The sequence below is a fragment of the Durio zibethinus genome, chromosome 15, assembly GCF_047325235.1.
Source record: "Durio zibethinus cultivar Kanyao isolate XHJ-2024 chromosome 15, ASM4732523v1, whole genome shotgun sequence".
Lineage (NCBI taxonomy): Eukaryota > Viridiplantae > Streptophyta > Magnoliopsida > Malvales > Malvaceae > Durio > Durio zibethinus.
Window position 1 is genome coordinate 8602823 of NC_143176.1, and position 72089 is coordinate 8674911.

At 29.0% G+C, this 72089-nt stretch overlaps 3 protein-coding genes and 1 long non-coding RNA gene across 6 annotated transcripts; all 4 read left to right on the forward strand.

Moving 5' to 3' along the window:
* Positions 1-2507: 2507 nt before the first annotated feature.
* On the forward strand, positions 2508-11180 carry TWN2 (valyl-tRNA synthetase / valine-tRNA ligase (VALRS)). The gene is made up of 21 exons (XM_022897675.2): positions 2508-2550; positions 2645-2713; positions 3056-3118; positions 3231-3400; positions 3500-3572; positions 3663-3728; positions 3807-3890; positions 4040-4117; positions 4254-4337; positions 4497-4576; positions 6250-6307; positions 6382-6684; positions 6783-6953; positions 8008-8207; positions 8543-8945; positions 9040-9291; positions 9422-9922; positions 10068-10174; positions 10325-10424; positions 10536-10684; positions 10854-11180. Exons 1-21 carry the CDS (start codon positions 2548-2550, stop codon positions 11023-11025), a joined length of 3186 nt encoding a protein of 1061 aa, XP_022753410.2. The 5' UTR covers positions 2508-2547; the 3' UTR covers positions 11026-11180.
* A 1011-nt stretch (positions 11181-12191) lies between these two features.
* On the forward strand, positions 12192-14758 carry LOC111302364 (uncharacterized). 2 transcript variants are annotated; one of them, XR_002691613.2, is made up of 6 exons: positions 12192-12531; positions 12631-12695; positions 12903-12997; positions 13188-13238; positions 13781-13959; positions 14173-14758. It is a non-coding gene; the product is annotated as an uncharacterized LOC111302364 (long non-coding RNA). The 2 variants fall into 2 exon arrangements; XR_002691612.2 differs by lacking the exon at positions 13781-13959 and having other exon boundaries at positions 14173-14315.
* A 29675-nt stretch (positions 14759-44433) lies between these two features.
* LOC111302365 (mitochondrial outer membrane import complex protein METAXIN-like) lies at positions 44434-48509 on the forward strand. Its single transcript, XM_022898290.2, has 6 exons — positions 44434-44712; positions 45426-45760; positions 45962-46038; positions 46174-46234; positions 47425-47587; positions 48141-48509. Exons 1-6 carry the CDS (start codon positions 44547-44549, stop codon positions 48323-48325), a joined length of 987 nt encoding a protein of 328 aa, XP_022754025.1. The 5' UTR covers positions 44434-44546; the 3' UTR covers positions 48326-48509.
* A 1057-nt stretch (positions 48510-49566) lies between these two features.
* Positions 49567-51552, forward strand: LOC111302367 (uncharacterized). Of its 2 annotated transcripts, XM_022898291.2 has the most exons (4): positions 49567-49839; positions 49930-50037; positions 50848-50922; positions 51150-51552. In XM_022898291.2, the coding sequence occupies exons 1-4, from the start codon at positions 49706-49708 to the stop codon at positions 51379-51381; spliced, it is 549 nt and encodes a 182-aa protein (XP_022754026.1). In that variant the 5' UTR covers positions 49567-49705; the 3' UTR covers positions 51382-51552. The 2 variants fall into 2 exon arrangements, with proteins under 2 accessions (XP_022754026.1, XP_022754027.1); XM_022898292.2 differs by lacking the exon at positions 50848-50922.
* The last annotated feature ends 20537 nt before the right edge of the window (positions 51553-72089 follow it).

Here is a 72089-nt window from a genome sequence, read left to right on the forward strand (position 1 = left end):
ACATGTTAATTAAACCTAACCAAATTAGCTTAAGTAGTTTGATTTTTATCTTGAGCTAAAAAAATAAAACTCGATCGAACTCAAGTCGAGTTTCAAGTCTTGAATTTTGATTTGAGCTTAGCTTAATACTGTATCAATTTGAATTTGATCGATTATACCCCTATTCAAAAGCCTTTTAATGCATTGATCTCATTATGATCAAGAAAATTTTGACCACCAAGTTACATATCTTTTTATGTTGATAAACTTTTTTTTGTCATGTTTGTCGGTTGATTTTATTTATCTTTTATTCATTTTTTTATATATGTTCATACTCCATTTATCCATTTATTTGCAATATTAGCTTTTTTTTTTTTTACTTTTAAATAGAATAATTTCATATGTTTTATCTCTTTTTAGTTTTTAGTTCTTAGAGATTTCGCTAAATTTTTCTTTATGACTAATAATGGAAGTAAATAAGGTGAGATTTTTTTAGTTAAATTTGAAGTTTGTTAGAATTTGACATAAGTTTTTACTCTTTTATTTATCTTTCATTTACAGTTTTATCCATATTTAATATGTAATAAATTGTTTTAATCCTATTCATCAAATAATGTAAATTCAATTTGAACTATTTTGACTTTTGTGAATACAACACAAGGATGAGCACTACCTATTCAAGAGTTTGCTATTGTTATTGCGAGTTCTAAATGTCTTGCACCAAAGCAAGGGGTAACATTAAGCAAAAGTTTCTACAAAAAAAATGATTTTAAGTAGAATAAATTTCTATCATTTGAAATCAGGACATTATTTAATTTTATATAAATATCACTATTAGATAAGATATGGGACAAAGTATTTTTTTATATTATATAGGTATATATTGATATACAATATTTTGTTTTTTATATAAAATTTATTAGTTATATTATATATAACTAAGTTATATTATATATAACTAAGTTATATATATTTATATAGTTGTATATTCATGTATCGCATGGATTTAAAATTAGCAAAATTTAAAAATGTCTTAATTTAAGAAATAAGGTTCCATTTGTTTTGCAAAAATTGATTTTATACATATATATATATATACATATATATAATTGCATATTTGTGCATTGTATGGGTTTAAAATTAGTAAAAATTTAGAAATATCTTAATTTGGGAAAGAAGATTCTATTTGTTTTGCAAAAATTATTTTTAAAAAATATTTTTTGAAAAATGTTTACATTTTTTTGAAAAAGTTAAAAATTTCTATTATTTAAATAAATTAATAAAAATATTTTTTGTTATTTATCTGTTTTTTAAAAAATTTGTTTCTTTTCAAATATTAATATAATTATTAAAATATTAAAAATTATTTATTTTTAAAGTATATTGAAATTATTTATTATTAAAATTATTAATATTCAAGAATAATTATATTTTAATAATATTTAATGTTAAAATATTATATTAATATAAAAATACTTAAAATAAAACTATTTATTATTCTTTATATTAGTATTTTAAAATATTTAAAATAGTATTACTATTCTTAAAATATTATTTTTATTAATATTAAAATAGTAATATTTATAATTAATATTGAAAGTATCTATTATTAAATCATAACAAAAATATTTTTTATTTATATTTATTATTAAAATAATATAAATACTATAATATATAAAATATAAAATTATATACATTTCAAACTAAAAAAATAATAAGAAATTACTAGAAATATTCATATTAAGAAAATCATATTATTATATTATTTAACATTAATTATGAAAATAATAAAATATTAGTATATATGTTATTATTTATTATTAAAATAATAATATAATACTATTTATTATTGAAATATTAAAAATATTTATGTTTAATAAAATAAAAAAATTAAAATATTTAAAATTAAAAGATCAAAAGACTTTTATGCTAATATTTTAAATTTTTAATTAAAATTAAATAAAATATTTTATTAATATGATAATATTTTATATCAAATCAAATAAAATTCGAATTTAAAATATTATATTAAAAGTTTTATTTGATTAGAATTATAAAATATTTAATATTAAAATATTAAAAATTTTAATATTAATTTTTTAATTTGCTAAATAAAATTAAATAAAAATATTATTTATTATGTAATAATATTTTAAGCTAAATCAAATTAAATTTGAACTTAAAAAATTACATATAATGTTTGACTTAAGTTAAATTATACTAAATATATAAATAATTTTAATCATAAACAATTTTTTTTCAAAAATTGTCTTGCACTTTTCAATAAAAAATATTTCAAAAATTTTTCTCATTTTCTATTGATTACTAAATTATTTTTTATTGATCAATCACTTTTTTTCTACATAAATACCTAATTGCAGAAATTATTTTTCAAAAAAACTAACTGAGCCTAAAATTACAAGCAATCTTAGTTTGGGTAAACACGTAAAGAAAACGCTAAATTTATTCTGTTGTTTTACGGTGAGTCGAAGCGCATAAAAGAAACCCTCAGAAATAAATACATACCCATAGCCGGTGGCGCCGTTCTGTCTGGCATCAACCTCAACCATGGTTACTTTTCTTACTTCGTTTTCCATTGCTTTTCATCAATCACAAATTCTCTTATTTCATTGATTTTTTTTTTGTGTGTGTTTTCAATTTGCAGTCTCAGCAACCGGATATGAAGCCTTTGACTGAAGAAGAGCTTGAACGAAAGAAGAAGAAGGAAGAAAAGGTTTTTTTTTTTTTTCATTTTCGATCTACTTCAATTACTACTAATTTTTCTCTTCGATTTAAATGCTCAAACTTCAAAACAACAATATGATGATATAGTCGAAGAAGCAAAAATGAGTGTATATTTTATCGGCACTTGAAGAGCCCTCGATTTGAAGTAGTTCACTATAACTAAGAATCCAGCACCCTACTAAGAGACCAGACGACTGTTGGCAAAAATGATTGTATATTAATAAATAGAAAATCTCTGAACAAATTTTCGCTTATCCATAAAAAAAGCAAAAATATGGATTTGTTTATGGTATTTTGTGATTTAGCCTTATTTGTGCTTTTTGTCTGATAGGCGAGGGAGAAGGAGCTGAAGAAACTCAAGGCTTTAGAAAAAGCAGAGTTAGCCAAACTTAAGGTAGCAGCAAGAAGATCTGCTTAGGAATTTGTTAAACTGTTAATGTGGTTGGTTTGTTTTGGTTTTAGAAATGTTAAAATCTGTGAGTGTTATTTCTTGTAATTCTACCAAGGCACAACAAGGTTCCAATGCTCCCAAAAAGAGTGCAAAGAAGAATGCCAAGCGGGATGCGGATGACGAGAATCCGGAAGATTTTGTGGATCCAGAGACTCCTTTGGGTGAGAAGAAAAGACTCGCTAGTCAAATGGCCAAACAGTATAGTCCAGCTGCTGTGGAGAAGTCGTGAGTGTGGAAAAAGTTCTCTTGATGAATTATTGTTGGATATGCTTTAAAGTTAACTTTTTCTTATAACTTTTGCATTATTTGTCTATGTATGTTTAGATGGTATGCTTGGTGGGAGAAATCAGGGTTTTTTCTTGCTGATGCAAGCAGCTCAAAACCACCTTTTGTTATTGTATGAGTCAAACTGGAATTCACTTTACCCTTTTAATTACCATTTTTAACCTAAATTTGTGGTTCTTTGATAACCGGACTCATTTTGCAGGTTCTTCCTCCGCCCAATGTGACTGGGGCCCTGCACATTGGCCATGCCCTAACTAGTGCCATACAGGTTGCATGATAGAATGCTACTGCTGCTATATTTGCTTGGCTATTTTTACGTTGTAAATGTAAATTTTATTTCGTGCAGGACACTATCATTCGTTGGAGAAGAATGTCTGGATATAATGCATTGTGGGTACCCGGCATGGATCATGCTGGGATAGCTACACAGGTTGAGCTTCTGTAGTATTTTCTTGGATCAGTTAAAACTTAAGAATCATTTCCTTATATTTTGCATTGTATTTAAATTACTCCCTCTTTTTCCCTTTGTTTGACATAGACAAGGGTGTCTTGAAGTTGCTCTAATGTGTGAATTTCCAGGTGGTTGTAGAGAAAAAGCTAATGCGTGAAAGACACTTAACAAGGCATGATGTTGGTCGTGAAGAGTTTGTAAATGAAGTGAGTTTTAAGTTGGAAACCATGTTTGAGCAAGTTTTAGCTTTGAAACCAAGTTTGTTTGAGTTTTAACTCTAAATTAAGTTGGAAATTATTGATTAACGTCCTTGTGGTTTTTTGTTGATGCCCCAATTATTAGGTTTGGAAGTGGAAGACTCAGTATGGTGGTGCGATTCTGGCACAACAAAGGCGGATGGGTGCCTCCCTTGATTGGTCCCGTGAGGTAAAATGTATATGGCATCCTTTACTCATATAAACTATTCTCCTTGTATTGACTAAGGGCTAGATAGTTAAATTTATCTTTGGTTGTTTTATTAATATGCTTCTCACATTTCTTGCTGCCTTTTCATTCTTATTATATTTTCTTATTTACTTTTCCTAGTGCTTTACAATGGACGAGAAGAGGTCAAATGCTGTGACAGAGGCTTTCTGTAGGCTTTATGAGGAGGATCTTATTTATAGGTATGTTTTACTTGGGAAGAATTTCTGTTATTCTATGATGTGATAAAATTTTTGTTGCTGATAGTAAAAATGAATTGTTGAGAGCATTTATAATAATAGATTAGTTGTGCACAGTTTTTACCTGTTCTAAAATTTATTCTTGTCTCGTAATTTCATTTTAAGCCTTTAAACCTTGCTTCAAATATTGCAATAGCCTGATAATTTAAATAACATTTTTCTCCCTTCTTTAAAGTGAAGTTTTGTAATACAGTTAAAAAGGAAAACAAGTTACTTCCCTATTTATTTTCACTTTATTAGGTGAGATGACTTTGGTATTGAGCTTGTTATGACAGATATGCATCTTGAATGCTTGCATGAATGCATGTTATAAAATTATTCTTGTCTTGTTCTTATTAGTTCCAATGTGAACAGTTAATTATAAAAATAAAAGATTCTTTTTTTTTTTGAAAAAAAATATTTGGTAGTTTATGCAAAATAAATTGTTGTTCTTCATGTAGGATCTGTGAATTCAGTATCAAAGATGAATTCATGACTACAAATAGAAACTAGAAAAAGGATTGCTTGCTGGCATGCTGTCTAGAATTGTGAAATAAACCTGTGCAGCAATTACTGGAAAGCTACTAAAAGATAGCATCTTCAGGAATTTAGTATTGAGCTGTTGTAAAGATAAATTAAGATTCCAGGATAGGATTGTTAATGATGGACAAGGTGATGAAACTATGTTTCTAGATTGCACTTTGGTGAGGAGTGATGGTCAAACTCTTACCTTAACTGAAAGTATAAAACCTTTTGAGGAAGAAGCTTTATGATTCTCTATTTTCTTTATAAGGAAAACAATATTCACTATTGTGTTGGGATTAGGATTCCAAATTGGTTGATAACAGGAAACCAACAAGCATAGTTGTTTTAAAACTAAATAGCATAGATGTTCTTACCTACAGCTTATAGGCCAATGCAAGAGACCAATTGCAGTAAATCTTCAATAACTGTTAAGTAGCTTTTATAACTCAAAGTGTTAAGAAAAATAGAGTGACAACAGCATGACATTGATGTTGAGATAAATCAAGTCTGTCGGGCTTACCCTTAGAGAACAAGGAAAGAGCAGAGATTTCAGAAGTATTTTCTATTGAGGGGGAAAATAAGTAATACTAGAAAGAAAGAAAATAAATTTTAGAATCTTTTCTCTTTTACTAGCTTATTTCTCTCACTTAATTTATCTAGCCTGGCAACAGAAAACTATAAAACTATTCTTTCATTTTCTTCTATTATCTTTTGTGCCTTTTCCCCATTTCTACTGAAAATAAACCACACAGGGACAAGATCCAAATATGTTTCGAAAGTATCCTATCAAATAAAAAATTTAACCCTGAATTCTAGATTTCTTTGTCCCAATTCTTTCTCATAGTTTTTCCATGTATTTCAATGGTACCGACTTTCTACACTAAATTCTTTTAAGAAATTGTTGCAAGTTGACTTTTATGCTGAGGAATAGCTATTAGAGGATGTTATATAAGGATTTTCTCAGGAATGGGAATTTTTATAGAATATCTTCATACATTAACTGGTCTTTCAACACTATTTTGCAAACAAAAAATCTTTTATTTATTGATTCTGCATAAGCTTTTTGTCTTTTTCATTGCATTTCCTCTCAGATTTCTCCATGCATTTTACAGGGATCTACGGCTAGTCAATTGGGACTGTGTCTTACGAACTGCTATCTCTGATATTGAGGTATGTCATTTCTTTGGGTTGTTTTTGTTTTTGCATCTTCTGCTGTATATCTTGAAGTTGCTTCATGTTTCTAGGTAGATTATACAGACATCAAAGAAAGAACTTTGTTAAAGGTCCCTGGTTACCAAAAACCAGTGGAGTTTGGAGTATTGACATCATTTGCTTACCCCTTGGAGGGAGAACTGGGTGAAATCGTTGTTGCCACTACAAGGGTGGAAACAATGCTTGGTGATACAGCTATAGCTATTCATCCGGAAGACAAGAGGTACAGTCATCTGCATGGGAAATTTGCGATTCATCCTTTCAATGGAAGAAAACTCCCAATAATCTGTGATGCATTGCTGGTTGATCCAAGTTTTGGAACTGGTGCAGTTAAGGTAAAAGTTCAATCATTGACTATGAGATGCTATAACTAAATGTTTGTCTCTCCTTGTTTTGGTTGATTTTTGTTGTCATTATCTGCAATGTTGCACAGATAACTCCAGCTCATGATCCAAATGATTTTGAGGTGGGCAAGCGCCATAATCTTGAATTTATTAACATTTTCACTGATGATGGGACAATAAATAGCAATGGTGGAGCAGAATTTGCTGGAATGCCAAGGTTTAAGGCTCGTGAGGCTGTGATTGATGCATTGCGGAAGAAGGTATTTGATTTCATTGATATGTATATGGGAAGACTTATCTTTTAATTTGAGATCATGAAATTTTTCATAAATTTAATTTCACTGCTGTGGTGGTATTGATAGTCAAATTTCTTGATTATGGGTGTGTTCCCCTCCTTGCACCTCACCTTTGGGTGTAGCAAGAATTAAACCTGCTGCCATTTGGTATAAAAGGCCAGTGCTCTACGCCAAACTTCAACAAAGTCTTTTTCCACTGTGCTGAATCCACTATGTAATCATATTTCACAATAGCACTCTACTTAGGACCACATATTTAGTAAATGCCTGGCACCAGCAGAAATAATTAACTAAATAAACATACTAACATACCTAGAAAGAAGGTGCTAGAACGGAGGGTAATGCTGATAGCTTACTGAATTATGGTTCCTATTGAACCTTTGGGATTTCAGTATTACTTCTGTCTTAGACATTTTGCTATTTCAAAAGCTGCCAATTGAGAAGTAAAATTATCACTTACGATTAATTAAACTGTAAATTTTGGTTTATTAACTACGGTTGTCAGTCTTTGGAGGATTATAAAACATTGATTGATGATCGTTCTATGGTATTAAAGAAGGATTGATTTACTATTATGAGATTAAAAAAAACTGAAAGAAAGAAAATAAATCTGAAAGACAAGCAATGTCATGCATTAGTTATGCTTTGAGTCAAGTACATTCTTTTGTTGTAGGATAGATGACCTATATTACTTGGACTTGGGGTTGAGTGTCGGTTATGATGTCTCCGACGTAGGTATGTGGTTTTTTTCTTTTCTTTTCTTTTTTTTCTAATTTACTCCGTATATTGGGAGGGTTGAACCTTGATACTCATGTCCGTTGTATATGTGTTGGAAAATGAAGAGTCACGGCAACACTGTTGATAACCAATATGAAGGCATGAAAAGTCTCTAAATTGTAGATTAGTGCAATTTGTTGCCTTCTTTTTTACATGTATATGTATTATTTTTGGCTTTAAATAATTTCTAATATCACCAATGCATGATCTTAAATTCATTAATTTATTTCTTCATCACTAGAACTTGTATAGAGGAGCTCAAAATAATGAGATGCGCCTTGGCCTTTGTTCAAGAAGCAATGATGTTGTGGAGCCAATGATAAAGCCCCAGTGGTATGTTAACTGCAGTAGCATGGCCAAGCAGGCTCTTGATGCAGCCATGGATGATCAAAACAGGAAGCTTGAGTTCATTCCAAAGCAGTATACTGCTGAATGGAAAAGGTACTTACTTAGTATGTTCTTTTTCTTGCTGCCAATATGTTGTAGAATAATAATCTTGCTTGAGTAGTTGTGACTATTTTTATGTTGAATGCTGTCAGATTCTCATATTGACCTAGATTGCTTCTGCAATCTGATTAAGCAAAGGCCTGAAAAAAAATTGATGAAGGAAACCATTGCTTCTACAAATTTTAGGTTAATAATTCTCATTGTTTTCCATCAAATGTCTTAATGGCTCAATTGCTTGGCTTAATTTGTATTGTGCTCGGTCATACTTATCTTATTCTGTCCAGTTTTATTGGCTGTGTAAGGTGAGTGATAGGTTTCAAATGTTGCAGATGGCTTGAGAACATACGTGATTGGTGTATTTCAAGGCAGCTTTGGTGGGGTCACCGTATTCCTGCATGGTATGTTACATTGGAAGATGATGAAATGAAGGAACTTGGTGCTTATAATGATCACTGGATAGTTGCCAGAGATGAGGAACAGGCTCTAGCAGAAGCTAAGAAGAAATTTTCTGGAAAGAAGTTTGAGATGTCTCAAGATCCTGATGTACTTGACACTTGGTTTTCTTCTGGTGTTTTTCCTTTATCTGTGTTGGGATGGCCTGATGATACAGATGATTTAAAAGCATTTTATCCAACATCAGTCCTTGAAACTGGACATGACATTCTCTTTTTCTGGGTTGCTCGAATGGTTATGTTGGGAATTAAGATGGGAGGTGATGTACCATTCAGAAAGGTGCGTGAAATATTTGTCCTAAATTATATAACAGCAATTTTGTGGTGGTGCTTCAGGTTCTTTGTTGAGCCTTGATGATTTTCTTGTTTTTCAGGTTTACTTGCATCCCATGATCCGAGATGCTCACGGGCGTAAGATGTCAAAGTCTTTGGGAAATGTAATTGATCCTCTTGAAGTGATAAATGGGATATCACTTGAAGGTCTCCAGAAGAGGCTGGATGAGGGTAACTTGGATCCTAATGAGCTGGCCACTGCCAAATTAGGGCAGATGAAAGATTTTCCCAATGGTATTGCTGAATGTGGTGCAGATGCTCTCCGGTTTGCTCTTGTTTCCTACACTGCTCAGGTTCATACTTCTACTTGCTTATTTTGTTAATGATATATTTCCACTCTGATCAAACTTTTTGTTCCTTGCATTCTTCTCAAAGAACCTTGCATCTCTCAGCTAATTTTTTTTAATTATTTTTTCGTTTCAGTCAGATAAAATAAATTTGGATATCCAAAGAGTGGTTGGCTATCGTCAATGGTGTAATAAATTGTGGAATGCTGTTCGTTTTGCTATGAGTAAACTTCCAGATGACTATGCTCCTCCATCAACCATAAATCCGGGGACAATGCCTTTCAGTTGTCAGTGGATACTCTCAGTGTTGAACAAGGCTATATCAAAGACTGTATTGTCATTAAATGCATACGAATTTTCAGATGCTGCGACCAGTGTGTATTCTTGGTGGCAGTATCAATTCTGTGACATTTTCATTGAAGCAATCAAGCCTTACTTCGCTGGTGATAATCTGGCCTTTTCCTCTGAAAGGAAATTTGCTCGAGATGCTCTTTGGGTTTGTTTGGAAACTGGCCTACGTTTACTTCATCCATTTATGCCATTTGTTACTGAAGAACTATGGCAACGCCTTCCAGGAGTAAAGAGCCACACAAGGAAAGAATCTATAATGATATGCGAATACCCATCACCAATAGAGGTAATTTCCGGTTTCATTTGGCTAATACTTTGTGGTTTGGTTATCCCGAAAACTGAAAATCATGATAACTATGAACAAAAAATTGTGCAAGTTCAACTTTTTATTTCAGTTTTTGTGCAAATGCTGTTTTTTTTTCCCTTTACAGAGCTGGACGAATGAAAGGGTGGAATATGAAATGGACATTGTAGAGTCCACTGTAAGGTCTTTGAGGTCACTTAGAGCAGAGCTGCTTGCTAAGCAAAAGAATGAAAGGTTCATATGTGAAGCATTGTCTTTTTTCTTTTAATCTTCAAAGAAGCTGGCTTTTTGATTGCTTTGACATAAGTCACAGCATCTCTTTGTCCTCTTATTTAAAGTCACATTATCAATAACAACTATATTGCATTAATGAATTTTGTTCAGATTACCTGGCTTCATATTCTGTCAAAATGATGAAGTGGCAGAAATCATCAGATCTTGTGAATTGGAGATCTTAACCCTTGCCTCTTTATCATCTCTAAAGGTATTGCAGCATATTGAACATTGGATATCATCAGTTCTAATTTAGAATTTTAGATTATCTTTTGGTTAATGTTTATGTTTAATTTTTAAGTATGGAATGAAAACTTTGCAGGTTCTACTGAGTGATGTAGATGATGCTCCAGCTGGATGTGCATTCGAGAATGTTAATGAAAACCTTAAAGTTTATCTTAAGGTTCATGGTACTCTAAATGCAGAAGCAGAGCTCGAAAAGATCAAGAATAAAATAGATGAAATACTGAAGTAAGTGCTATCTATTCAAGAATGATATATGGATGAGTACTTAAAGTCAATCTCCGAAAGATGTCAATATGGCAACAGAGTTGCTAGCATACTTTTCCAATGATTTTTTTTCTTCTATACTGGTGTAATATGTCAATGACTTACAGGAACAAGTTTTCTATTTAAACAGGCAGCAAGAGAAGTTGAAGAAGATTATGAATGCGTCCGGGTATCAAGAAAAAGTTCCATCTTATATCCAAGAAGAGAATGCCACAAAGCTGGCAAAACTTATCCAGGAATTTGAATTTTTCAAAAAAGAAAGTGATCGTATAGAATCCGAAGTGCAGCAGCAACAGCAGTAAGGATTAACCTTTTAAGTTTCTCTGGTGAACGATAATTCAATGGCATACATTGTTTTTCTTCATAACGATTGTTACTTTCTAAACTTAACCAATTCAGTGTCTGTTTTATCTTGATGATTGCCATGTTTGTTATGCAAGAGTTTCAATTATATTTACTTGTGTTTATGTCCTTATTTTTACTTTCCTACCGCTTAGTTTCAGTTTTCCTTTACCTTTTTCAACACCGTCAGTGTTAGCTTTGATTCTAGCTTTAATTTTTTTCAACCATATTCGTATCTAATTTAATTCTTATTGAAAATAGGAATCATGAAATGAATAATATCAAAATTGTAGGAAAATATTTAATATGATATTTGAACTTCATAAATTTTTAATGCGGTATTTGAATTATAAATAGATTATTTGTTACGTATTATTATTTTAAATTAATCATGTGTTATATAAAAGATTTTAAAAATTTAGATATTATTTTAAATATTTAATTATAATTTAAGGATTATTTGTGATATTAATTTTTGAAAATATTATATAAGGGAGAATCTTTGGATCATCTGAATAGATCATATTGTTAGAGTAACATCCAAAAATCATCTCTGCATTAATAAAGCTCTTAATTGAGTTTTAGTGCATGAATTAAATGATAACAATTCGATATCAACTCACAAAATAAAAAATAAGTAATTTTATAACAAAAATGTTTTAAGTAAGATCAATTAGGGATCATATTTTTAAACTAGCTTGTACTTTTTCTTTATTTTGAAAAAATCACACAAGCAATTACTCAACTTTCTTTTGACTCGCGTTTTTTCATTGTTTGTTTTTCTTCCGTAATGAGTGTATATAAAATATAGAGTGAAAAGATTACTTGTACCAAAATGAAAATGAAAAATTGAATTTAATTGCTTGGGTTTAGATAAGAGATGATCGGGCTTTGGGCATGATTCAAATAAAATTTTATCTATTTTAATAATTAATTATAATAAAAAATTTTCTTATTAATATAACATCTGGTTCTAGAATTATTTTAAGACATAAAAATATTGTAATATAAAAATAGATTTTTCTCTAATAATAGTAATAATATATTCGGACTGAATTGAAACGGCTTAAAAATCTATATCCAAGCCCGACCGAAGTTAAAACAAGCCTACAAGCTTGGGTCTTCTTTTGGCACCTTCAGTTCAAAGAAGATACTTGCCACTTCCCCTCCTCCATCTGTCGAAGGTTTCTCGGCTCGCAAAGTCGCAACCTCCTTCATCTTTTGCTCTCTTCTTGTCTGCCCAGCCCCCAACCCCCCAACTCTCTGCTTCTCTCTCTGATTCTTTTTCCTTTTCTTCCTAGTGCTCTCTCTTTCTCCTTTGCTTCCTTCATTTTCCTTCCTCACTACTCAACACGGTATTAAGAATCCATGTCAGTTCCAATAGTGACGAGCTTAGGCGATATTGTGGTGGATTTACACGCGGTCAAATGTCCCTTAACCTGCAAAAGCTTCTTGAAGCTTTGCGAGTAACTTCTTTTTCCCAAAATTCAATTCTCCACATTTTCATTGTCGATTTTGCGTGCAGGGTTAAGTATTATAATGGGTGTCTGTTTCACATGTTTCAGAAGGATTTCACCGCGCAAACGGGGGACCCAACTGGGACAGGTTCAGGTGGAGACTCAGTGTACAAGTAAGAAACAGATAAAAGACGTGCTCTTTGGTTATAGAATTTGCTCTCTTTTTCTTGAATATGCCTCAATTTCCTACCTTAATTTCTTGGTACTTTATATTGGATTACCACGGTTGTCATTTGTTTAAGTTTCTAGTTCTGTGGTGTGACTCCTTTTAGGTTACCAGTCTTTTTGCTTATTCTTTCGGATTTCTTTATGATGATCAGGCTCGGTTTGTTAGTGATGAGATTCATCTTGATTTAAAGCATTCTAAGGCACTGTTGCAATGGCTAGCGCTGGGCAGAATCTTCATTCTTCTCAAGTATGGGGTTCTTTTGCTTGATTCATTATTACCCAAAATCTCTTTTATTTCAGTTTATTATGATAAGAACTTTGTTCATGTTCTACAAAGAATATAAGGCTTCGAAAAGATGAGTTGTTAGTTTGTTAGTAGCTCTAGGCATTATGGAAACCACTAACGTTTCTGCTTATAAAACTGCTTTGCTTTTCAGTTCTATTTTACACTTCGTGATGATCTAGACTACCTTGATGGGAAGCACACGGTAAGTTTGTTGATCCTTATACTTGCTTTTAGCATATAATGATTCAAAGCAATTATAACTTTCTAGGTATCATGTCCCTATCCAGTCCAATTTTTGTAGTTCGATATTAAATTAAAAACTACTCTTGTAAATTGCATCGTAAGTTTTTCCTTTTTTTGGTCTAGATCCAAGCTTTCTAACAATTTCCATGGACCGCCTAGTATGAATTCTAAATGTGTATATAAATTTAGGTTAAATTGTAGATAAGGCATTGAGATAGATGGCTGAAAGAATTCAATGTGGTATTTCCTTATGGATTCCTTTGTTGGGTAGAATAGATGCTTGTTTATTAGAAATTTCAAATGGCATTTTTTATAAGTTAATGAGAAGAATATGACACATCTACTCATTTGCTTGTGCAGCTGCACAAGAATATTTTGTGGTCCCTAGCTAGCATATTCCTTCATATGCCCCATGTTTGTGTTTTTAAGAGTTTTGCTGAAATGTTATTGAAATTTGAGAGCTGTTTTGGATTTTTATGAGTTGCTGTTGGTACCTTTCAGAGTGGCTATTTGCTATGTTGCTTCAACTCTTAAGGTACCTATGTCAAACACATATCCTGTCTCAAATTGGATATTGGTGTGTGGTCTTGACCCTCCAAATATAAGGAAATACTTGAAAAAAAAATTAGTGCATCTGTTTGAAACACATGCGATGGACACTCCTGCTATTTCTTAGCAAGGTACGTCATTCGTTCCATGAAAGTGAATTGCCAAAGGAAATATGCTATCCATTGTTGATATGAGTATTAAGGAGGAACTGTTTGATGCAGTGCATAAATCATTAATTTATATCCTTTATTTAGTAGAGTTTCTTGTTCTTACATTGTATGTTAATTCTTTTGTTTGAATTTTGATAATATCCTACTTTTCCTAAGAGAGAGATATCATTGCAGGTCTTTGGGGAGATTGCTGAAGGATTTGAAACTTTAACCTGGACAAATTGATCTACATTATTAAGGACAATACCTGGAATTAAGCAACAAGTTGGTCAGTACATCAAATAGTGTGATACCTGTTGAAGGAACAAAGATAAAACGTGTTTTCTATCTTCGACTGTGGCAGCCAATTCCTGTACCACATCAGGCCTGGAAGTAATTAGCATGGATTTTATTGAAGGGTTACGCTTATCTCAAAAACTTAGCTGTATTATGATAATAGGGGATAAATTCACCAAGTATGGCCATTTCCTTCCCCTATCCCACCCTTATTCAGCCATGGAAGTAGCCTAAGATATAACTCAATCAGGTTCACAAACTACAGGGGAAACCAAGGATTGTCATTTCTTGCAGAGTTAAGGTCCTCACCGGCTTGTTCTGGCAGGAGTTGATGAAACTACTGGAACCACAGCTCCATTAAGCATAGCTGACCGCCTAGAATTTGATGGGTAGACTGAGAGGATTAATCAGTGTCTCGAGCAATATTTAAGATGCATAAGCAAAATATTCCGCATTGCAGGTAAAATTTTTTTGTTTTGTTATATCTACTTAATTGGTTTTCTAATACAAAACTCGTCTGATATAAAAACAAAAAATAATAAAAAAAGAAACGAAGATTGAGATGTGATTATTTCGATTGGTCTTGTTTTTTCATAAAAGTTATCTTATTTAAAAAAAATAAAAATAAAAAGCTAATAAGCGAAAAAAAATGAGAAGACAAAGAAACTAAAAAAAAAAAAAAAAAGGAGCTCATAGAAGATGTCATTCAGATATTGCAATTAAGTTTAAAATATTAATTTTTTAAAATTAAAATATCAAATAATTATTTTATTAATATAATATATAAAATAAAATTAATAATAAAATATATACTTTTATATATACTTCAAAATTGCTCAAGATGAAATATTGTAAACATAGGTCTGACTTAATCTCCTTTAAAAAAAATAAAAAAAAAAAAACATGTTTCAACTTGACCACAATCTAAAAAATTTTACCCCCTTAACTAATCGGGATGGATTAAACTTGTAGAATATAAATTGTTTTCACATCTCTATTAATGACATCATTTATTGGAAAATTAATTCCATTAAAAAGTAAAAAAGTGGAAGGAAAAAAGATAAACATTTTCACAAGAAGGACATCTCAGTCGGACTCCTTTTTTAATTAAATTAATTTAATAACAAAATAAAAAAAAATATTTAAAAAAATATTATTAAATTAAGATATTAAATAATGATGCTATTAATATAATACATATATAAATACAAAATGAAATGAAATAATAAAAATAAAGTTATATCAAAGATTTTAAAAAATGGAAAAAAGGAACAAAAATAAAATATCTATGTACGACAAACTCCGTAATATCTTTTTTTAAAATTATCAAATAAAAAGAATATATCTTAAATCAATAATATTAAACAGATCCTACTTCTTTAAAATTTTAGAATATTTTAAAAATTTTATTAAATATTAAAGAAATTCATTAAAAAAGAAGAAGCAAATGATTAGTTACATGATACAAACTTAGCGTAAGGGGGCTACAAAAAATTAAATTTATTAAAATATTTATTAAATATAAAATGGGAAATAATAGATAAGAGAAAAAAAAAAAAAAAAAGAGCAAAAGAAGCAAACAAATGACATATATGTGTCTCAAAACAAAAAATTAAATCTAAAAAAAATGAAAAAAACAAATTTGATGTGACATCAACATATTCGTCAATATTTTTAAAAAATAATAAAAAATAACAATGAAAAAGATATATTTTAATAATAATATAAAATTAGTCTTAAATTTTGAAAAATATTTCAATTTTTTATTAAATGAAATAAATAGAAAAAAGAAAAAGAAAAAAACAACTTAGTATGCGATGTACTTTTGAGATAAAGTCAGTTATAAAAAACAAAATCTAAATTTTTTTTATTAAAAATATAAAAAATAGAAAAAGAAAAAGAAGTAAAAGGTGACAAAAAAAAAACACGGTGTACTTTTAATGTAAAAAGGTGAAAATTATTAAAAGATTTATCAAATCTTTCTTAAAAAAAATGATTAAAATTTGATATCAAGTTGGTTCTAAAAAATAAAAAATACATATAAATATTTTTAAAAAGAAAAGAAAAATATTACACGTGATACCGAGAAAAAAAGTTAATGAAAAAATAGAAAAAAAAAGTCACATTGACAAAGGATCATAATAAAATGCATACAAAATTAAATGGGGAAAAAATAAAATGGGTCTCAAAAAAAAAAAAGTGAATCTCATGTTTAAAAACAAAAAAGGTGAGTCCAAGGGAATAAATTTTTAAAAGTAAATCTCATTTTAAAAAAAAAATTAAAAAATTACAAGTATCAACTTTAAAATAAATAATACGGATGAAAATGATACTCAATTTATATTTGCACATATACACAATAATTTATAAGATATTTAAATGCACAAATAAATTAAATTTTAATTATATATAAATAAAATATTTATATTAAATTTAAAAAATAAGAATACCAAAATAAAAAAGTAAAGAATAATAGAAATAAAAAACTAGTTGGGAAAAAAAACCAAGGTCTTGATCCCACGTCCAAAAATAATAAAAAAATATATGTTATCCATACCCTTCAAAAATTTTAAAAAATAAAAAAACAAGTGAGCCCATAAATTTGAAAAACATAAAAACAAAAAACTTGATAGAAAATAATGGTCCCACATAAAAAATAAGTTTTTTTAAAACAAAGTGAGTTTCATGCCTTTTAAAAACTAATAAAAAAAAAGTGATTCTAATAATCAAAGAACCAAAAAAAAAAAAGCCGTGTGATGGATTCCACACCAAAAAACCAAATAAAGAAATAAATAAGATATAGGTCCCACCTTTTAAAAATTTAAAAAGAAAAGTAGGTGGGCCTCGTCTAAAAAAAACCAAAGAGTTGCCACGTGTCAAATTAGACACTTGACAACCCTATATGTAAATATGTAACATTTATATATAGGTTGTAAAAAGTAAAAAATATAAATATAAAAAATCTTATAAAAGGGCCAAAAAAAAAAGTAGGTCCCACCATTAAAAAATAGTACATCTCGAAAAAAATTTATGATATCGTATATTTAAAAAATTAAATATAAAATATTAAAAAGAGTAAAAAAATTAAATAGAGAAAAAAGTGGGTCCCACAGAAAAGTAATAAACCAAACTTGAAAATAATAAATTAATTTAATAATATTAAATATTTAAAATTTTAAAAAACAAAATATAAAAAAATAACAACAACAAAAAAATTAAACAAAAAAAGGTCTCACCAGAAAGTTCAAAGTCATACTTGAAAAAAATAAAATTGATATAATGGAAAAAAATTAAAATGAAAGCGAAAATGAAAATGAAAACAAAAAAAAAAAAGGCAAAATTGGGGAAAATAATGGGTTTCATAAAAAAGTAATGGGCCTCACTTAAAAAATAATTTATGATAAAAGATATAATGCATTAAAAAAATAAAAAACAAAAAAAAAACCCAAAAAAACAAAAGAAAAAAAGCTTCAAGAGCCGACACGTGGTCTACTCAATACCAACCCATTTGCAGCATTTATATATTAGACTAGTGAAATGCCCTCATGTTGTCGCAAGTGAAAAATTTTTTGTTTTATCATATCTACTTAATTAGTTTTTATTGTAAAATTCATCGAATCTAAAATTAAAAAGGGCGAAAGATAACAAAAAAATAAATTGGTTGAGATGTGATTTTTTTTATTAGCTTTATTTTTTTTACGAAAGTTATTTAATTTAAAAAAATAAAAAAGAGAGTTCATATAGGATGTTATACGAACATTGTAATTAATTTTAAAATATTAATTTATTAAATTAAGATATCAAATAATTATTCTATTAATATAAAATTTAAAACAAAATTAATAATAAAATATATATTTTTATATATACTTTAAAATTGATTGGGATAAAACAGGCTAAACATATTTCCACCATGATCTCCTATTTTTTTAGAAAAGGGAAACATGCTTCAACTTAGACATCGATCTAAAAAAATTTACCTCCTTATTTATTCAATTTGACTCCTTATCTAATTGAGATTGATTAAATCTATAGAATACAAATTCTTTCAACATCTTTATCAATCGACACTATTATGGTAAAATTGATCTAATTAAAAAAATAAAAATGTGAAAGGAAAATGTTAAATAGAGTTGCAATGTGGATACCTTAATCGGTATTTTTTTATTAAATTAATTTAATAAAAAATTAAGAAGTTAAAAAAGTGAATTTATTAAATTAAAATATTAAACAATGATCTTATTAATATAATACATATATATATAAATATAAAATGAAATGAAATAAAAAAATAAACTTATATCAAAAAATTTTTAAAAATTAAAACAAGGAACAAGAATAAAATATCATGCGATAACTAACTTTCATAATATGTTTTTTTTTTTTTAAATTATCAAATTAAAATATATTAAATAAAAATATTAAACAGATTATACTTTTTTAGAAATTTTAAAATATTTTAAAAAATTTATTAAAAATTAAATAAATTTTTTTTAAAAAAAAAGCAAATGATTAGATAAGTGATATACAATTAACGTCAAGGGGTCACAAAAAATTAAATTCATTAAAATATTTATTAAATATAAAAATAATAAATAATAAATAAGAGAAAAAGGAATAAAAAAATGCAAACACGGGACATACTTGGTGTTAGGTGGATCCTATAACAAAAAAATAGATCTAAAAAACAAGAACGGAAAAAACTCAAATGGGACGTTAACATATTCTTTAATATTTATTGCAAAAAAAAAAAAACATTAACAAAAAAATTTTAATAATAATATAAAATGAGTCTTAAATTTTTTAAAAATATTTTAATTTTTTGTTAAATAAATAAATAGAAAAAAAAAAGAAACAAAAGAGAAAAAAAATAACTTGACATGTGACGTACCTTTGAAAAAAAAATTAATTATAAAAAATTACATCTAAAGATTTGTTTATTAAATGTATAAAAAAGAAAAAAAGAGAAAAAGGTTAAAAAAAGAACAAATGGCATACTTTTTATATGAAAACATAAAAAAAAGGTATTAAAAAAAATTATCGTTTCATTTTGAAAAAAAAAGAAATGGATAAAATGTAATATCAAGTTGGTTCAGAGAAAATAAAAAGATATGTATGAAACATTTGAAAAAAAAGAAAAAATACCTAAAGAAAATTCTAAAAAACAAAAGAGTTAAACGAAAAAAATTTAAAAACAAGCAAGACGCACTGAAAAAATATTATAATAAAATATGAAAAATTTAATGGAAAAAAATCATCAAAGTAGATGTCTGATATCTAAAAACAAAAGGTGGGACCCAAGGAAAAAACTTTTAAAGGCGTCTCCATCTTTAAAAAAAAAATTTATTTAAAAAATTAAAAAAAATTTACATGTAAACCTTAAAAAAATAATGCGGATGATATGCGACGCATAATGCATATCTATGTGTGTATATATGATTAATTTGTAAGATATTTGAATGTATAGATGAATTAAATATTAATTATATATAAATAAAGTATTTGTATTAAATTAAAAAAAAAATGCAGGTCCTATAATAAAAGGTAAAATTTTTCAAAAATTAAAAAATAAGTTGGCGAAAAAATAAACCAAAATGCAGCATTTTTTTTATATAAAAAGATAAAAAAAGGTATTAAAATTTATTGAATCTTAAAAAAAAAAAGAAAAAAGAGAAAATGAATAGAATTTGCTATCAAGTTGGTTACAAAAAAACAAAAGATATATATGAAACATTTTCTAAAAAAAGTACACATCGTATCAAAGAAAAAAATCTAAGTATAAAAAAGGTTAAACGACAAATTTTGAAAAAAAAGGCAAGTCGCATTAAAAAAGGATTACAGTAAAATACAAAAAATTTAAATAGGAACAAAATTATCAAAGTGGATCTCACAAAAAAATATAAATCTTATTAGAAGTAAGTAAGTGATCAGTTCGATTTGAAAAAATTAATAATCAATTTAATTGATTTTTATTTAATAAATAATTAAATTGATAAAAAAAATTTTAATAATAGCTCATAATCGAATCGACTAAAATAAATTCGGTTATGTTCAGTTAAATAATCAAATTTTTTTATTTTTTTTTATTAGGAATAATTATTTAAACACATATTTAATTCAATAAAACTTAAATTTAAATATCATTCAAATTCAATCACTAAAAAATTTAATAATTTTAATAATATTTTATAAAAAAATATTTATCTCAATTTTTTTTACTTTTATTTATTAGAAAGTAGTTAATTCGATTATCAATTTTAAAAATAAAAAATTAATCAAATTAACGAATTTAATCGATTTAAAAAATTAATTACAACTGAAATCAAATAAATCAAACCGATTCGACTGAATTTATTTAATTTTGATCGATTTAATTAGTTCAAACTAATTTTTATTTACCTCTAAATTTTATTTTTAAAAACAAAAAAAAAATGAGATCCAAGGAAAAAAATTTTAAAGGTAGGTCTCATCTTTTAAAAAAATTTATTATTAAAAACATTATAGAGATTACATATGCCAACCTTAAATAAAAATATCGATGACACGTGGTACATAGTATATATTTGTACATGGATACAATTAATTTGTAAGATGCTCAGACGAACAAATAAATTAAAACTTAATTATGCATAAGTAAAATATTTATATGAAATAAAACAAAAAGGAAGTACGAGTCCCACAATAAAAAGGTCAAAAAAATTTCAAATATTACAAAAAGTAGTTGTCGAAAAATATAAAGCAAGATGTGGATCCCATATCTAAAAATTAAAAATGTGGGCTCCTACCTTTCAAAATTTTAAAAAACAAAAAGCAAATGGCCTCGACAAATTTGAAAAAATAAAAAATAATAATAAACAATGGATCCCACATAAAAAAGATTTTTTTAAAAAAAGAATGCGTCCCATGTCTTTTAAGAGAAAATAAAAATTAAGGGGTTTTATTAATTTTAAAAAAAGTCAAGGTGTGGGTCTCACAACAAAAAATTTAATAAAAATGTGGGCCCTACCTCCAAACAAATTTAAAATAAAAAATAAATAAATGAGCCCACAATAAAAAACTAAAAGAGTACCACGTGGAACACTTATTCTACATGCAAATATGCAACATTTATACATAAGATATAAAATGTAAAAAAATATAAAATATACAAAATAAAATGATAAAAAATCTTATCAAGGGAAAATAAAGGTTCCACTATTCAAAAATAGTAAGCCCTAACTAAAATAAATTTATGATATTATATATTTAAAAAATAAAAATATTAAATATTAAAAAGAGTCAAAAAGAAAAAAAACTAAGAAAAAAATGGATCTCACAAAAAAAACAATAGGTCATATTAAAAGTAGTAAAATTAATTTAATAAATTTATATATTTGAAATTTTTCACAAACAAAAATACAAAAAAAAACAAAAAGCAAAAAACAAAATTGAACAAAAAGTGGGTCCCACAAAAAAGGGCCAGTTAAAAAAAATAAAATTAATTTAATACTAAAAAATAAAAAAAGATAACGAAAATGAAAATAAAAATAAAAAAAATGAAATTTAAAAAAAAAATGGGTCCCAAAAAAAGAGTGATAGGCCCACTTGAAAAAAATTAATTTAATAATAAAAGATAGAAAAAAAAAAAAAAAAAAAAAAAAAGGGGTTGACATGCGATTACACAGTACCACAAAACATATGTTAGATGTGCTTTCTTAAGTTAGAAGTTAGGTTCAGTGGCTTCATTTAGCTGAATGGCGTTACAAGTAAAAACACCAATTATCAGACAACTTTGGGAATGTCTACATTTCGGTCCTTGTATGGTTACAAACCACCAGACTTAGCTTGAAATGCAAGCACCGAGGCAAGGGTATCAAATGTGGAAGAGCTGCAAAAAGACAAAGAACAAGTTAATAGGTTGATGGTTGACCAATTGAAAAAACTGAAGAAAAAATGAAATTTTATGCTAACAGGAGAAGGAAAGAAAAGTTCAGCTTGGTGATGAAGTTTACTTGAAACTCCAGCCTTATAAACAAACATCTTTGGTTAGTTTATGAATCTTATCATCTATCAGCCAAGGTTAGTTTAGTTGCTTATAAATTACAATTACTTTCTACTTCTAAGATTCATCCAATGTTCCATGTTAGTTTATTAAAAGAAAGAAGATAGGAAACAAGGTAGTTTCAAGCTTAGTTCCACCAGACGCAAACGAAGAAGGTCAACCACTTGTCTACGCTACTTTTGTGATTGATAAGCAAATGGTTAAAAGAAACAACAAAGCTGCAACCCAACTCTTAATGGTGTGATCTAATTTAAGGCATGATAATGCAACCTGAGAGAATTATATAGTCTTGAAATCACTGTTCCCAAATTTTGATCCTTGGAACAGTTTGGAATTTTTGCCATTTTGTTAGCAGGACTGCAAAGCCTTGTAACGTTGATTTTCACGAATGAAAAAGCTACTTCCTCCTCTCTACTCTTCTCTTTGTTATTCTCTCAATTCTTTTCTCTTTTCTATTTTTTACTCTGAATTCTTCTAAAGCCTTAATACGTTCACCATGTCATACTCGAGTAGTGACAATAATAAGGGATGTTTAAAATTTAATTTTAATTGAATTAATTAATTGAATTGATTTAATTCAATTAATTGATCAATTATTGAATTAATTTTAATTGATTATTGAAAATAATTTTAAAAAAATTTTAATTTTTTATTAATTTAATTCAAAATTTTAATTAATAAAAATTTTAGTTGAAATATAATAAAATTCAAATATAAAACTAAAAATATATAAAATAAATTATTTTATTAAAAAAATTATTAAAAATTTTAACTTAATACTTTAATATTTAAATATTTTGTTGGATGATTTTATTTAATTTATTTTAAATATAAAAAATTATGATTTTAAAATATATCTTAATATAAATTTATTTATTTATTTATTATTCAATTAATAAAAAATTTAACCATTAATTTTCGAAATTAACATATTTAATTTAGTTAATAAAAATAAAATAAAATAATTTAATTAATTTAAATTTAAATAATTTAATTCAAAATTAATCCAATTGACAACCCTAATGATAGTCATATCACACAATGACAAACTATGTGATACCCGTAATTTTTAAGGTTTATCCTAAATAAATTCCCTGAATTTATTCCTAAGATAAAAAGTGATTCCGATGATTTATAACCAACGGTGATTCTCTTCTCAGTTCTCCCAACCACATGGACATACGGTGTATGCATCCTAATTCCAATTCCAACCTCTCAGGCGCCACCGCAGCCTAATAGTACAGCACCGGGAAAATCGTCTTCCACGCGGCGGCCTGTCAACTTTTAAACTTGCTATCTTCTCGTTTCTAAAACTCTGCAGAACAGAACAAGAAGACTTATTCTTTGTTTGGTAATGAAACTGTCCGCGCAATCGCTCATTTCCCTTCCAAGACATTCAAATTTCATTCTCCCAACTTCTCTTCATCTTTCTCCTTTCAAGATTTCTCTGTTTCCAATGAAATCCTCACCATTCTCGACTCTGTCAACCCCATGGAACGCGCCTTGGAACCTCTTCTTCCTTACCCCTTTCCAGATATTGTCATTTCCATTATCCAAGACCAACTCAACCCTCAATTGGGTATCCGTTTCTTCATCTGGGCAATACAGAGAAAGCGTCTACGCAGCTCTGCATCCAGCAAACTCGTCCTCGACATTTTCCTCCGCAAGGACAATGCCTTCGACATCTACTGGCAAACTCGAGAAAGTCAAGAAATGCGGGGTTTTAAAATTTTCGGGGTTGTTCCAAAATGGGTCTGGACGAAAAAGCCGTGGAGTGATTCGAGAAGATGAAAGATTTCAATTGCAAGCCTGATGTATTTATTTATAATGGGATATTATACGTTATGATTCGTTAAAAGGTCTTTTGTTAGCTTTATCGGTTTACAATCAGATTTTGAAGTCTACTTCTAAGCCTGATACGGTTACTTCCAGTATTTTGATTGATGATTTGAGTTAAAGTGGGAAAACTGACGATGCACTTAAAGATGTTTCATGAAATGACTTTTATATGTATAGAGCCAAATAGGTGTATACCATATTCATTCCGGGTTGGTGTCCAGCAGATAGGGCTGATGAGGCTTGTAGGATGTCAATTAAGATGAACAAGAGAGGCTGTTCCCCTGATTAATGGGTTTTGTGAGTTGGGTCGAGCTGATGAAGCTTTCGCACTTTTGCTGTTTTTACAAAAGGACGGATTTGTACTCGGATTACGTGGCTATAGTAGTTTTATTAACAATTTGTTTAAAGCGAGGAGATACAAGGGATAGAAGTGTAATTTTAATTGAATGCAAGTATGCAATGCAAAGGATCATTAATGGATAATATGATTGCAAATTTAATTTCACTGGTCAAGAGCCATGATTTGGAGGTTTATATAGTACGATGACTTGATAATTCTATCTAAATTGACAAAGTTCATATTACGCCTTTGGTTTTCCTATTTTTACTTGAATTTGATTTATTTTTATTTAGAGTAGGATTTGCATAAAATTAAAAAAAAAAAATTCCTAAAGAGAGGGTATACACTTGGGATTTAAAAAAAAAGATGGCATATATTTGAGATTTGAATTAGAATTGATTTTTTTTTTTTAAGAAGAGTTTCACTTGAAGGTAAATTCTAATAATTCCCCAAGAAAGACAAGACCTATTTCAAGTTGAAAACTTGTTTCTAAAAGGTTGTCAAAGTTTCAAAAGTAAATACAGTATATTCTTTTGTCTTGAAAAGCTCGCCACACACCATTCTTCAATTTTAAGAGATTTAAAGTCTAAGAATAATTAAGCAACTTAAAATTTCAGACTTTCTAAGTTGCTTAAAAACTTTACTCTGCAAGATTCTTTATCAAAAGGAAAGTTACAAGTAGCTTAAACTTCGGACTTTAAGAGCCATGTTAAGGAGTAAACGAGAATAAATCTCTTCTCAATTCAAAAAGACTTGCCATACCTAATTCTTATCTTTGAAGAGCCAAATTAGCCGATATTTATCCAAAAGAAAATAAAGGGAAGACAAGTCAGCAAGATTAAGCCAAGCCAACACTAATCTAGTCAATATTCTATCTACATACATTAAAAAAGAGCCAAGTCGGATTAATACAATAAAGATTCAAGTCAAGAAAATTTTTTTATTTAAAATTCCAAGCTGTACTAAACCAAATCAGTCGAGTTCAAAATCCAAAATTAAGTCAGCCGACCATTAATCCAGGGTTTTTATGTAACTTTATTCTATAAATAGCTAGGTAAGACATTAGGAAAGGGCATGATTAGGATGATAGATCAATTTTTAGTTTATTAGCTTTTTTCTTGTTTTCTTTTAAGTTTTTATTGTTCTTAAACTTTTCTTTAGTGAAATTTAAGTTGTTGAAGTTTATTTTTAGTTTTCAAAGCAATTTAAATTTTGGTTTTCAAGTTTAAAATTTTGTTCTTATTTTCTTTCAATTCAAATCAATTTAATTTTATGCAATTCATGATTAGGTGTTTATTAAAAGTTAAATTTGAATTTGTTCAATGATTTATATATTGTCCACTTTTAAATTGATGCTTCTATGCTTTAATTCATAAAGTTACTTTAGTTTCACGTTCTTGTTATTAATCTAATTCAGTTTTAAGTTTAAGTCATTGTACATAGGTTAATTGATTAGATTACATGTTCTTAGGTTTAATTGAGTTAATTTGCTTCAGTTTGCATGCTGTAGGTTTAAATTGGGTTAGTTTAGGTTTAATTAGATAAGTTAAGTAAGTCTTGCATATTAATTGGTTGAATTTATTTTTGGTTTTAAGTTTTAAGTTAAGTTAAAGTTAATTCATAGTAATTGCATGTTTTAGGAATTAGTTAAAAGTTTATTTCACTTATACTTGTTGTGATTTCTGTTCTATGCTTAAGTTAGTCCTATTGCATGTTAATTTAGAATTGCATGAAATTAAGTTTAATTTTTTAAAGTTACATTCGGTTCTTGTTAATAGTTAAAAGTTACCCATTTGTGGTGCCTCTATAATGTCTCAAAAGTTTAGTCGTCTTTGTTAGGTTGTAGTTGCATTAAGCTGTGCCTTACCTTTTTAAGTGCTGTATACATCACAGGGGATTGTGCTCCAGGTGCAGTCCTTGTGGAGTTTACGTCTTCTTTTCTTTCATTGGTATATATTCAATCTTGCTGCCCAATTATGTGAATGCTGTTGAGTTGAGAAGCAAATTCCAACTCAGCCATTTTTTTTTTCTGAATTCTGATATCATATAGGTAATCTTTTACAAATTTTAAGCAGAGTTATTTCGAACTTCTGGTCAGAGATTTTACCTTCTTTAATACCCCTTTTTTCATTCGTTTTCTTGCATAAATGCCCTTAAGCTATGCTTACATGTTGAAAATGGCTTCTTCATGATAGTATTGATTACTTTGTATCCGTATTCTTACTTGATGCTTCTTTTTGATTCTATAGTATCGGGCGCAGGTATTAAGCAGGCAATATACCAAAGGAGAAATTACAGTTTTACTCATTGCAGCCAATTTACTAAATACACCCATATTTCAAACTCTCTTCAAATTGCTTAATATAACCAATTAAATATTTTTGCACTTGCAACACCCACACACTGCAGCCAAAAAGCATCAAACATTGGCAGACGGCATCTACGACGCTCCCGACGACTACTTGGTCTTTTTTCGCAGTCTTTTTATAGTTTTCTTTTCGTTTTTCACCTCTATATCCGGCATCTTCTAACCTTAAAAGAAAAGATGAAATTTGATTTAGAGGTAGAGAACACTGAATTTAGTTTAGGAGGTGTTGGATTGTGAGCAAAGGATAAGGTAATTGGATGTGATTGGGAGGTAGGAAAATTTTATTTGCAGCAATTCGTGGGGGAATTTTCAATATATAATACTCTTTAAGTATGTGCATATCTACGATTGCTTCTTGCTTGATTTGTCCATGGTCATCGTGGTCATAAGAAGCTACAATGTGTTTGTAGGTGTCGTAACGGTTTTGAGATCGTCAGACGTAAAATGAATTGTAAAATCGAGAAAAATAAAAAGGGAGTCACCACCAATCTTTGTTGGGGTGTGATTGGCCACTCAAAAGTTTTTCTTTTTAAATAAACTATAAAAACGAGTTTAAAGTTTATCAAAAAGATAAATTTTGATCTACGAAAAATCAGGTTGGGTCTGGGAGTCGGTTACGTGTGGAGAAGGATTAGCACCCCGACAACTTCCATAAATTGGTACCATTCAACTATGCGCTATTTTCAGTGTTGGATAAAAATGATTTTGACTTAAAATTTAATACTAATTCCCTTCATTTTAAAAAATTTTTTTGCTAAAATTTTTATTTAAAAATATTGAAAAAATCTTTAAGTTAAAGAATTATCTTAAAATTCTCTAACATCTAGGCAGAATTTGAAATAACTCTTTTCGCTTAAGATTTAACACAATAATCCTTAAAATGAAATAACACTTTTATAGAAAATTATTGGTGACTCTTCAACATCTAGGCAAAATACCAATAATTATTTCTTTCGGAATGTTATTTTTATTTTATTTTTGTCATATCATAATTTTTTTTAAAGTATTATTCTTTTTTTTATTATAAAATATTTTATCACCAAGTAGTAAATAAAAATTAAAGACATAATAGTGCAAATAAATACTGATAATAACATGCTAACGTATGTATGCCAATGAATGTTATGTAAAATGAGATGCAATTTAAAAATTAGATTCTTAAGTATAATGAGGCCACCCCAACTCTCCAACATCTAGGCAGAGCTTAGGTGCAACTGTTTATATTTAAGATCCTAATTTATTGTTATACTTTTTATTTATTAATCTTATTATCAATGTGAATTACGAAATTGTGTGAGAAGACTTAACGAAGTAAAATTTCTTAAATACCCCATCATCTAGGTGGCATTCGGGAACAAATTACTTCAAATAGGTGTCCTTAGGATTTTTAGGAGGTTTTGAGTAAGGGCTTGGGTAGAGGTTTTGAAGATTTGGTTTTAAGGTTTAAGAGGGTTTTAAAGCTTGAATTTTAGGAAATAGAAGGTTTAGGGTTTTGATTTTAGAGTTTGAAGATTTTAGGGTTTGGGTTTTGAGGTTTGGGGTTTTGATTTAAGAGTTTAGATTTTAGGGATTTTGGATTTTGGGGTTTGGATTTAAGAGTTTAAAGGTTTGGGATTTAAGAGTTTAAAGGTTTGGGATTTCGGATTTGGGGGAAGGGTTTGGATTTTAGGAGTTTTGGATTTTAGGGGGTTTGGATTTAAGGGATTTTGAAAATTAAAAATTAGTGTTTAAGGTTTCGTTTTAAGAAAATACAAACATCTTAAAAATTTCTAACATCTAGGCAAATTTTCGAAGCAAGTTCGATTTTAATGATTTTTAAAAATTAATTAAAAAATTACTTATATTTATTTTTTATGAAAATTTATTAATAATAATTCCCCAACATCTAGGCGAAATTATTTTTTAGAAAAATATTTTTTTATTCTCTCTAACATCTAGGTAGGAAAAATAACAAAAATTATTTTTTTGAGCATTTTAATATATTTTTAATTATTATTTGTTTTCAATTTTATTATTATTTAAACAATTAAGCATTTATTTCACCAAATTTAGGAATTTATCATGCATCAATAAAAAAATACTTAAAATAATAAAAATAATAATATAAAAAATTAAAAAAATTAGAAAATTTTTTTTTGCCTAAACCGAATTGGTCAACGGTCCGATCAACGATCAGTTCGATTGGACCGAAAAGGGGTTGGTTCGACTTACGGTTCAGTCGAACCGATTGAGGAGCGGTTCAATCCGGTTCAATTAGACTGGTCAATAGCTGTTGAAGAACGGGTCCACGGATCGGGTTACGTGGATCCCAGGTCAGATCCGGGCCACGCGCAGATCTTCCTAGCCTAAAACGGTGTCATTTTGGCTTGTTGCTTTTTATATAAAATCAAAAAATTCTTTTTAGCTCATTTCAACCTTCCTCAAAAAAAAAAAAAGGGATCCAGAGCTCTTGAGAGCTCTCTAGCTTTGGCCAGAATCCGGCACCAGACCACCGTGTCGGTTGTCATCTGAGTCACCGTCGGCAGTCGCTGCCGGTGATTTTTGGTCATCGAAAAATGTTAAAATTCTTCTGAAAGTTCTCTTCGACGCAATCTTTTCGGATCTGATCTCTTTTTCGTTGGAAACCGCCCCGATCTACATAGATCGGGGTCCAAAGTTTTCTGTTCTCTCTCTTTTTTTTTTTAAATTGAAGCTAATGATTTCTTTGCTTGTTTACAGGGTTTTCTAGCACTGAGGTTCCTCCCTACGGAGAGGACTGTTTGACTTTTTTTTTGTTTCTATTTTTTGTGTTTCTATTTTCATGGTTAGTGTGGGTTGAAGGATTTTTTTGGTGTGTCTGGGTGTCCGAGAGGGTATTGTGGGTAGTGTGTCTGGAGGTGAAGAACTGTCTGAAAGATTTTGAGAAGGGATCTCTGAGAGAAAGGTTGAAGGGGGTTCGAGAGCTTTTTTTTTTAGAGGGGGTCCGAGGGAGCTTGAAAGGGAAGAAGTTGGGAGTTTTTGAATGGGTTTAAAAAGGGATCTGGGTGGCTATAGGCTGGTGAGCGTGGGTAGACAAGGGGCTGGTCAAAGGGCTATAGGGTGGCTGGTTAGGGGCGGTAATAGCACCAGCCACCCTACTTTCTGTTTTTCTATTTTTTTTGTTTTTTTTTTATTTTTATATAATTAATAATTATTTTATTTTAAAAAAAGAAAAAATTATTATTATTATTATTATTAAAATTATTAATATTATACTGAAATGAAAACAGTAGACCTAGACAAAATCGATGTCTACAGTTGTCATTCTTTTCACATTACTGAGAATCAGGAATAGGGTAAAAACAAAGACAACGATTTTGTCTGAAAGTAAATTGTGATTTTTTTCTTAAAACACAAAACGATTAGGATGACACTACAAGTCGAAAAAAAATGAATCGATTGAGATAACATTACGAATCAAATTTATGTCCGGAGGTCTTACAGAATCAACTGGGATAACATCGCAAGTCAAAAAATAAAGAATCGATCAGGATAACACCGCGAATCGAAATTATGCTCGGAGGTATTAGAAATCATGCCTGGAGGTCTTACAGAATTGATTGGGATAACACCACAAGTCAAAAATAAAGAATCGATCGGGACAACACCATGAATCGAAATTATATCCGAAGGTCTTAAAAATCATGCTCGGAGGTCTTACAGAATTGATCAGGATAACATCGTAAGTCAAAAATAAAGAATCGATTGGGATAATATCACGAACTGAATTTATGATCGGAAGTATTAGAAATCATGCCCAGAGGTCTTATAGAATTGATCGGGATAACACCGTAAGTCAAAAGATAAAGAATCGATCGAGATAACATCATGAATCTAAATTATGCCCAGAGGTCTTGAAAGTTGTGCCCGGAGGTCTTACAAATCTCAAACTCTTTGAATGCTTCTCATAATCAGAGGCAATGAAATTTTAAAATTTGAAAATCTTTTAATCTTGAAAGTCGTGTGCAGAGGCTTTTAGAAATTATGCCCGGAGGTCTTACAAATCTCAACATCTTTGAATGCTCCTTATAATCAAAGGCAATGAAACTTTAAAATTTGAAAATCTTTTAATCTTGAAAGTCGTGCGCAGAGGTTTTTAGAGATTATGTCCGAAGATCTTACAAATCTCAAAATCTTTGAATGAGGCAATGAAACTTTAAAATTTGAAAATCTTTAATTCTTAAAAGTTATGCGCAGAGGCTTTTAGAGATTATGCCCGGAGGTCTTACAAATCTCAAAATCTTTGAATGCTCCTCATAATCAGAGGCAATGAAACTTTAAAATTTGAAAATCTTTTAATCTTGAAAGTCGTGCGCAGAGACTTTGAGAGATTATGCCCGGAGGTCTTACAAATCTCAAAATCTTTGAATGCTCCTCATAATCAGAGGTAATGAAACTTTAAAAATTAATTTTTTTTTTTTAAAATGGCTTTTCCCCAATCAGAGTTGATGAATGCAATCAATGATACAAATGTCCATCTTGATCAAATGATGCTAATGGAAATGTTGATAAAAATACAAATCTCAATACAAATGTAAGAATATGAATGCTTGATGCAACTATATTTGACAATGACAATGTTCTTTTCATGTAAATGCTCCGACAAATACCTTTTCTTAGGATGCGAATGCCATGGTGCAAATGTGAATTTTCTTATGGTGCAAATGCAAATATCTTGTGCAAGTGCAAATGCAAGTGATGCAAATGCGAATGTCTTTCTTGTGGTACAGATGTAAGTGATATAAATGCAAATATCCCTTTCATGTTACACAGATGAGCGATGCAAATTTGAATATCTCTTTTTTTTGTAGGTCAAATGTCTTTCTCATGATACAAGTAATGCAAATGCAAGATCTTTCAAAAGGTTTTGCATCAAAAAAATTTTTTTTTTATTCTTGATAGAACCTTGAAACTCTAAAACTTATTTGGGGTAAAATAAACTGGGCTTAAATTTTATTAAAGGTCAGCTAAACTGGGCTTAAAACCTCATTTGAGGCCAGATAAATTGGGCTTCAAACTTCATTAATGGCCAAATAAACTGGGCTTAAATGTCGTTGATGGCCAAATAAACTGGGTTTAAAGCTTCATTGATGGCCCAATAAACTGGGCTTAAATCTTCATTTGAGACGAGATAAACTGAGTTTAAAGCTTTATTGATGGCCAGACAAATTGGGCTTAAAGTTTTTTTTTTTTTAAATTTGGCGATCCCTATCAAAAATGAAAAAGGTGAGGATTTTCTTTTCAAATGGATGTAATAGTTCTGTAGATAACGATGTTGATTCAAAAGGTTCCAATCCTCAAAGGGAGTGAAAGAGGCATGCAAGGTTACAAATGAAACATAAGCTTTTCTAAAAACATGAATTCCTTGAAAATCAAACATATTCAACATTTTTCTTAGTCTTCAAATGTGATATTTTGATATATGTCAAGATCAGTTGTAAGGGCTTGGGATTTTAAAGGGTTATTTGAGAATAATCAACCCATCTCGGACTTATATGGCTTTGATAAATCTTTCAAAAAGGTTTGGTTTTACTTTTGTTTAGCATCCACCATACTTAGCATCAGGAGTGACCTTTCAGGGTTGGCTCTAGACTACCTTTTTGAGGGTTTTCACCGTAAAGCCGCTTTTATTTCTATTTTTCTTTTTTTTTTTTACACACCATGCACTTGAGAATTCAAATCTAATCTAAAAGAGGAAAAAAAAAATTTTCAAAAAGGTTTAACGGTTCAAACAAGAGATTAGGTAATAAAAAGGAAACTCAAAAAATTCATGTTCATTTTTTTAAGAGAAACTCTTCAAGTTTAAGCGTTCATACCTGATCCAATATAGACTTTTTAAAGGTTGTAATGTAAGTTAAGGTTCATGGTTGCCAAAGAAAAGGATAGAAAGGCCCAAAACAAGTATTTAAGGGTATTTGAAACTAATGATCATTACTCTAAGGTATATTCTATTTTATGCTTTCCACCCGTTCATTTCTTTCTTTTTCTTCTTTTATTCTTTCTTTCTTTTCATTTTTTTTTTTTTTGCATCCTTTCACTGAGTGGATTCAAAACTTTTATAAACTTTTATATTGGGTTTTTGCCCCTATCACATGAGATTCCATTAGACATTCTCATTCTTAACCTTTAAGTGCCTTTTTTTTTTTTTTTTTTACTTCAAATGTGGAAAGTGATCCTTAATCAGGGTTTATTTTGAAAGAATTCAATCAGGCTCAAAGGGATAACAAGAGATAAATTTTTATTTTTGTGAAGGGATAATGAAAAATGACCATTTGTCATTTCAAGCATAAAACTTAAATTGAAGACTACTCTTTAGGAAAATGAACTTGAAAAAAGGTTTTTTATCTTAAAAAATTTTTTGGTTTTTTTTAAGTGCATGATGTCATAACCATTTTTTTCCTTTTTTTTTCTTTTTCTCTTTTTGTTGTTGTTGTTTTTTTTTTTTTTTTTTGCCCTCATAGCTCACATCTAGATTCATTTTGCCAGTAACACGTTTCATGGAAGATGCCTCATTTTAGCAAACCACTCATAATGAAAGTAATTATAAGAGAAAGGTCATATGAAATAGATAAAAAAAGGATTATGTGGGGTAAACATATTTAAGGTATCAAATGATCTAAGTTACTTCACAAAAAGAGAACAAAAGGGTTAATCATAACTTAAGTTGCCTAAGAGGTAATAAGGTATTTCTTTTCTGACAAATATACCTCAAGACAAAAGATCAAGTCAATTTTGGGATAAAAGCTAAAAGGTAATATGCTTGAGTGCATTTTACAAGACTTCGATTTAAAAATTTTGGAACTGCAGTATAATCTTGTCATATCAAATTATCGCATTTGAATTTCAAAAAAAAGAAAGTCATATAGACTTGATTTTTTAGGAACAATACATTTTTTCAATGGCTGTTTCATTTGTTCATTACCTTAGAGAAGAATATTACCTTTTGATATAACAACAATATCAAGTGAAAATAAGGTTCACAAATTCGAATTCAAGGCTATCAAGGAGTCATGACTGATGAAATGGGGTCAACTGAATGAGCAAATTGGCATTCAGGTATTTGAAAATTTTCTAATAGTGATCGTCAATTTATCTTAGACTCAAAACTTTCAAGATATTTCTCTAGCCTCAGTACTTAACCACATGGGGCTTTATTCATATATAACATCTTCCCTCTTTTTTTTTTTTTTTAAAAACCAACTATATATCGAAACTTACATGAAATAAAAACACTATGATGCACAATGTTTACTCATGCAATGCAAACCTTAAGACTTGACCAAAAAGAATTTATCATCTTGATCATACTTTTGAGATGATATTCAAAGTTATATAAACAAAAGTTTCCCCCTTGATGTTTCAACTTTAGCATCACTAACTTGCAACTTTGCTACTATCAATCATCAAAACTACCAACTAGCTCTTTAAACTTTGCATCATCTACGTTGATCAAAGCTTGAACTTTATCCTTAAAAGTAGTACAATCTTCTATGGAATGCCCTTTAACTCTATCATGAAATTCACATTTAGCATTAGGATCATATCACTTTAGGTACGGAAGCTTTCTGGGTCTTGTAAGAACAACAGAGATCATATGATTCTCTATTAGTAAAGTAAAAAGCTCAGCGTAAGGTATTGAAAGTGATTGATACATTTTAGCTCTCTTTCTCTTATGACTCTGTGAATGGCTTAAGTTGATCCTTGGTTCTGTTCGTGGTGAAGAAATTTGAGCACACAGATGAAGTGGTCGGGGAAAATTATCGATCAAAAATATTGGTTGGGGATAATATGGTAGCCATTGTGAATAATCATTCGTTGGATCTTTCTGCATCATAGTGAGATTTCTTTCATTTTGCCCTCTAACAATTGTTTCTTAGGCTTGTTTTGTAAAAAATATCTCATCTTTTTTCATCACCAGTATCTATAATTCTTTTCCTTCTTATCCCATCCTCAATTTTACCAATAGTAAATAATAAATTCGTAAACTCTGATGAAGTATTGCTGATCAACTTATTATAATAGGAAGAAAGAAGGGTATCCACAAACAGGGAATTCAACTCTCTATTGGTAAGAGGTGGTTGTACCTGATATGTCATATTCTTTCATCTAACAGCATATTCTTTGTAGCTCTCATTAGGGTTCTTTCTTATATTTTGAAAAGTTAATCGGTCTAGAGCCAACTCCAACATATATTAGTATTGCTTCAAGAATGCCCATGATAAATCTTTTTAAGTACGAATTTCACTGTTTTTCATACTATAATACCAATTAGCTGCTGCCCCAGTCAAACTTTCTTAAAAAACATGAATAAACAGCTTTTCATCACCAGCATACCCAACCATTTTGTGACAGTATTGAGTCAAATGTATTTTAGGACATCCAATTTCGTTATACTTTTCAAAATATGGGGCTTTGAATCTTGATGAAATAACAAGATCAGGCACTAGACTAAGTTCATTGGCATCAACATTCTCGTACACATCATGGCCTTCAATTACCTTTAATCTCTCTTTCAACAGATCAAATTTATCTTTCATTATCGTATCTCTTAATAGATCTGGCACACTATTTAATTTTTTTGATTTTTTAAAATCATCCCCATTAGGCACAGCAGTGGAGTCGTTAATAGTGCATTTGAGATCGACATTTGTCTGAATTGATGACATCTTCGTAAAAATGTCAGTAAAAGGTTGATGAGTAGTTTGAGGTACTTGTGACATATGAGTGTCTTGAACATATGTGGACTTAAATAGATACAATGGTGTCTCAACAGCTGTTTCTTTCCTTGCCTTGTGTGTTTCAACAATTTTTTTTCCTTTTGTCAACTCTGTTAACATTTGTTTTAATTCTGCCAACTGTATGTTCATGTTTGTTGCATTCCTGTAACCGTTTCACTGATCTCTCATTGAGCCTTTTTTACTTTATCCATTAGACTGGCATCTTCATTTTCCATGATTTTAGTACTGAGTCAAGTGCTATAAGTGTGTAGACTCAACTGATCTCGTTTCTTAGAATAGCTATCCTTGAACCTTTTATTAATTACCAGAAGTCAGAAATGCATGGCATGAATTCTATTATATAAAAAAATTGCTTCGAAGGTTTGACGAAAGTATATTTATAATTATCATTCCTTGTCTTTAGCTGGCATGAAAAGAAATGAATTCAAGCAAATGATGCATGATATGCAAGTCAAATTTTGTTACTTTGGTGAGAGAAAACTTGAATTCCATCCTATATTCAAAATGGGTTATCTAGATATATCCTTTCTATCTCAAAAGTTTGGTGAAGTTATCTAGATATATCCTTTCTGTCTCAAAAGTTTGGTGAAAACATACTTGCAACCATCATTATTTCTTACACTCTTTTAGGCACGCCAATAAAATAAATAGATGCATCAATTCATAAAAAATATAGGTTAAAAGAAGTTTTCATTCATTTTCAAAAGCATCAAGTTTATACATCATGAACCATTCTAGGGTTGGGGCCAAAAAGTGCCAAACCTGCTCCCACTTCCCTTTGTTTCTCCTAAAAAATAGTTGACTATGATTACTAGAGAGGATAACCCTTTGCTTAAAAAGCTTTCTATTCATCATCCTAACTAACCCTATTATTACCTGCAGCACTGCCTACCATCCTAGCATGGGTAAAAGAACGGTTCTCATGAATAACTGGCTTCATTTTGGCATCAAAACTTAAATATCTAACTTTCATCAGTCCTTGCAACCTATGTTTCAAAGCTGTGTAATTTTTCAAAGAATGGCCAATGATGCCAAAATGGTATTCACATCGAGCATTGGGGTCATACCATTCGAAGAAAGTTGGTTTGTAAGGTTCAACAGTGATAGGGGCAATGAGATAGTTTTCTAGAAGTAATGGATACACTCTGTGTAAGACATAGGTATTGGATTAACAGAAATTTTTTCTTTGGTGTTGCCAGAGTTTTTCTGTCTTATGGTTGTATTGCTTTGCTAAAAAGATGATAGCTTAGTTAGTCTTGGGGTGAATTGAAAAACTTTAGGTTGAAGATTGCGTTCAAAAGGTAGTGACGGGATAGCATACTGAACAGACGATTGTGAAATATGAGATGGTGGATACGGGTTCAGGTGTGAAATTCTTGATGGTTGCATGAAAATTGGGGGCCTAATCCTAGGTGTTTGGAAAGGAGGTTGAAAATGATCATAAGAAGGATTTGGGTGCGAGTTTGGACTCGGGATAGTTTGTGAAGGTTGTTTAAAGCCAGCTGGCTTATTCTTGAAAATCCAACTTTTGAGCTCAGTCATTTGCATGGCTAGTTCACCCATTCCTCTCTTAAGTTCGTCCAAACCTTAGTCACTGTTCAAATCACTTAATACTTTAGCATGCTCTAGCAAAGTGCTAGAACTAACGAGAGCCAATTGACCTTGACTTGACAGAAGTGACAACGGTCTTTGAGGAGCAACTAACTCAACCATACCACTACTTTTAATCATTTCTATCAATTGAGCCATTTGTCGTTTCATCTCTCGAAGCTCAGGCCATAATTCATCTTGATTTAACTTCAAAGCACTAATCTTTGCTTCCAATTGATCTTCCATTTTCATGACTCTGATTCCCACCAAGACAAACATTTTATTCCAGGACTTAGACAAAAAATTCTAGATTACTACCCTAATTGAATGAATATCACAAAAACAATGACACATGAAGTATGAATACATGAATATGATGGCTACAGAATGTCATGAAATGCATATATGCCTATGACAATGAATTTTTATATGTACAAATGGCCCAAATGAAAATTTTTATCAACTATGAATGTGTACGTAAGAAATGTTATGCTGCAAGGATAATGGGATATGAAATATAACGTTTGTTCCATACGACCCCACCACTCATGAATTTATATGCATAAAATGCTATGACATATTTACGTGAGTGATGAGATGTATTTCTATGACTAATGCAATATACTTGTATGGAATGCATGAACCTGTCAAGTGCTCATTATATTTTTACATGAAATGCAATGCTTGTGTTATGTCATCCTAATAAATTGACAATACCTTTAAACATGTAATGAGATGGTATGTGCGCACTACTTATTAAGACGCGTATGGTAGGCATGTATCATTTATCAATAAGTGTATAACATGGAATGCACGCACTGTCCATTGATGTGGATAGGATGGAATGCTCATATTATCCTATCATGATGCGTATGAGATTGGATACATGTATTATTTTATCATGATGCATGAAATGCAAAAGATGAAGTAAAATACAAAATTTTTTGTTTTAAGAAGGAAAAATGAAATAAATAAGGCTTGAAAATTAGTCTTTATTCGGCCAATAAACAAAGAATTTAATAAAATCTTTAATCTTTGAAAATGTTCTTTTACCCTTTTTTTTTCTTTTTTTTTCAATGATTGACCTGAAATAAATACCACATATTCAAATATAATACACATAATCAAAGGATATATATAAAAATAAATAAAATGACTCAAGAATTCAAAACAAACAAGTAAGAAAAATAATATAATAACCATACAACAAAATAATATAACGTATGATGTCCTAATTCTTGGTAATTTTCTAAAAAGGTGGCATGGCTCTATCCTAGGCAGGCTTCCTATGGCTCACGATATGTTGGGTTAGGATTTGTATGTCTGAAGGTTCCCAGACTATTCCTCACATCATCGCCTATTATCGACTAGTAAGGTTCCCTGATCCTCGCCCATTATGGGTTATTAACGGAAAAGGTTCAATATGAGTGGAAGTGTTTTGCTAGCAAATACGGAGGTTATCACCTTACAAGAGCGTAGCTACTTCACTTTCTCTTAAAAAAGATAGAGCCCAAGTATAGAGCTCATACATGCAAATGAATATGCAAAGTGTGTGCAAAGTAATGTATTAATAAAAATAACATTAATAAATCATAACCAAACACAAAATCAAAATGAAGTAACAACTAACATATAATTTATTTTATTTATTAACATGGATGTTTTCAAAAAATAAAATAAAAAAATAAATTAAATATCAAATAAAATCAATTAAATCCAACCATTGTCAATAGCCATAATTAAAATTTTGGCCTGACTCTCAAACAAGTCCCCAGTAGAGTCGCCAAGCTGTCTAACGGTTTTGGAATCGTCAGACGTAAAATGAGTTTTAAAATCGAGAAAAATAAAAGAGAGTTGCCACCAATCTTTGTTGGGGTGTGATTGGTCACTCAAAAGTTTTTCTTTTTAAATAAACTATAAAAACGAGTTTAAAGTTTATCAAAAAGATAAATTTTAGTCTACGAAAAATCAGATTGGGTCTGGGAGTCGGTTACGTGTGGGGAAGGATTGGCACCCCTACAACACCCATAAATTGGTAACATTCAACTATGCGCTATTTTCAGTGTTGGATAAAAATGATTTTGACTTAAAATTTAATACTAATTTCCTTCATTTTAAAAAATATTTTTGCTAAAATTTTTATTTAGAAATATTGAGAAAATCTTTAAGTTAAAGAATTATCTTAAAATTCTTCAACATCTAGGCAGAATTTGAAATAACTCTTTTCGCTTAAGATTTAACACAATAATCCTTAAAATGAAATAACACTTTTATAGAAAATTATTGGTGACTCTCCAACATCTAGACAGAGTACCAAGAATTATTTCTTTCGGAATGTTATTTTTATTTTATTTTTGTAATATCATAATTTTTTTTAAAAATATTATTCTTTTTTTATTATAAAATATTTTATCACCAAGTAGTAAATAAAAATTAAAGACAGAATAGTGCAAATAAATACTGATAATAACATGCTACCGTATGTATGCTAATGAATATTATGTAAAATGAGATGCAATTTAAAAATTGGATTCTTAAGTATAATGAGACCACCCGAACTCTCCAATATTTAGGCAGAGCTTAGGTGCGACTGTTTATATTTAAGATCCTAATTTATTGTTATAATTTTTATTTATTAGTCTTACTATCAATGTGAATTACGAAATCGTGTGAGAAGACTTAACGAAGTAAAATTTCTTAAATACCCCATCATCTAGGTGGCATTCGGGAACAAATTACTTCAAATAGAATTTTCACACGTGTATTTAGGATTTTTAGGAGGTTTTGAGTAAGGTCTTGGGTAGAGGTTTTGAAGATTTGGTTTTAAGGTTTAGAGGGTTTTAAAACTTGAATTTTAGGAAATGGAAGGTTTAGGATTTTGATTTTAGAGTTTGAAGATTTTAGGGTTTGGATTTTGAGGTTTAGGGTATTGATTTAAGAGTTTGGATTTTAGGGTTTGGATTTTAGAGTTTAAAGGTTTGGGATTTCGGATTTTGGGGGGGGGGGTTTTGGATTTTAGGGTGTTTGGATTTAAGGGATTTTGAAAATTAAAAATTAGTGTTTAAGGTTTCGTTTTAAGAAAATACAAACATCTTAAAAATCTCCAACATCTAGGCGAATTTTCGAAGCAAGTTCGATTTTAATGATTTTTAAAAATTAATTTAAAAAATTACTTATATTTATTTTTTACGAAAATTTATTAATAATAATTCCCCAACATCTAGGCGAAATTATTTTTTAGAAAAATATTTTTTTATTCCCTCCAACATCCAGGCAGAAAAAATAATAAAAATTATTTTTTTGAGCATTTTAATATATTTTTAATTATTATTTGTTTTCAATTTTATTATTATTTAAGCAATTAAACATTTATTCCACCAAATTTAAGAATTTATCATGCATCAATAAAAAAAATACTTAAAATAACAAAAATAATAATATAAAAAATTAAAAAAAATTTTTTTTTACCTAATTCGGCTGGATCGAAAAAGGGTTGGTTTGACTTAGGTTTAGTCGAACCGACTGAGGAGTGGTTCAGTCTAGTTCAAAAAGGTTTAATTAGATCGATCAGTAGCTATTGAAGAACGAGTCCACGGGTCGAGTTGCGTGAATCTCGGGTCAGATCCGGGTTCACGCGCGGATTTTTCTAGCCTAAAACGGTGTCATTTTGGCTTGTTGCTTCCTATATAAAATAAAAAAAAAAAATTTTTTAGCTCATTTCAACCTTCTTCAGAAGAAAAAGGGATCCAGAGCTCTAGAGAGCTCTCTGGCTTCAACCAAAATTTGGCACCAAACCACCTTGCCGATCGCCGTCTGAGTCACCGCCGACAGTTGCTGTCGGTGGTTTCCAGTCGTCGAAAAATATCAAAATTCTTCAGAAGTTCTCTTCGACGCGATCTTTTCGGATCCGATCTCCTTTTCGCCAGAAATGATCCCAATCTGTATAAATCCGGGTCTAAAGTTTTCTATTCTCTCTCTTTTTTAAAAAAAAATTGAAGCTGATGATTTCTTTGCTTGTTTACAAGACTTTCTGGGCTGAGATTCTTACTTACGGGGAGGATTGTTTGACTCTTTTTTTGTTTCTATTTTTTGTGTTTTTGTTTTCGTGGTTGGTGTGGGTTGAAAGATTTTTTTGGTCTGTCTGGGTGTCCGAGAGGGTATTGTGGGTAGTGTGTCTAAAGGTGAAGAACTGTCTAAAAGATTTTGAGAAGGGATCTCCGAAAGAAAGGTTGAAGGGGTTTCGAGAGCTTTTTTTTTTAGAGAAGGTCCGAGGGAGCTTGAAGGGGAAGAAGTTGAGAGTTTTTGAATGAGTTCAAAAGAGGATTTGGGTGGCTATAGGTGGTTGTAGGCTGGTGAGCGTGGGTAGACAGGGGGCTGGTCAAAGGGCTGTAGGGTGGCTAGTCGGGGGCGATAGTAATGCCAGCCACCCTAATTTTTGTTTTTTTTTTATTTTTTTATATAATTTATAATTATTTTATTTTATTTTTTTTTAAATATTATTATTATTATTAAAATTATTAATATTATACTAAAATGAAAATAGTAAACCCAAACAAAATCGATGTTTTTTCTTTTAATCGAAAAAAAAATGATCCTCTTGAGCAGCAGGGGTTTGCAAGAAATGAACTTTGGAACATTGACCCTGATCACCTCTTTTTTTTCAACAAACTCATCTAATAAAAGTTCACATTTGATTTGACATGATTTTAAGGACTTAAGGTGTTGGAATTGAATCATTTAACTAAAAATCCAACACTTTACCATTTATATATTTACATTATTGCCTTAAAATAACTTTTTTCCTTTTTATCTTTTAGAATCTCTAGATTTAAAAAAAAAATCATAAACAATTGTTAAGGAGCATCATATACATTACAATACTAAGATTTATAAGAGTACATGACCAGATAAAATTATATCATATATTTTGATTATTTTTCCTTTGTAATGCAATGGTATATGTATGTGTGAAAGTAATTAAATGGCAAATAGAATGTGCATAAATAACTTTGTATTATAGTGCAAATGACACATATAAATACTCCCTGTACTTTTGTTCTCTTTTGCTCTTCCCATAATCTTTTATACATCGAGGGTTGTTTTAGATTCCATCACACCTCCTACGATGGAATCTAAGGGGGTTTTGTTCTGTTACTACTCCACGAGATGCATTTAGAGCCAAAACCTCCGCTACTCTTCTAGTCGGATGGGAGAGGAAGGGGTCCAGTTAAATACCTTGGATTTTAAGGTAATCGGTTGTCTTAGTATAAAATTAAAGTAAAAGATATGTTTTAATTGATTACTTTTGGTGGGACAATCAACTGCTCTATCCAATTCATTACCACCGTTACATTTGTTCTCAAACTCATATCTTTAATATTAATTTTGATATTATAATATTTAATTTTATCGTTACATTATTTAAGATATTTTCAATTTCATCGTCAATTTAAATAAACTTTAATTCTTTTTTTTGTTCATTTACTTAAATTTTGGTGATATATTAATTAATACTGTAATATTTTTTTAGAATTCTTTTACTAAAAACAATTGCGTAACTACATAATTAATGAAATTTGAATTAAATAAGATTTATTTTAATAAGTGATATTTGTCTTCCTAAATTTTAAAAAATTTTAAAAAATAAAAGAATATAAAAAAATTTATAAAGGTAAAAATATTCAATATTGAGATTTTAAAATTTAAAAAAGATATAATTACATAATTAATGAAATTTGAATTAAATAAATTAACTTTTTAAGTTTGAAATTTGTGTTATAATTTATTCTTTATTTTAAATGGATAATTTTATCTATTTAATCAATTTAAGTTTAAATTGATTGAAAGAAATATTAATAATGTAAAATTAAAACTTGAAAAATTATTAAAAAAACACTTAAAAAATTTAAAATTAAGTCTTTCTATAAAAAGATATAGCCAACTAAAAAAAAAAAAAAGAGAGTTAATAATAAACAATGTCAATACATATACATACATACATATATATATATGTATGAATGGATCTTCTACTTAAATTTTTAAAGTTTTGGATAACTAAATAATTTTATATATATATTTTGATAAATAATTTAAAATTAAAAAATATTTTACATGTCATTATAAAGAAGAATTTTAAAAATTTTACTATGTATCAAAAAAAATATTCACATAAGCATCCATATCAACAAAATTTATATGGTAACCATGTATTTTATAATATCGGTTTACGTTATGAATGAGTTATGAACTATAATAAATGTTTAATATAATATTTGAATTTTAAAAATTTTTAGTGTAATACTTAAATTATAATGTTAACTAATATAGTACTTAAAAGATTGTTTGTGCATCATGTGTCATCATTTGGAGATAATCACGATAGGGATAAGTGATAAATTCATAATTTAAGTATTATATTGGAGATTTTTTAAGTTTAAGTATTACATTGAATATTTTACTATAATTTAAGGATAATTTATAACATTAATCCTTTGTAATATAATATAAAATATTAATATTATGAATGGTCCTTAAACTATATTAAAATGTTAAATGTGATACTTAAACTTTAAAACTGTATATGAATTATGAATATATTAATTAATGTGGTATTAAAAGAGTTATTTATCCATCACATATCATTATTTAAAGTTAACTATATTAGGGTAATATTTTATTTTCTAATTCAAATATTTTTTTAACATAATTCATAAATAAAAATTAATTTACTTATCAATAAATATATTTATTAATTTAATAATTTAATAATATTTTATTATAAAATAAATAAATATTATTAATATTTTACAAATTATTAATTTTAAACAAGATTAAAATTATTAATTTATATAACTATTACAATATGCATAATTATTTTCATATTTTTAAACAAAATAATTTTTAATTTTTAATAATACCAAATACAATGATATTTAATTTTTAATAATTAATAATTATTAATCAAATAAAATTATTTCAAATCTTAACAGTTAAGATCAATTTGGTAATAAAATCATCCAATTTAGTAATAAGATCACTTAGTGATTCCATTAACATAATGATCATATAAAATAATATTAGCACATTAAAAATTTTTAAAATTCAGCTACTATATCAAGATATCATTATAATTTAGGGATCATTTATCATATTAACCCTAATATGATTTAAATAAAATAAATAAATGATTAGTTAAAAAACAAAAACCACATAAAACCCTACCACCTCAAAGAACAAAAACCCATTAAAAGACTAGTCCTGTGCTTTTTATCTTCTTCTTCTCAAACACTTTGTTAAATTACTGACAGAGATAGCTGAAGTGAAGAGGAAAGAAAGAAAATGGAGCAAGTGGCAGAGAGGGAAGCCGAAGAGTTGACGCTGGTCGCAAGAAAGCCTTGCTTTGATCTCCCAACTGCTTGCCCTCTTTGTTTACCCGTTTTCATCTATCTCAAGCTTGCCCACATTCCCTTTCGTTTGTCTTTCAATTCCATCTTCCCTGATTCAGGTTTTCTTTCCTTCTCTCCTTTTCTTTTCTTCCCCATTCAATTGGGTTTCTTTTATTGGGTTATTTGATTCTCTTAGATTTCTTCTTCCTGGTTATACAATGTTGCCATGGGAACATTTAGCCAAACGCTCGGCTGCAGAACTTAACAGCTAACCTAAAACATTGAATTCTCTAGGATGTTACTTTGGGGTTGCTCTTGTAATCTAGGTTGGGGGTTTGGGGAGGATATATTGAGTGCATTGATTCATTACAACTGTAAATTTTCAATTGGAAGCAAACATGATCCTGGTGATTTTCTTTTTTCTGTTAAACAACCTTTTTGACATGTTTCTGTAAGCATACGTATTTGAGATATCTATAAAGCTTGAAATTGATGATTACCACCATTTTTGTGTTTTTTATAAACCAGACAATGATCTTACTCTTACTTTATTGTTAAGTTTGGGGCACAGTGGTGGAATGTGATCCATATATTCAACCTCACAACATGGAAAAGGTTTAGCTATTGTTTTGAATATTTAAATAATTGGTTGAAGTCCCTTATTTTGAGATATCACCACTGGTCACTGTCCAATAGCCTGCTTATTACTATTATGTTTTACTGACCTATTGCTGTATCATAAACGTCTGCATGTCAATTGTGTTTATCACATGCAAATTTGTATTTGGGTAAATAGATATATTCATATAATGCATTTTTATTTCTATGTCAGACCAAATTCCTTATGTTGAATCTGGTGTTTATGTTGCCTACAATAATGAGAACGGTGGGGTTATTGATCGTTTAAAGCAAGATGGTATTGTTGATCTGGACTCTGAATTCGAATCTGTCCCTGATTGGATATCAACAAAAGCAATGATTAGCTCTTGGCTAGCTGATGCAATGATGTATGAGCTATGGGTGGGGTCTGATGGAAGATCAGCCTACAAGATTTATTATTCTGATCTTTCCTGGCCAATAGGAAAAATTCTATTCCTAAAGCAAGTATATATCATAAAACAGCGTCTTGGAATAACTAAAGACAATGCCGAGCAGAGAAAAGATGAGGTCCCTCTTTTACCTTTGATTTTTCCTTGTATTTCTTCTTTCTCTTGTGTGAGTCTGCATGCATGTACACATGAAGTCAGCAACGCTTACATTTGTGCTACTAAGAAACAGTAGAGATGTACTTTCATATACTGACATCTGTGTTGAGGGTCAGTACTAGATTTTCAAAATTGTAATTATTTATGTTCTCCTTATGGGCAGATTTACAAGAGAGCAAAAATTGCTTACTGCGCTCTGTCTACTAGGTTAGGAGAACAGAGCTTCCTCTTTGATGATAGGTAATTCCTATTGATATCCTGGTGTAGATTTTAAAACCTGTTTGCTATAGTACTTTTGAGTAGTTTCTTAAAAGGAGTAGTGTTTTACTTAAACCTGATGATGATGTAGACAACTGCATTATTACATGTTTGCAGGCCATCAAGTTTGGATGCAACTTTTCTTGGACATGCTTTTGTCACCCTTCATGCATTACCTGTGAGTTACTTCAGAAGCTATACTATTGTATTCTAGCTGTTATCTCTGGAAGATGATTTTGACTAATCATATGGTTGATTTAAATCATTATAAATGCTAAACTTGGATTCAAACATCTTATGTGACCTATGTTGAGTAGGACTATTTGCTTCTGTTAAACATTCAGTAAGCTGAAAAAACTTGAGTTACTGGGAAGATGCATAATTGCCAAAGTTTTGCTGTCGATGGGAGCAACACTATGCAAATTTACATAGCTGTAGACTGTAGTTAAGGGAAACATTCCTGCTGATTATTTTTCTGCAATAATCTTTATAGGTTTTGCAGATAAGTGGTGTGTTTGTCATGACAGATATTGTTAAAATGTTCATTTATGTCAAACATCAAAGTCATTTTATATCTTTCATGGCAATTATTAACAATTTGATAGGTTCTTATAATAAGATGTACATGGTACCTGATGCCTGATGGTGTATATTGTAATGATTGTGGCTGCTTTTACCTAAAGATGGAAATTATGAGTTTAGGAACTTTTATGATGCTTTGCTAAACTGCCATCATAGCCAAACACGAAATACATGATTCTGAGTCTCCAGGTCCACTAAAAGCAAAAGGTGGTATAGTAAGTTAAAAATCACTCCTTAGGATCTTTGCTATAATGGGATAGTGATGATTGACTTTATGCTTTGTGATTTTAATCCTGATTTCAATTTAGATTCTGCTAGAGATATTTCCTCTTGAAAAGAAAAGAAAAGAAAAGAAACATAAGTAGTAGTCAAGGAAGAATTCAAATAAGAATACAGAAGATCAAGGAAGAATTTAAATAAGAATATAGAGGATCCTATATATGAATGAATAGAAGTCCAGTATCACAGCTTCTACAATACAGAACTTTCCCCTTTTCAAGTGTTAGGGGATTTGCTGATATATTCATGGAAAGTACTGTATGCAGAAGTGATCTATTTACTTGCAATTTGAGCTACTCTTAATATGGTTATTGAATGTGCTAAACCATAGACTCAACCTTAGACCATATAGTAAGTTTTGTTTAGTAGAGAAGAAAGATAGCAATTAAATTTAATTAAAATATATTCATTCTCCATTTCCATCTTTCCTACCAAGCAAAGCCCAAATGCATTTTTTTTTGTATCTTTTGGACTTATTTGAAACATGTTGCAATTCTGCACTACTAGAACACATCAGTGCTTCGAAGCAAACTCTTGGAGCATGATAATATTGTCAGATATGCCGAAAAACTTAAAATGGAGTTGATTGAGTCTGGTTCATCATCTACTGGTGCACAATTTCACTCGGTCCCTTCATCATCAGCTCCGAGAAAAGGTCCCTCAAGTTGGAGTAAGTTAGTGCATCTGAAAGTGACTTTTTTTTTTCCCCTCTTTTTGTTAATTAGTATTAATTACTTTGGTTTATGGCTGTCTGGTCTTGGCCTTCATCATCTTCTTCCTTTAATAATTTTCCTTATACCTATACTTTGCTTTTGGATGTAAAAAGTTTTATTTTATCCTACAATTTACAGTTATAAAACTTATCCTTTTATGCCATTTTAAATGAAAAGAATTCTAAGAATGATCAGTGTTTTGGCTGTTGTGCTACTGATGTCAGGAAAAATTCAGGCTATATTATTTTCAGGAAACAAAATTTATTTTGATATTTGATTTTATGAGCATTGAACTGTAGTATTGATATGGTTATGTTGTTTTACTGATGTTTTTGATGATAATGCTAAGTCTGCTGCTAAGTCTGGATATGCATTATGCAACTTGTGATGCCTTTTTGTAATTTGAGTTTATTCCTATATGCTGCTGGATATTGGTGTCAACTAACTCATTTTATCAAGACAATTTGGAGCTATAGTAAACATGGTTTCCTTCCTTTTGTCCCCCATTAGGTTCAAAGCCAAAGAGCAAGCCCAAGAAGGAGAAAACAGAGGAGGAGAAAACATTCAAGAGGAGGGTAAAATATTTTTTAGCAGCCCAGCTACTCTCAGTTCTACTTTTTCTCTCTTTGATGGGTGGATATGATTCTGGTGACGTGGAGCTCTACGATGATGATGAAGGCCTCGCTTTAGATTGAGACAATCTCCCATTTTCCTACAAACATGGTCCTCATTACTTATATTTTTACATGATTACCGAGAAGGCTAGTAATCTGTTGAGGTTGAATTTGTAATATTGTATTACAATGTGGAAAATAAGAATATTAATTTAAATGTATGATTTGTACAATAGGCGGCATATTTTGGTTGGTATCTTTGCAATTTGATGTGTTGTATTTTTTTTATTTAAATGGGTGAAGGGAATAAGTACTATATATTAGAGGGTTCAGGAGTTTTCTGTAGACCTTAAACCATCTGTGGTGCAATAATGCATTTGATTATGGTTGGTGATTTTTATTTTTATTTTTCAATTAAACAGGCGAGGGGTTTTTGTGCTTTGCTTCGTAGTAGTAGATCACCTTTCCGGACTGATCAAGATTGAAATGATATGGATACATTTAACTCGACTACGCCTCCGTAGTGGTAGACAGAACTTATTAAACATTTTAAGCAAAAAATGAAAAAAAACAAAAATTTCTGCTGAAAGAGTTGAATATTTAAAAATGATTAAAACTCTTTATAAAGATCATATTAATATATCTACTAAATTTAATAATTATTATATGTTTAATTACGATACAACAAAAATAATAATGATTAAAGCATCAATGAAAACATAATTGTGTATTTTATACTTTTACCACTTAATGGTAAAGCTGTCATTTTCTTTGAGGGCTACAATAATTTTATTAACTTTCTACAGATAATGATATCTTTTATAAAATTATAAAGTACAAATTATAATTATAATCAAATTTATATATACAAAATCATTAAAAAATCAAATAAATTAATCAATAAGTTACAACATAAATAAAAAAATTTAATATAAAGTTGAATCAAATCTATACATGGTAAGACTTTGAACTCAAAACTTTAATGTTTTAATTTTTCTTCTTTATCACTAAACCAGGGACTCTTAACAATAATGACATATGTAAATTATAAAAAAATAAAAATTTTTATTTTCTCTGAAAAATATTTTTTGAAAGCCTATTTAAGCAAAAAAAAAAAAAAGCCTATTATTAAGAAAAAAAGAGCCTAAATACTAGTTTAATCTAAATGTACCTTAATTTTTCTAAATAAAAAAGTCAATTTAAAAAGAATTTCAGTTGTAATAATTAATAAGGTTGTTTAGTGGTTTATTAATCTCGTAGTAAATAATTTTGATAATGGACTAAATAGGCTTTAAAATAATTTGAACCAAAAGCTACAAATTGAGGCAGCCCAAGTATTTTTGCCCTAGGCAAGAAAGCAGCTGCCCCTTTCCTCCTCTGTGAAATCCAGCCACCAACGACGGAAAACCAAAGCAGCGGTCTCCCTTTCTTTTCCCTTGTATTCCATCGTTGTTAAGAGGGATGAGGCAGCTAAAATTTCATGAAAAGAAACTTTTGAAGAAAGTAAATTTTTTGGAATGGAAAAGAGAAGGTGGCCACCGAGAGAATCTCGTTATGCACCGTTATCATGTCACTGGCCGTGATGATTACAAGAAGTATCTCATTTCTCAACCTCCTTCTCTTGATTCTTGAGTTGGGTTCTTTTTTTTTTTTTGGTTAATTATTGTGGTTGAAATCCAAAACAGGTATTCGAGTTTGTGCCGGATGGCGCAGAAGTTGGTTAATGTATTGAAGCAGATGGACCCCAGAGATCCTTTTCGAATCGAGATGACTGATTTGCTGTTAGAAAAGCTGTGAGTTTTCTTCATTGAAATATGATTATATCATACTACTTCTGGTTTAAGCTAGTAGTGGCTGTGCCACTAGGATTTTTTGTTCTTTTTTCAATATTCTTTTGGTATAAAAGAAAAAATATATTGTAGATGTTCTGAATGAATATTTCATGCTGTTAACCTGTATAAATGCATAATAGACCATGCAGAATGGGATTACTTCAGGGTATTGCTTGTCGGTGTTTTTCATTTGCTGCATGCTTTTTTTATTTGGATTGCTGTAGAAAATGAATTTTAGTTGAAGAACCGATGCTGCCAAGGAGGATGAACGAAGTAGGGAGAGAGGAGAAGAGGGGAATGAGTGAGAAAAGGGAGGGAATATCGATTTCCAAACATCCCAAAGTTTGAATGAAACTGACAAAATACATAATACAACTTATACTGACAGTCAGTATATCCTATTCTAATAAATAGGAAATTTCGAGGATCAATGCTAGACGCTAGTAAAATCCTAAGAACACATGCCCGAAAGGCGGTTTTAAATCTATGATGCCCTGCTTTTCTTCATATGCTTTTGCAAAGAAAACAAAAATTATTATATTCATACTTCAGATCATTGTGCTTTGTCATTAGTATCACCTGAATCCTTTACTGTTCAATGATAGATATTATTCGTTAATTTATATGTACATGTTGTTATGAGATCATTTAATGGAAAAGATCAAGATGTTAGATTTTGAAATATTTGACTTGAGATTTCCTTTAAATGCATGAGTTTGCATATCTTAAATAAAAGACTTGATTCATCTGTCATTTCTCTATCACTGGCAGATACAATATGGGCGTAATTCCAACTAGGAAAAGCTTGGCTCTATGTGATCAGTTATCAGTATCATCCTTTTGTAGGTAATTGAATGATTCAACAATTGAATAATTATTAACCTGGCATGGTGCTCATAACGAATGCCAAGAACAGTTAAGATTAGACTCTGCTTTGCAATGGCTATTGTTTGACAAAAAATTTCTTTTACTGCAATAGTTAAAGTTGAGGTTCTTTTGCCTGAATGATGGTAGTTCTTAATGTGCCTTTCTTCTTCCAAGTAGCCACTCTTTGCGTTCTTCTTTGCTTGCAGACGTAGGCTTTCAACTGTCTTGGTTCACCTAAAGTTTGCCGAGCACTTAAAAGAAGCAGTCACATATATTGAGCAGGGACATATTCGAGTGGGTCCAGAGACAGTGACAGACCCAGCATTCCTTGTAACAAGGAACATGGAAGACTTCATTACATGGGTAGACACATCTAAGATACGGAGGAAGGTGCTGCAATACAATGAGAAGTTGGATGATTATGATGCAATGAACTGAAATATCAGAGTTTAGTTTTCCATTTTGTTTTCTATATTTTCAGTTTTTTCTCTGAAGGTGATTGAGGCTTTGTTATTTTATATATTTGTCAATTCTGTAGGTTGGGAAAAGAGCTTATTTTGTTGTTTCAGGGACTGTTTTCTTTCTATATATTTGAAGATTTTATCTCAAGCTTTGGGCTTTCCATATGATATAATAGGGAGCCTTGTTTGTTGCACTAAGCGATGGGGGATTATTATTAATACTAATAAAAGTAATGGAGGCTTAAGATACAAGATGCTTGGATTCTATATGTATATATGGGTATTTTTCTTTTTCATATATTCATGTAATTCGACAAATCACAATATTATAAAAGTGAGTTGAGTCAAATGATATAATATTTTGGCTACATTCATTGCCAAGTGAGGTTCACTTATAGTTTTTTTTAATATAAGAAATAATATTTTCTTCTTAACATTAAATTTCTAAATGGTTTCAAATTTTAAGTCTTTTCTTAATAACCACTTTTTTCATATTTATTTTTTCTACTAAATCTATTTTTTTTTGTCATTTTTTTTCAGAAAGTTTAAGAAAAACAAAACAATTAGTTATATTTTTAATCAATTATTATGGTTGGTTACATGATTCTCCTCATTAATTAGTTATTTTATTAATTTTAAATAATTAAAACTTAATCTAATATTTAATAAATCATTATACTAACCAATTCTTGAAACAAAGTTATAGTTCTATTATGTTTTTATTATTTAAGTGTGATTATTATTCATATTGATTTATATAATCACTTTCAATCACAGTGTTCAACTTAACTCTACTTTTGTTATTTTTTTAAAAATTAAAACATGAAAATCTAATTGCTATGATAAATAATTGCATCAATTTCACTTTCTTATTTGTAATTACTGTATCGTTGTGGTAAATAACTACATTAACTTCACTTTCTTATTTGTAATCACAAAAATATTAAATCACTTGAGTTTTTATCATTTCTTTAGATGAGTTTTATCTTACGTATCTATTGGTTAATGGTGAGAAATAACTCACAATAAGTAGAGAATATCAATGTCTACTGATTAGATGTCAAAAGATTTTTACTAAAAATTAGAATTGTCTTATCATATATTGGAGGTTTATATATATATATATATATATATATATATATATATACACATTTTCTTTACGCTTAAAACCACTTTTATTTCATTCTTTATTTTTTACAATTTTTTGTTTTATCTATAAATAAATTTTTTAAAGTTGGCTGATTTAGCATTTTAGTTTAATTTGCAGATAGTACCTAGATTAAAATATTACTAGAATTTATAAGGTTTGGGACGGATCAAATATATTACACAATTTATTTCTAGGTTTAATATAGTTCTATCTTCTCAAGTTTATTTAATTAATTGTGGTTGATGGTGGTATATATGCATTATATGTGTTTCTTACATGAAATTTGAAACATTAACTAAAAGCAAATGGTTAAAAATAAAATATTAATAGTAAAATAAATACAAATAATGAAATTTTAGAAAAATTGTGAGTGACAAATTTTTTAAAAATTTCTAGGTGATGAATTTTCATCTAATTACACAAAATTTTTTTCTACGTTTTATAATCATAATTTTAAATTTCAAGAATCATATGTAAATATTAAAATATTAAATTTATTCAATTGCTATTTGTTTGGGTAGACATAATTGATAAGCAAAAGTAATAATAATCTACTGTAAAGATTAGGTCTTTCTCTTCACTTTTCTTTTACTGATGGCTCTTAATGAGTATATATGTTAATTAAAAATGAAGATGGAACCTTAGCTAATTTTATAAAAACCCTAAAAGCCTCTTTACCAAAGGTTTATTGGGTCAATGGCCTACACAACCTTCAAACCACATCGATGCAATAAGACATACAAAACCTACACATAAGTAATCATAATTAAATTATTTGAGTTCTTATGCATGTCTTGTATTAGGTCTAAATTTATTCATCGATTTATTAAATTATAAAATCACCAATTAATAGTAGCCTATTTACCAAAAAATTCTAACAATCTCCTAGTTGGGCAATATTAATTGACTTGTTTGGTTTTAAGAAATCATAATTTAGAAAACAAGGCTCTAGGTTAATTAACTTTACTTTGGTGTGCCATAATTTTAAAACCAATTTAGCCCTTAAGACATTAACTTAATGATCCTATCCAATAAAACCATCTGATACCAAATGATAACAACCTTTATGTCTTTTATTGATATATGACTAATCCATAGTTATAAGTACCAAAGAGTCTAAAAATAATGGATTTTAGTGTGGTTGTGTAATAAAATAACACCTAAATGTGATTTTAATGAGTTATTTTCATTGTCAGTTCTCTTGTCAATTTCTTTAAACTTACTAAGAAATTTTCATGATATCTAAATGTGCCTGTATGTCTCCTTTTTATTCTCGAGAATACTTATTGGTATCATTTATGAAATAAACCCAAATGACATTAAAATCGTACTTGAGACAGATACTAAGTTTTAAGATTTTATAATATGACATGTCAATATAAGATGTGGACATGCAATTAGATATATACATAAATAACAACTATGATGAATGTATAAAACAATTATGCTTAGCTTTATGATACTACATAGACTTATTTATCTAAAACTATATCTTATAGGTAATTAGCAATTATATGTGATGTATTTAACAAAATAAAAAAACCCAAAACAACAGTGGTTTCAAAGTCAAATTTATAATTCATCATGGACATAATCAACCCAAAACCTTAACAGGTTCTATTTTCCATACTTATAGATATCCAAGTTATGAATTGGTAATACCATATTCCTCACATAAAGAAATTATGTCATCATATAATCAAATCACAATGACTTCCACTGATTCAGTAAATCATAGAAATGCTTTAATCAGGTTCTGAATGATAAATAAGAAGCATAACAATAAATGAAATCATAACAAAATCATGTATTGTCTGCCCTTATGCCAAATGTGATAACTACTAATGATTTTTAGACTTGTCACTTTAATAAACCATTTACAAAATGACTGACATATTATGAACAAAATTTTCAAATTTATATGTTCACACAAATTAAAATTCTCATTGTTTCAACATGAGATCATTTTCAATAATTTTGAAATTTATTGGTTTATCAATTTTTTAATTCTTAAATGTGCCTAAACTAATAGCTTATAAATTTTCACTAATCTTAACACGTATGATATCTCCAAGTCAATGATTTTAGAGCATATATGAGTTCTTAGTACTTTAAAACATATGCAGAAGAGCTTTGTCATAACGATTTTTTAGTTGCTAGAAACAAAAATAAGAGTTGCCACCAAAATTTTTTTATGTGATTGGTCATCGATCTTATTTTTAAATAAACCCCAAAATTAATTAAGATTTATTTAAATAAATCTTTTAGTCTATGAATCAAAGTTGGATTTGAGAATACAGTTACGTATAGGTAAGTTACAGCACCCCCATAGTACTCATCCGAAAATAGTATCAATTGATTTTGTATTATTCATTAAGTCTAACAAAATTTCTCAAAAAAAATTTCAAAAAAATTTAATATTAGAAATTATTTTTAAATTACTCTAATATTTTAGTATAAATTTAAGAAATTTTTTTTACCTCATGAGTATTCAAGACATTTATTTAGAATATTAAAAAAGCTCTGTTGTTAGATTTAAAGACATATTTTTTAGTTATTTTTTTATTAAAATCTTTGATATTGGACAATCTTCTAAGTCATCTAATATTTTAGCAGCATTTATAAAATAACAACACATTGAGGAATTTATGTAGAAATTGCTATTGCAACTTTCTAGTAATTCCATCATTGAAAGATTCCAAAATTTAATTTTTTAGTTTTAGGAAAAACTGATATTTCAAGTTTTTCTTAAATATTCTCAATAATTCATTCTAAGGAAAATTTGATATTTCAACTTTTTTCTTAGCATTTTTTAAAATTATTTTATTCATTTTTATTCTTAAAGAATTTAAGAAAAATTGATATTTCAATTTTTTCCTAAATATTTTCAAAATTTTATTCTAAGGAAAATTTGATATTTCAATTTTTCCTTAGTATTTTTCTTAAAAAAAAATTTTTATTCTTAATCTTTTTTGTTTATTTTCAAAGAATTTAGAAGAATTTGATATTTCAATATTTTCCTAAATATTTTTCACATTTATTATAGATACTTCATTCAGTTTGGGGTTTAAACCAATTTGGCTTGGTCTATTTCAAAGCCTAGATGCCCATTTTTTATTTTTTATTTCACTTATTTATCTCTATTTTTTAATTTATAATTTTAAGTTGTATTTATCTTTGTTTACTTTTTTAATTTCTTTATCTTTATTTTCTTTTACTTTTATTTCATTTATTTTTATTTTTTTTATCATTACTATTTATGTTTATTGATTTATCTTTAGTTTTTGATTTACCTTTCTTATGATAAAATTTAAAATTAAAAGAAAAGAAAATTTTGAAAATCACATAATAATGAAGGAGGCTGGGAAATAAATGGGATTTTATCTTTAAGTGATAATTCATGTTTTTGAGTTAAATTGAGTAGAGATTCTTGGAGATAAATTTTAATTCTTTTAGGGATTATTATTCTTTGGTGATAATGTATAATTTTCAAGAGTTTAATTGCTATTCAATTTATAATATTTATCAAGTCAAAGAAATGTTCTTATAAATAGTATAGCGTTCAACAGTAACAGACATAATAATCACAAAGGAGAATTTCATAGTAAAATGTTTTAGGCAATTCAATTCCAAATTTTAGGCTTTTTCAGTTCTTAACAATATTTCAGCAAGATTCTTAGGCTTCGGTAAGATTTTCAAATTGTGGTGATATTTCCAGTGAGCATTGAAGAGGATTTTGACGATACCTCTAGATTCCAACAATGATTTCCAATTTCCTAAGCATCAATTTGATTTAACATGACCCATAGTGTTTGACCCAAGATTTGTCACCTATTGAGCTACTACTGAGCCGAGCAGTTAAGACAAACCAAGTTGCTACACTAGTCACGAGCTAAGTCGTTTCTTAAGTAAAGCCAAGCAAAAAATTTTAGGTATATTTTTATTTATTTATTAATTTATTTTAAAATACATAATGTATTTTAAGAAAAATAATTTTTGAAAATAAAAAATAAAACTTTACAAACATATTGAAAGCTTTGGTAAAAAAAAACTGAAAAGAAAAATAAAACCTTACCAACATATTGAAGGGTTTTAAATTTTAACAAAATAATTTTGAATCTGAAAAAAAATTAAATCTTACCAACTTATTAAAAGCTTTTGTGATTTTAAAGATTTAAAATAAGATTTTACAACATATTGGAAAATCTTATTGATAAAAAAATATGCTTTGAAAAGAAATAGCTCTCTTGAATCCTACTAACATATTGGAGGGTTTGTGACTTTTTTAAAAATCTCAAAGTAAGATTATACTAACACAATAGATAATCTTATTAATTCTAAATATATATATATCTTGAAAAAGAAAATAATTGTCAAGAAAATCCTACCAATATATTGAAAGATATTTTTTTGACAAAAAATCTTGCCAACATATTGAAAGATATTTTCTGAAAAATAAAAAATTGACTTTGAATTTTCTATGATGGAACTACTAATAATGTTACAAATAGCAATTTCTTTGAAAAATTCTTAGGTGAGAAATTCTTTTTAAATTTTTTCTAACATATTAGAGAATTTAGGACAAATTTTCAACATTAAGATTGCCACAAAAATTTTCACTTGTCATGAATGAAAGTTTTCTATAAGGTATTAATGAATCCAAAGACAAAGTCTCGTTAAATATGACAAATAGTCTTCCTGAAATTCCTGAGATGAGAGAATGTCCTAAAATTATTACTAACATATTACAGTAATTTAAGGACACTTTTCAATAATTAATTATTTGGTAAGACTTTTTAAGGCTTTGGATAACACAAAATTAATTGGTACCACTATTTGGATGGGCATTGTAGGGGTGTTATAATATTCCCTATATGTAATCATACTACAAAACTCAATTTTGGTTTTGGTAGATTAGAATCTACCTTTTAAAGATACCCAAGTCAAGCTTGAAACCTCTCTTTAAAATGGGATAGATTTAATTAGGTGGATAATTGCACATAAACAAAAAAGATTGGTGGTGATTCTTAAAGTTGTGTCTAGCGATAGGTTTATAGACCTATACGTTTTTACAATTTGGTGACTCCACTGAGGGTTACAAAGAGTTAAGCCAGTAAATAAATTCGTGTTATCTAAGTCTAATTTAATTAAGTTTAAAAATTTTCTTTAATGGTTTTTTCTCTTATATTTTATTTATTTTCAACCATATAATATTCTGTCATTCATTTGCATTTCCTGACATAAGCTCTATATATAGGCTTTGTCCCTTATGAAGGAGTAAAGTACTGATGCTTTTGTAAGATTTCGATGCTTTTGTAAGATTTCATGTCTCTGCATGGGCTAGTGAAATACTCACACTCAAATTGAAATTTTTTTGTTAGTAGCCTGTGAAGGGTGAAGATTGAAATGCCTTACTAGTCTATTATGGATAAGGATGTGAGTAACAATTTGAGAACTTTTAGATTGTGAACTCAAACCACATACAGTAAAACATGAGAAAGAAACCTTAGGTTAGAGCCATATCTATCCATCATTAGAATATAACCCTAGTTAGTACATATGAGTGGACTTTTCAAGTTTCATTTATATCTATCATAATGTATTAGTCCAAGGACTCAATTGCTAGACGTAAAAATTAGGGGTCACCACTAATCTTTTTTGTTGAGGTATGATTGGCCACCAAGTTAAAATTACCCTTTTAAAGAAATACTAAGTTCAATTAAGATTTTGTAAAAAAGATAGATTTTGGTCAAAGTTACAGAACTAGATTCAGGAGTATGGTTACGTGTGAGAAATAATTAGAACCCCCATAATGCTCGTTCGAAATCGATACCAATTAACTTTGTGTTATCCTAAAATTGTTTTAATTAAATGGTCTTTTATTCTAAATTAAATTATTTAAATATTAAAAAATTTTGTAGCATTTCTCCATCATTCTGGTAAAATCTCAAAAAAATTTTCTTACCTCAAGAGTGTGTAAGGAATCCATTCATTTCCTTAAAGAGGCTCTGTCGTTGGATGGATGAAAACTTTTATAATTTCATTTAAAATAAATTCTCTTTTACATTTTAATTAATTCGTTTTATAAAAACATTTAAAATTTTCATCATTTTGGCAAAACTTAGAAATATCTTATTCCCTAAATTTTTCTTATAAGGATCACTCATTTGTGATCTTTAGAATTTCATGATCTAAAGGGTTTAGACTTTTATGAAAAATTAGTTTTAATTTTTAATTTTATAAATTATAAATAATTCTAGAATAATTTAGATGAAACATGGTTTTTATAAATTATGGAGAAAATTACTTGTTTGAAATTTTCTATAAAATCCCATATTTATTGAAATTTTATAAAAAGTAAAATCTAATTAATATTATTTTTTTATATTTGGGAATAAATGTAAACCATCGGTGTTAGAACCTTTTTTTTTTTTTTTTTTTTCAGAATTTTCATTATTCTGATAAAATTCAGATAAGTTTTCATATGTTGGAACCTTCTACAAAAATCATTCCTTTGTGATTTCTTATAGTTCCATGATTAAGGCAATTTTCATTATTCATAAATTTAAAAAAATCCTTGTCAATTTCTTTATTATCAATTTCTACTTATTCTTATTCTTTGTTCCTTTTAATATTTTAGTTTTTTTTTTATTTTCCATCATTATGGTAAAGTTAAAAATAATCTTCTCTAGAAAATTATAGGTTTGTAATTGTCTACATTTTTATCATTGATTTCAATATTTTCTTATCCTAAAAAAATCCTAAAATGTTAGGTGTTTCAATTATTTGATTATCTAATTTTTATTATTTTATTTTATTTGTTTTAAAATAAATATTATTGAATTTTTTTTTCTAAATTCACCATCATTCTGGTAGAATTTTAAAATTTTTTGTATATCAATCGTATATTCATAATTGTTTGAAAATTTGTTAATTGAAATATTTTTTTATCATATCTCTTTATTTATTATATTTATTAATCTTGCTTTTTTTTTTGAATTGTTAAATTTTATGAAACAATTATTATTATGTAAATAGATTTTAATTATTATGTAAATATGTTTATTTTCAACAATGAACTTAATCTTTTGATGCAGAGAAAAAATGACTACATTTTCTATAGGAATCCATGGCCTTCCTAACAGATAACTAAAGGATGATGAAATATCTATGACTTGAAATTCCATGGTGAAACTACAAGGAATTTACATCGATATCTTAATGCCCCCTAAGCCTCCTTTTAGGACATATCCAAAGATTTCACAATCATATTGCTGGTTTTCATATATGATATGTCAATAGGTAATTTTGTCAATGTGACCATAGGCATGACATTGATCAATGAGCCATTATCGATAAGAACCTTAGCTATAATGTGGTCTTAGCATCTTGTAGTAATAGAGAGAGCCTTGATACTGCCTTTACCTTCTGATGAAATTTCATCATTGTTGAAAGTTATGAAATTTGACACCATAATATTTCTCGCAACATGATTCATATTCTCAACAGATATATTGTGCTCCACATGTGCTTGATCCAACACTCTGAATTTAGAAGTAGAGATAGCAATGGGCATTTTGTTCAATTGCTCTATGCTATACTCACTATGCTTGATCAATTTCAGAAACTCATAAGTTTTTTTTTAGAGACAGGCTTTTTATACTCATAACCCTCTCTCTTTCTTCCAACACTTCTTTACTTTTCTTAGATTTTTCTTTCCTAACTTCGAAGTATAACATTGTCCACTCTGAGTTATTTCACCCACTCTAGTTATATTTACCGCATCAGTATCATCTAAGCTATTTGCAATTGGATGATCATTTGATCTTTAAACTATGACTTCACAATCATATTTTAATGGGACTATTTTATCATTCTTGTAAGGAAATGAACTAAGGACATGAATTGTTATAGGTGTCATAGGGAAAGAAATAGGTTCATATTTCACCAAATTTGATTTTTTATCATAGTAAATGGTTATTGGCTTAGGCACAAACATGTTCTTTGAAGACTCTCATTCTATTACATTTATTGATTTTCCATTATATTTTTCATAAAACTTTTTTAGGAAAGAGTCCATCATTGCTTGCAACACTTGGCAAAACTTGCTATAATTTTGGATAGAATGCCTTATTACCCCTATGTGATAGACACAAGTTTGAGCTGAATTGTAATCTTCATAACAAATTTTTTAGCCTAAAGGTATTGAATGAAACATGCTGACTTTAACCAAACTATCAAATACTTAACTCATTAGGGTTTTAACTTTACCAACACTCTTTTTGACATAACCCATCTTTCAATCATCTACTGCATTGATTGCTACTTTCAAGTAATTTGGCATAAAGTTTCCATTGACATTTGGTTTTTCTTTAGTATCAAAATTTATTAAGCCAGTCTTAATCTAGTTTTGCACTTTGTATTTCAAAGCTGTACAATTTTTTTGAAATGTCCCACATGTTCATAATGGTAATCACATTAGGCATTTGCATCATACTACTTAGGGTAAGGAGGTTTCAAAGGCTTAAATTGGATAAGCACAATGGGGTGATTTTTTATGAGTTGAGGAAACAAATTAGTGTGTTATAGGAATTATATCAATAGGAATCTTTTCATGATTTTCTCAGAGTCCTCTTCGATTGCACATCAAGCTATTTGGCTGGATAAAATGTTGGGTTATCAGTGTAGGTGCATAAATATGAATGGGTGCTTGAAAGTGAAAGTGTGGTTAGAAACTTGTTCATGAGGTTGGTTGGTAAGGGTAAGGATTTGGTGAGACATTGTTGATAGCAGGGTAGTAAGGAGGGTAGACCAGAGAAGGATGATTTGGAGTATAATGCATAATTGGTTGCTCCTTATATATCAGAGTTTGTACATCTCTTTCTTTCTTTCTTGATATGCCACTCTTCTTTGTGTTTCTTGCCATGAGTTTTCTACTTTTAGTCGTATTTTCTATGAACTCTCTAAAGATTACAATATTTGTGAAGTTTTTTGTGGCATTTCCTATTATCTTGTCATAACATGGAGATGGAAGGGTATTGACAAACAAGACTGTAGTTTTTTCTTTATGAGAGGTGATTGTAATTGGGCAACTATTTTTTTCCATCTTTAAGCATATTTTTTAAAGCTTTCATTAACTTTTTTCTTCATGCTCTGTAGAGATAAACGATCTGGGGTTATATCTATAATATGCTTATATTGAATAATGAATGCCTTAGCCAAGTTTTACTAGGAATGGATATGGTTTCTATCCAATTAAATATACTATTTAGCAACAGATCCCATAAGACTATCTTTGAATATATGGATCAATAACTTGTCATTGTGGGTATGTGCATACATCTTTTAATAATACATGGTCACATGAATCACTGGATATTTAGTCTTATCATACTTTTTGAATTCTAGGACCTTAAATTTTAGTTGGATGACCACATAAGACACTAGGCACAACCCCGCTACATCCATGAAACCATAAATTTCCTTTCCTTCAAATGGCCTTTAACCTTTATTCTATAAGGTTCATTTTATGTTGAGACTTTGAGTTTGCTTTTACTTTAGATGTGTTTGTTTTTAGCTTTTTTTATTTTCAAGGATCATCCAAATCTAGCATGTGAATCAGATTTGAAAACTTTATTCCTGAGGTTGAAACAGGTTACCCCTAAATTGGGTAGGTCCTATCATTAGAGGTATGCTAGGATAGACAAATGGGTATTCTCCAATGAATTGCATTGCTTATGATTGTGCCCTTTGAGAGGTCTGAGCTTGATGTAGAGTAAAACTTGGTAGATATGGGGGATCCACATTATCTTATGATGGGTGACCTTTTTGAGCAACTTTTTCTCTAACTACTTTCCTTTTGCCTATGTTCCTCATCATTTCCATTATGTTAAGTTGTTCCTTTATGTCATCTTATGCTTTTTCAATCTTGTCTATTTGATTGGCTTGTTTTTTTTCCATGGCCCTGACTCATGAACTAGTATTGTATGAATGGTGGACAAGTTAATTTAAAGCTTTTAAAGGTGGAGCTATCCTTGAACCTTTGTTACCACAATTTCAAAATTAGGATGCTGTATTATTATTTTTTTATGCCATAAAAGAAAATGCTATTGTGATGTATGTTCTATGTGCAAGAAAAAAAATCATCCCATCATTCTAAAGAAGTTTTAAAAATAGACAAATCTCTTTTTTTTTTCTTTAATATAAAGTATGTTTGTAAAACTAAATGGATTGTATCAATGCTTAATATGATATTTGCCATTAGCAAATGTTAACAAAAGGATTCTCCATTAAAGATTATCTTATATAAGACTTAAAGTTACATCTATAAAGAGTTTTAGCATCTATTGTTTCCAAAGGAAATTTTGGATCTATCAATATTGTTTTTTTGCCCCATCCAGAAAGCTTAGCAAACATTGCCCTTGCTTTCCTAGTGGATATATTCTTGATTTGAGTTCTTTCACCATTTTTTCCATCTTTTTGCTTTGTAGACAATTTTACTAATTTGTTCAAGCATATACTTCAAATGCTCTTGTTTCACCAGGAATTCTTATCTTTATCTTTTGCCCCTATGAAGTTGAGCGTTTACTTGAAGTTGCTTACATTCATCGATCGATTTTTTTGTCAACATTTGTTAGGAATATAATTGTTCTCCTATTCATTAATAGAAGCTTGGAGTGAGTCTATCTTTCTTCTAACTTTGTGGTATTCCTTTTTCAACCTTTGTATCTCTATTTTTGACCACCTGATTTTTTTTTTTAGGGTATCCTAACTTAATGGTAGTGGATGAAAGTGTATGGCTAGAATCTTCAAACATTTTTTTCCATCATCTCGCTTCTGATCAATCTTCTAAATCTCACCATTTTGTCTCTTCAAATCCTCTTTTAACTTCTTTAGATCTTGGTGAAGTCTTTTATTCTCACTTTTCAAATCATCCCTTTCTTCTTCGAGTTTCCATTTGGTAGTTTCAACGTCTAACTTAGGATCTTGTGGCATAGGTTCAACTAGGCCATCAAAAATTTCTTTTAAAAGAAGCATGATGTCTTTGACCTACCTAATGTGCCTAGCAAAATATTTTGGAGTGGTACAATTTATGCGTATCTCTTTGTGCATTGGAATAGTTTACTTCCAAGCTTTGGTGATATCTTCTCTCTTATTCAAAATACTTACATCGGTATATGTGAATTCCAATTGGTTAAGCCCATGTGTTATTAGGACAAATTACTCATAGCTTGATTACCTTCGCACCATTATCAACGCATAACTGATAGCACCCTACAAACCTAAAAGATGAACTTAAGATTGATTCCCATAACTTAATAGTATTGAGTCATATGGCATCCATCATGCTTTCCAAACAACTTCTTGACTTGTAAACTTGTATATAATTGAGATTCATTCACCTTTCGACTTTGGTTATGGCTATTTACTTTTGTAGAACTCTTTAATAGGTATGCAGGTGGTGAAGTATGGCTGATGAAATTTAGCCTCTTTACATTTCGAGTGACTTTTCATCTAAGTATACAACAATTGTAAGCATCTGTGAAGTGTCCATCACCTTTTTGCCAACAATGATTCAAAAACTAGATGGTTTCAGCTAGAATTATCGATGCCACATTTATCTAATGCTCAACTTGATCCAAGAAATCTACCACCACGACTTTGATGTGCCTTAAAAATTTAGGGAATATCCAAATCCTAGCTTGTAATTAACTTTCCATGGATACAAGTGAGACCACCTCGTTGACAATTGCTATCTAGTGAAACCTCTAAATATGAAGATCAATGAATTCAAATGCATGAAAATGAAATGAATCAAATAAAACAATACAAATCATAGTATCAAATTTTTTGTTTTATATTTATTGTTAAGGGGTGTTCTTTCATGTGTCCAATTTTGAGGTCATAGTTTTACAAAATGAGTTGACATGGCTCTATCTTAAGGTGAGTTTTTTAGGTTTTTATATGCTGGGCTCGAATAATTAGACAAGCTAAAAGTCTCTCAGATTATTCTTCATTGTTGTCTATGCTGGACTAGTAAGGTACCCCGATCCTCATCCAATATAGGTTTCAAGTGAAAATGGTTCAACTTGAGTGGAAGTTTGTCGCTAGCCTGTGTGGAAGTTATCCTTATGAAAGTGATAGGTAATTTACATCCTTTTAAGAAGGACTAAGCTTGGGTCGAGTGCTTATGCATGCATATGCATGTATAATGTGTGTGTGAAGGAACATGTAATCCTTTCACATCCCAAATTAAACATTTGATGCTCCCCACAACAATTATAAGGCTATAAGAAAAAAAATAATATTAGTAAGACAACTTGAAGGATTAAATGAAAATAATAACAAAAATAAAAACATATTAGACCATTAACTAAAACCTAAGGTAACACAAAATTACTACTTGGCTCGACTCTCTTGGCATGACTTTCCAATGGAGTTGCTAAGCTATCATAACGTATCAGTCTGAGGCATCGATCCCTATTTATAAAACTTAGGAGTTATCACTAACCTTTTTTGTTGAGGTATGATTAGCCATCAAGTTAAAATTATCCTTTTAGGGAAATACTAAGTTCAATTAACATTTTGTAAAAAGGATAGATTTTGGTCAACATTATAAAGCTAGGTTTGGGAGTACGGCAACATGTGAGGAAGAATTAGCACCCCCATAGTGTTCGTCCAAATATAATATCAATTAATATTGTGTTATCCTAAAATGATCTTAATTAAATGGTATTTTATTCTAAATTAAATTATTTAAATATCAAAAAATTTTGCAAGATTTCTCTATCATTCTGGTAAAATTTTAAAAAATTTTTCTTATCTAAAAAATATTTAAAGAATCCATTCATTTCACTGAAAAGACTACCATCAGATGGGTGAAAACTTTTATAATTTCATTTAAAAACTTTTCTTTTACATTTTAATTAATTATTTTATAAGAGTATCTAAATTTCCTATCATTTTGACAAAATTTAAAAATATCTTATTCTCTAAAATTTTCTTCTAAAGATCACTCATTCGTGATTTTTAGTACTTTAAGATTTGAAGAGTTTAGACTTTTATGAAAAATTAGTTTTAATTTTTAATTTAATAAATTATCTATCATTTTGGAATAATTTAGACGAAACATAATTTTTATAAATTCTAGAGAAAATTACTTATTTGTAATTTTCTTTAGAATCCCATAATTATTGAAATTTTATAAAAAAAGAAATCTAATTAATATTATTCTTTTTATATTTGGGGATAAATGTAAGCCATCAATGTTTGAACTTTTTTTTTCTAAATTTTTCATCGTTTTAATAAAATTTGGATAGGTTTTCACACGTAGGAACCCTTTACAAAAATAATTCCTTCGTAATTTCTTGTAATTTCATGAGTAAGGTGATTTTCATTATTCTCAAACTTTAAAAAAATATATATTTTTTTAATTTCTTAATTATCAATTTCTAATTATTCTTATTTGTATTCTTATTCTTTGTTCCCTTTTATATTTTAGTTTTATAAAGTTTTCATTATTTTGGTAAAATTAAGAGAAAAATTCAGAAATAATCTTCTCTAAAAAATTATGCGTTTGTAATTTTCTAAATTTTTATTGTTGATTTCAATATATTCTTATCCTAAAAAAATTATAAAATGTTAGGTTTTCAATTATTTGATTATCTAATTTTATTATTCTATTTTATTTTTTAAAAAATAAATATTATTGAAATTTTCTTCTAATTTCAACATTATCATAGTAGAATTTAAAAGATTTTTGTTTATCAGTTGCACATTTGCAGCTGTTTGAAAATTTATTATTTAAAATATTTTTTATTATATCATATTATTATTATTTTTATTAATATTTTTATAAGAAAAGTTGTTAAATTTTATGGAACAATTATTATTATTATGTAAACAAATTTTAGTTTAACACTTTATTTAATAATTCTATTATAATTTATTTCATTATTAATTTTAATAAATATCCAATATTCTAACAAATTTAAATTTCAAACATACATATATTTAATAAATATATAAAACATAGATATAAATAATTTTTTTTAAATTACGAAAAAAATAAAATCGGCTGGTCAATGGTTCAAGCGCAATTTAGGCCGATTCAAGTAGTTCAGAGCGATTTTTTACAGCTCAGAGCAATTTTTAATGGTTTAATCTGATTCGACAGTAGTTTGAATCAATTTAAACCCGTTTCAGTCTAGACCGATTCTAGCCTTGAGTTAATGCAGAGTGTCAGGTTGAGTCGTGTGGATCTCGGGTTGGGTCAACGCGTGGGTTTTCTCCTTTTAAGCTAATACATTATGTTTTGATTCATTTATAAAAGCCTAAAAATTTGTTTATTGTTTCATTTTTTTCCTCTCCACTCTCTATCTACAATCCCAGACTCTCTCTATAAAATACCTAACTCAAGAAAACCCAAGAATCCTAGAATCCGACTGATTGCCGCTATGTTAGCCATCATCTATAGCCATTGATCACCATCGGCATAAAAAAATTCCTTTCTTTCTTTTTTTTTTTTTTATGTGGTGGGGGATTGAAAGCACTAAAGAGGTATGGAAAAAATTTAATAGTGGGTTTCAGTTATTAAGCAATTTTTTTTTTGCTGGGCAGGGTTCTTTTTTTTCTATCCATCCATGTGAAAAGCTTGAAATGCTCTATTTATAGAGCAATTGAAAAATCAAATCCCAGATTTTTGGGATTCAAAAAGGGAAAATATGGTGGCTTATTAGTAGCTTCACTAAAATTATGGACTCGATATAGCTACTGTTTGTGGCGTAGGTGGGCAATGCATTTAATGTACTAAAACTTTCAGTAAAAATGAAACCAAAGAAGATGAAGCAGAAAAAGATAAAAAATAATAATAAAAAAGTAATAAAAATGAAAATGACAATAAAAGAGAACAAAATTATATTTGAGCTGAAATCTAATTAGACCTAAGAATAATCTGAGATTGGATGTGAACAAAATTGAGAATCAATATGGATTTATTTCAAAACAACACTCAATTTTTTTAGGACAAAATTGGTGTCTATATTATCAACCTTATAAAGGTTGAGAAATTTTATTTGGTCTTTTATTTATTGTTAAGTTATTATACATCAGACTTTAATGCAACATCATTAGCATATGCATTCACCCATGCATCATAATGCGGCAAACATTAGTATGTGCATTCATTTATCCTTTTATACATTGTCATGCATACATTCATGTGTTTATACATCATAATTTGTTATGTGACAGGTTTTCAATAAATGCATTCATGTATGCATATAAAATTCTTAAGCAAGTTAGGATAATCTTAAAAACTTCTTCGCATAAGCATTTAGTAACATAAGCATGATAATTATGGTACATAAGGTTCAAGGTAACTCAACCATCCAAAAATCTAATTCATACCACTCACCATCAGTACAATACTAGAACCTAAGATAGATGAATGGAATAAGAGAAAGCAAACCACTTCAAGAAAATAGAAAGGGAACAATAAAACATCATAGGTGAGTTAAATGAAATTCTAGAAGTTTTGAACAACTTGAACAAGAGGAAAGTCATGGAAAAAGATGCCATCCTCCAAGGCCATCTATCATATGATATCATTGATTCTTTGTACCCTTTCAGGTAGGGCTTACTTTAAGCCCAATCCATTTAAGGAATTTTTTTTTTTTAACAATTCACATTCCCTGCAGGATAAACCTATCCAGTGATGCTGTCCATATCAACTTAAAGGTTATCCCAAAGCTTTATTAATCTTATCTTCACAAAAAAATAACTAAACCAATTCAAATCTCCAACCTAGATAACCCAAAAAAGAAAAAAAAACTAAGCTAAAGCTGAAAAAATTTACACTTTAGAGGACTTGAAAGCTAAAGAAAAGATTAACCTATTGGAGGAAACGTTACAAGTAGTTGAAGGGATAGACTTTTATGGCTCTATAGACGCAATCAGCCTCTGCTTGGTCCCAGATATTGTAATCCAACTAAAATTCAAGTTCCTTGACTTTAAAAATTACAAAGGTACGAAGTGTCTGATAACTCATGTCATTATATACTATTGGAAAATAGTTGCTTATACTAGTGATGAAAAGTTGTTGATACATGTGTTCCAAGATAATCTTAATGGCTTAGCTATGATATTGTACATCTAATTAGATAGGACTTATATTCATTTTTAGAAAGAGGTTACTTAAGCATTCATTACATAGTAACACCACATTATAGACTTGATTTTTGATTATCTTTTTTTACAGAGCATGGAAAAAAATTAATAGAATCATCTAAAGAATATACTCAAAAGAAGAGGGATATGGCTGCTCAAGTTCAACTATCTTTAGTTGAAAAAAAGACTATGGTATTATTTGTTAGTACCTTAATGACACTTTACTATAAGAAAATGATAGGGAATGCAATGAAGAACTTCCTTGACATGGTGATCTTAGGAGAGATTTTTGAAAATGTCATAAAAAATGACAAGCTCAAATGAGGAAAGGCTAGCAATACAAAAAAATGTGAGATACCAGAAAAAAAAGAAATCAAAGCCCAAACTGTGAGTTTAGAAGGGCAACAATTCAACAGTTATGCTTTGTATCCATAATTAGTTTATCCTGTTTATTACCTTGTTGTTAATAGTATTGCACAAGTCCCTTACCTATATGTTCCATAACTTACTTGTTAACCAGCCTTTCAAACACCTACATATAGGCCTAGTCTTACCATCGTACCAGTTTCAAGGCTTAACAACCAAGTGAGTGGTTTAAAGAGACCTCGAAGCATCCAAGAAAAAGCTCGCATTAATCATATCCTTATGACCTATACTAAATTATTCCTAGAACTGATAAAAAATCATTTGGTATCTCCAGTTCATCTGAAACCATTAAAGCCATCGTATCCCAAATGGTATGATGTAAAGCCACATGCGATTACACAATGGAAACGTGGATTATTCTACAAAAACTTAACCCACTTTCAAGCACAAGATGCAAAGTTTGATCCGAGCACGTTTAGTGAGCTTAGACGAATCAAGGGAGTCAAATGTTAATAAAAACCCTTTACTTAAACACATAGAGGCATAATTTTGGAAAGGATAAGAAAGTTAAGGCTAGTTGGAAGCTGTTTGTCATTTTAGATTTTTTTATGTAATAAGATTTCATTTTTTTATCATTTTAATAAAAATGGCAAGCATGATGCATTTCATTACTTTCATCCAAAACACTATTCTATGCTTTTTTATTTCCCATATCCTTTTTTTTCCCATTCTTAAATACCAAATGATGAATATTTAGACAATGATAACAATAATTTTAGGATTTAGTTTTGCAAACTCATTCATTAGAACTTAATCCATGGAGATTATTTGAGCAAAAGAAACAAGTTGTGTAAAGAGAGTTAAAACTGGCAAGCAGATATTATTCATTGTAAAATGAAATAGACATGTCTTAGAAGCACCCATTAGTCTATCTTTGTTTAATAAATGGTCTTCAAAGAAAGCGTTCACAATTGAGAAGAAAAATGGCCTCTTTTTTTTTTACTTTTCATCAAATCATCCATTGCTACCATTTTAAAGCCTATTATGGTTTTTTTTTTTTCTAAAAAATCCTGACCAAAGATCACCCACCACATTGGAGAGCAAATTTTGATAAGCAACCTTTTTGGTAAAAAAAAAGTAAAAAGTCATAAGAGGTATTAAACATGGAGAATAAAAAAAGATTGTTGGGCCTAGGAAAAATAAATGCCATAAATGATCTGAGGGGTAAGGTAGAAAAAATCCTTCCTACAGAGAATCTTGTTTTGAACATAAAAAAGAACAATAAGAATGAAAAAAAAATGTAAAAATGAAGACGATAAAATATCAAAGTTCGTTTACATGATGAGGAATGAATCTTTGGTTTGAACACTTTAAACACATGTTTGAAGCCTATTTCATCCATTTTTTTCATGACCCTTTACCATAGCCTACATTATGTGCCTTAAAAGTCTATTTTGATTAAATGTGAATATTTGAATTAAAGGATCATAGATTGAACTAAAGCATGCATGTGATAGGACAATTAGATCTTATTTTGTTCTCGTATTTTAGAGATTGGTTCAAAATGTGTGGGAGATATCAATTGAAGTGAAAAAAATGAAAAAAAAAAGAAACAAGAAAGATATGAAAAAATGAAAAAAAAAAAAGAAGAGAAAAGGAAAACTTAATTGAAAACATGAAAAGGTGATTTAGGTAGAAAATATCTAAGTTGAAACCAAAAAGGCAGTTAGGTGTAAGATTTTGCTAAACTGGAGTAAGATTCGAAACACTAAAAGTGATTTGGTAATTTAACAAAATGAATATAAAAAAAAAAAAACTTCAAATTAATGTTAAAAAATTATCTAAATATTCATTATTTGGATATGGTTATACCATCCAAACACTTATCCAAGTGGTATGCTTTGAATTTGTTCCTTTGCTTATTTGTCTTTTTACTAGAATTGTTCATGTATTGATTATCCATTTTTTTCAATTTACTTTGTCCTTTCTCATTTTTGCATCCTCATGACGAATACAAGAAACATATAATTGCATTATGTTGGTCATGAAATTGGAATGATAAATGAATAAATGAATAATAATGTCTATAAAAAATTCTTCCATTCTTTTAAAAGAAATCTAGGATGATAGAGGTTAAAAAGAAATTGAAAAAAGATGAAAAAAGCTTCAAAATGTGATTTGAAAAGTCAAATGTGATGACCAAAATGTGAATATGGTGATGAATTAGTCAATATAACCTATGAGTTGTGACTAAATGATAAAAATGTCGTTGACCAATTGATAGAATTTGTAAGTTAATACTAATATTGTAATTACTAAAAAGCTAAACAAGGAAAAGCTGTGGACTCTTAAGAACCTTATTATCACAATTAGAATTTCATGGCATCAATTTTAGTGACATATGCATTATATGCATTACATTCATGATAGTCATTTGATAGATAAGAAATTTTGATTCTAGGTTTTTAAATTGAACTCAATGAAAGGTTGTGAAAGTTTATAAGTAGATGTTGGTCCTCGAATGAGGAAAAGTTTCCAAGATAAGATTTTGACCCATAGAAAAAAAATAGTTATTCTTGTTTGAAAAGAATTTTAGTCTGGATACTAAATAGTGGATGAATAAGAAATTTTCAAAAGGTTTTAAAGTTGCTAAGCCTCTATTTAAAGGAGTTTTTTTTCATTGCTAGATTTTTTTATGAATATCTCTAACCTCTTAAATGTGAATCCTGGAGACTTGAAATTTTGGATGTGAATATGTAAAATATTTGAATTTTCGATGTGAACTTTGAAAATTTTTTTGTGTAAATCTTTAAAGTTTCTCATATGTGAATTTTTGAAATATTGGATGTGAATTTCTAAAAGTTTTCGAATACGAATAATTAAAGTTTGGATGTGAATCTCTAAAATTCCAATGGGAATTATTGAATTTTGAAGTGGATTTTTAATATTTTTTGAAGGTCAATTTTTTAATTTTGGATGTAAACTTCTAAGAACTCTCGAAT

Excerpts from the sequence above, each read along its gene's own strand:
- LOC111302365 (XM_022898290.2), top strand. The coding sequence starts at position 44,547 with ATGGAGCAAGTGGCAGAGAGGGAAGCCGAAGAGTTGACGCTGGTCGCA. Across the intron at positions 44,713-45,425 it reads TTCCATCTTCCCTGATTCAG|ACCAAATTCCTTATGTTGAA; the intron begins GTTTTCTTTCCT and ends TTTCTATGTCAG. Across the intron at positions 47,588-48,140 it reads AAAAGGTCCCTCAAGTTGGA|GTTCAAAGCCAAAGAGCAAG; the intron begins GTAAGTTAGTGC and ends GTCCCCCATTAG.
- LOC111302367 (XM_022898291.2), top strand. The coding sequence starts at position 49,706 with ATGAGGCAGCTAAAATTTCATGAAAAGAAACTTTTGAAGAAAGTAAAT. Across the intron at positions 49,840-49,929 it reads GGCCGTGATGATTACAAGAA|GTATTCGAGTTTGTGCCGGA; the intron begins GTATCTCATTTC and ends AATCCAAAACAG. Across the intron at positions 50,923-51,149 it reads TCAGTATCATCCTTTTGTAG|ACGTAGGCTTTCAACTGTCT; the intron begins GTAATTGAATGA and ends CTTTGCTTGCAG.
- TWN2 (XM_022897675.2), top strand. Across the intron at positions 3,729-3,806 it reads CCCTAACTAGTGCCATACAG|GACACTATCATTCGTTGGAG; the intron begins GTTGCATGATAG and ends TATTTCGTGCAG. Across the intron at positions 8,208-8,542 it reads TATACTGCTGAATGGAAAAG|ATGGCTTGAGAACATACGTG; the intron begins GTACTTACTTAG and ends CAAATGTTGCAG.